The sequence below is a fragment of the Arvicanthis niloticus genome, chromosome 16 (assembly GCF_011762505.2).
Source record: "Arvicanthis niloticus isolate mArvNil1 chromosome 16, mArvNil1.pat.X, whole genome shotgun sequence".
Lineage (NCBI taxonomy): Eukaryota > Metazoa > Chordata > Mammalia > Rodentia > Muridae > Arvicanthis > Arvicanthis niloticus.
The window spans coordinates 18,376,204-18,438,666 of record NC_047673.1 but is presented as its reverse complement, the minus strand read 5'-3'; the positions used below and the strand labels follow the sequence as shown (position 1 = coordinate 18,438,666).

Genomic DNA, 62,463 nt, shown 5'->3' with positions numbered 1-62,463 from the left:
AAAAACAAAACAGGTACAGAAAGAAAAAACAGCTATTTAAACCATTGGTACACCAAGAGAAAACTCAGAAGTGAATCTACACACCAACAAAGTTGGTATGGGGGGAGGAAGCCAGTCTCTTCAACAAATAATATTGGAGGAAATTTGATAGACGGAAGTTAAGAAAAAAAGGAAAATTCTTAATCCATACTGAATATTAAAGTAAACTCAAAATTGAATTCTAATAGAATTTGATTGAATTTCATTGAAGCCATAAAGTCTCTAGGGGGAAAAAAATGAACCTGATCATGTCAAAAAAAAAAAAAATGCTCTAGACAGGACACACTGGGAACACAGAAAACAAAAACTAAACTAGATGAGAGAGAGATTACAACAAATCACGTGTCTGCACAGCAGAGATCACAGCAGGGATCACAGAGAGGGAAAGGTTATCTTTGGAATAGAAGGAGAGACCTACAGACCACCACGTGTGAGGCTGGTATACGATGCACATAGAGAGCTCACACCATTCATCTGCAAGAAGAAAGAAAGGGGAGGAGAGAGGGAAGGAGGAAGGGAACAAAGGAGGAGCAGAGTTCGAAGAAAGACATCAGTTATCCCAGGCCCAAATCACCCAAGGAACAAGCAATGGGTAAGGGGCTTTGATAAACATTGTTCTGAGGAAATGTGCACATGGCCAAAACGTGTATGTACATGCTCAGCTCGGCTCAGCATGTGGAACTCACAACGAAATGTCATCCACACCCATTAGGATGGCTGCTGTCAAAACCCAGACACCATTGATGTCACCAGGTTTTCTTCATCTCAATATAGTCTGCCTTTTATAAGGAAGAACGCTTTATAATATATTCTTTTATGTTTTTATAATTTAGAATACACTCTTCACCAACAGTGTTCATGACCCACATCTTTTTCAAACGTATTTAGGTCTTACTTTGTACCCTGTAGATAGGCAAATGAAGTAAGGCGAGGTGTCGACAAGTTACTAGCCAGAGAGTTACTAGCTAGCTCTTATAATGCACAATTCCAAAATGTTAGTGGTCCAGCCTAACAGCGTCATAGCCAGAGGATTTACTGTGTTTTACACAACCTTTCCATGCCCAGTCACTCTACCTCTGACTGCATTTGTATGGGCTCCGAGAACCCACAGCTGCTGGAATGGGAAAGGAACATATGAGAAGGCGGAGGGGTTATTTCCGCTAGCCCTCACCATCTCCACCCATAATTCACCTAAACGTGTAGGGCTAGAGAATGTAATCCAACCAATGAGCGGAGCGGCAAGATGAGTAAAACGGGCATATGAATGAGCCCTATTGGCCCGGTTTATTGACAGCATGTGGAATTTGGGGAGGGCAGTTCCACAAAATGGCAGTTGTGATGTAGTCTACCGATTGCCCTCCAGTCCTTTGTTTATGAGTTTTCACCATAATCATTTGACCTGACAATGGGCCACCATTCCTTCAAGATCCATCACAGATGTGGCTGTAATGTGTTTGCTGTGGTCCCCTTTTTAAAAGCACTTTTCCAGAGTGGCGCAGTTACTTTGCTTTGTATCGTGGAGGTCTTACCTCATTAGGCGACCAGCAGCCCAGAAGGAATGGTAGCTCCTGCTGCTCTTGAAACTCTTAAAACACAGCACGAGGTGTGGAACAAGGAAGTGGAAGGCGCATGTTTGTTAAAACAATCGCGGCTTTTATTTTTCATTTCTTGCTTCTCCAGTTACACCTTCAACTCGGGATGCTTAAGGCTTTCCTAACTCAGCCTTCTTTTGACATTAATGTTTGTTGCTTGGTGTATTGGTTTATTGATCAAGGTGAAGTATGGGACGGAGTTACGGAAGACATTCAATCTTTTCCTGAGGCTGCGGCTTCACTCACAAGATGTGAGAGCGCAGGCAAGCCTCTGCACATCCTTAAACTTCTATTTGATCACCTACAAAATGGCGGTTGAAATCAATGGTGTTTGTATGACTTTATCCTTCTAAGAGCTGCTTCTAAGCACCACGGAGCCCTCCAGGAAAGCCAACTATTGGGTTCAAAGCACAATAATTGAAGGTGAACCCAAATTCCCAGACTAAAAAAAGTAAGGCAAAGGCAGAAAGATATATTTGATCAAGTTAAAGTTACGGATCATAGGAGATACAGAGAGTGAAGAAGCAAGAAGGAGAGAGGTCAGGACCAGCTCTGGCGAGAAGCTAGGCTCACGCACCAAGGAAGGGAATGCAGTGTTGACACGTGAAGTGGTGGTTCTGAGCATGCGCGGGATAGGAAGCACTGTAGCATGGGTAGCTCTGGGAGCGCATCAGAATATAGGTAGGGCCAAGGATACAGATGCTGGCAGTCAACCCCACGCATCAAAGAACTGCCTGGCCTCACATATAATTTTCAAATGTCCCACTGGATACATAGTTGGGTGAAAAACCTTCTTGGCGTTATGTAAGACTAAATCTGTATTTTGTATATGCATTAAAACAACTTATTCTATTTTTAAACCCACTGATCTTTGGAGTGAGACATCAGTTTTTAAAAATTGACAGAATCTGCTATTTTGTTGGAACTTTGGTAAGAGCTGCTTATCAATTATAAAAATATGTCACTAATGACAATGTCATTATATCATTTATGTTACAATAAAATATATCAATATCAATCAGTATACTCCTGGGTTGATGTAAAACATGTGGCCTCTTTGTTCGCATTCTGCCTATATTACATCCCCAATATTCACATATTGAAACCCTTTCTGTCTCAGTCAATTTCTGCTACTATAACAAAAACACCCAAGGCTGAATTCTTTATAAAGAAAGGAGGTTTATGGAAGTCACAGTTTTGAAGGCTGAACATCTCATTGTTGGATGCCCCCATCTGTTCAGCCTCCAGCTTTTTCATGGTTGGAGCATCTGTGGAAAGATCACATGGTAAGACAGAAGGGACAAACACACCCATACCTTCAGCTTCCTCTTTGTGTAAGAAATTAATCTCAGGAACTGAGGTACATAGGAGCTACACTAATTCCTCCCAAGGCAGGGCCTCAATTGCCTAACAACATTCCCAAGTCCCACATCTCAAAGGATCCAGCAATGCCACAGTGCCACTCTGGGTACCAAAGGTCTGGTCCTTGAAACTCTGGGAGACACAGACTCACACTACAGAACTTTGTTTGGATTTCATTTTTCTATTCTGAAAAAAGAGTGTTGTGTGATTCTTAAAACACTTATATAGGCATCTTTTGTCAGTTATGATGTAAATCACAGACTGAAATACTGATTAAGAAATGGGCATTTAGACAGGTTGCTAACACAAGGAGGTGTGAGCATCTCATGTGGTCAAGGCTAGTAGCCTGGGCTTCATAGAAAGTCTCTGTCTCTAAAAACAAACAACAGTGGCAGCAGAAATCAACCAAATAACAGAAAGTCTCTTGATACTTTGAAGGCACTCAAGATTTGTTAGCACCTTTCCAAATTCAGTGGCTTGTGAGGAACCCTGGCTATCCACATGGATACAGTAGACACTGAGTACAGCAGTCACAAAAGGCTAGAGGCACTTTGCGCAGCACGGAAATGTCAGGGCAGTCTCTATGGCACCTTTGTTCTCTAGAGCCTCTTAAGATATATCAAAAAAGTAATTTCACATTCTGTGAACCTTTGATGGAGCCCTGCAAACTCCAGCTCTGAACTAATGAGTACCAGGATTTGACTGCTTGGACATAGCTGATCCAGTAGTAAACTTCCTACTCAATGCATTGGTAAAAATCTTAGCAGTCAGGAAGACAGGTGACCTAGAATCTCAGAGGAAACCCTGAACCCTGCTACTTGGCTCTAGATTTTCTTCCTCCTTCATTCCTCTTGCATAAACCCAACCAGAGTAAACAGGAGAGAAAACCATGAAAATAACACAGTCCCCAAAAAGGAAATCCATAGTCAGACAAAGGCATTGTCACTGCCGACTGGGCTCCACTGGAAGCTAAGGTTTTGTTCTGCCTCCAGCGCTGCCTTTTCTTCTCCCAGCATACCCTGTGCACACACTCATGTCTGTTCAGAGGACCTGTTTCCCACTCAATCTCCATCTCGTACATCAAGCCCCAGAAGTGGAGGTTCTAAAGACCACGGCCTGTTTTCTTTAACTTACACTAGGAACATGACACCTTTCTCAGCATCTTTTCCCACTGCTCTCTCCCTCTTTTTAAGTGTACCACTGGCAGGAATGCAGGCTGGCTACTGCTTTATTATGTCCCAATTCCCGGCCATAGGTCAAGAGCTGTGGACAAGAGCATGTGATTCTTGTTCCTCAGTCACCTCTGAAATCAGTACACTTCTCTTCATTCTTTTTTTAAATGTCGTAAACAATATTAAATGGCATAGCACAGGTAAACAATATTAGTGAAAAGAGAACAAGACTTCATGTGTCCAAGGCCCTGACAATCCCTTCAAATATTTTCAATGTATAGACTTTGCCAACAAAACAAGTTGTGATGCCCATATGTGAGGTGATTCTTTGACCAAGAGACAGATTGACAAGTGCCATAATGGAATGCCTTAAGTCTCCTGGAATGTATCTAGATGAAACATGCAAAGCTTTGCTTTCTTCTAAAAGATGGATTGGAAAGGGACAGTGTATGATTGGTCTCCCATGTAACAAACACTCTGTGTAGAAATGCATTGTATCTCTCGATCTTAGCCATACAGGAAAAGGTCGTTTCCAGAGATAGAAAGTCTAGCTCTTGGTCCAAACATGGTGATTATTCCTTTGTATATTGGATTTGTTGGAAATGACTTTCAAGCTAATATGATCTACAATATTGTAAAACACCAGACCAGACCATCTCTGCTCTGGCACAGGGCCAAGGACTCAGGGCCATGGAACGGAGTGCCTCGGAAGCAACCATAATCAAGATCCCTGTCTCCACACAATGCAGTGGCCATGTATGCCTTCTTGAGCCTGTGAGCCAGTGATTCCATAGCCACGCCCCCTCACAGCAAGCATCCCTTTCTGTCTTCAAAGCTCTGTCTCACAAAGTTCTCCTGGGTATGACTTCACTTACGACATGAGATCTGATGTGTTTTGGTGTCTTGGTAGGGAGATGACTTATTTTCAGAGCCTTCTGTCAATATGCAAGCAGGTCCTTTCCAGACAACGAAGGCATTGTAAGGATATAAGTGCGTGCTTGGGCAGATCCCAAGTACTCTAATTTAGGAGGCATGAAATCTGCCTGGCACCACTGAATCACTGCCATGCCAGTGCTGTGCCAAGACTAGGAACCAGCTCTTTAAGCAGCTATGTTTGCAGGCTTGCTCTGCAGGGGCATGGCCAAGTTAGTTGCCCGTTAGTTTTAGGCTATGTTATTCTTCAGAATCTTGATGGATTTTCAATGTGATACCAACTTCTACAGCCTTGGAAACAATGACATTGGAAACAATGACATTCAAACCCTCCCCTTCCTTTCCTATCCAGCTGCAGAGTTCCTAAACCCGGAACCCAACTGACTTAGTTAGGGCTTTCCATTGCTGTGAAGTGACACCATGACCAAGGCAACTCTTAGAAAGGACATTTAATTGGGACTGGCTTACAGGTTCCGAGGTTCATCCATTATCATTATGACAGGAAGCATGACAGCATCCAGACAGGCATGGCACTGGAGAAGCCGAGAGTTCTACCTCATCATCCAAAGGAAGCCAGGAGCAGACTATCTTCCAGACAGCTAGGGGAGGGTCTCAAGCCCACCCCACAGTGACACACTTCCTCCAACAAGGCCACGCCTACTCCAACAAGGCCACGCCTACTCCAACAAGGCCACACCTACTCCAACAAGGCCACACCTACTCTAATGAGGCAACATCTTCTAATAGTGTCACTCCCTGGACCAAGTAGATTCAAACCACCACACCACTCTGCTCTGAGAAGATGGACAAATATGGCTTTAAAGATGCAATTATCATCAACTCTGTCACTCCAAAATGAGATGTGATGACATATACAAACCAGTGGCCTTCTTAAAACAAAGTATATACTCATGAGTTACTGACACCCAGATCCCAATGGAGTGAAGAGTATGAGTCACTGACTGCTGTTGGATTCAGAAACCTACCATTTAATTGTGATAAGGGACATGTAATCAAAAACCATATTTATGAAACGGTATATATTTGTGTTCTATCTATAAGGAATTTAAGTCAGTGTTCAGAAAGGACTTAGCACATGGAATCTCATTAACAAATATTTATCAATGGGTAAGTGAGATTCATGTATCATGAGCTTGATCATAACACCCAAGAAATACACAACCTCACTCAAAGTGAACGAGATTTAAGTTCCACACATTAACAACAACAAATGACCTTTTGTACTGTGGTCTCATCTCTGAAAAGGAAAAACAAAGCTGTTTTCTCCATCTATCAACAGGGGTGTGTGTGTGTGTGTGTGTGTGTCTGTGTGTCTGTGTGTGTGTGTGTGTCTGTCTGTCTGTGTGTATCTGTGTGTCTGTGTGTCTGTATGTATACATAACAAAAATAAATATAGAATAGGTCATGAGTTCAAGAAAGAATAGTTGAAGGGATGCAGGGAAATCAGAGTGAGGAGCGGGGAGGGAAAGGATGCAAACACAGTCTACTCATATATAAAACCCTGAAGTTTAAAAAGGCCCCCCAAAATAAAACAGCTTTCACCGGGCAGCTGCTGAAGTTCAATTTGTTTCCACATTCTAAAATTTCCTTTTTTATTTAGAGATAGTGAGGCTAGGCTCCACTCACAACTAACTACTGTGCAAGGAAGACAAAAACCTGAAGTTACAGATCAGTCCCGAGAAACATTGAGAATGTGGTGGGTTAATGGCATTTCTAAGGCTCATTAAGAATTACAACATCTTTGTCCCTGGTGAGAAGTACAAACAGCATTATTAATTCATACACGAGGAGTTCCATGCCTGGGTCTTAAGTTACAGAAGGGAAATACAAATGCTGGCACTGTGCCCCGTCTCGGTCAGACAATTAAAATGACTAAAATCTGGTTCAAGAAGGAACAGCAATCTCAAAAGGCAACTATTTAATAAGTGTTGTTATTTATTTACTTTTGATGCCCCTTCTTGAGATTAAGAATGTATTTTTAAGAGAACTTAAAGAGAAGTAAAGAAAGTTGTGAGTCTGGGAAAGGTGGGTTCCAGGTGCTTCAGGTGATAGGTTCTAGGTGCTTCGGGTGTTGGGTTCTAGGTGCTTCGGGTGATAGGTTCTAGGTGCTTCAGTTGATGGGTTCTAAGTACATCAGGTAATGCCTATATCCCTCTGCTTCCACCCATTGAAAGGAATGTCAAGTGAAAGAGGCAGACTGTCCCATGTAAACCCTATGCATGAAGGCAACAGAAGCCTGCTGTCTTAGGCTTTCCATAGCTGTGATGCAACACCATGACCAAAAATCAACTTGGAGAGGAAAGGGTTTAGTCAGCTTATACTTCCATGCCACTGTTCATCGCTGAAGGAAGTCAAAACAGGACCTCAAGCAGGGCTGGAACCTGGAGTCAGGAGCTGATGCAGAGGCCTTGGAGGGGTTCTGTTTACTGACTTGCTCTCTATGGCTCACTCAGCCTGCTTTCTTATAGAACCCAGGAATGGCACCACACACAGTGGTCCCGGCTGTCCCCTTCAATCGCTAATTAAGACAATGCCTTATATGCTTGCTTCTAGCAGAGTTTGATGGTGACACTTTCTCAACTGAGATCCCCCTCCTCTCAGATGACTTCACCCTGTGTCAAGTTGACACAAAACTATCTAGCACACCCACCTGTGGGTTGCTTAAGAGAAGTGTAACATCTCAAACACTTTGAAAGACTCCAACCCTTTTTAGGTTAGCAGGGGAAAATAGGGCTAAGAATGTCCAATGGCCTTTGCAACCTGTCTCTGCTTTGCAATCTGTCACTATCATGTGTCTGCTTTCTTGGCCCGTCCGAATCTGCTCTCTCTTGCCTTGCAGTCTGAGCCTTCACAGTCAGTAAGTCTCAACTCTGAAGTGCCCATGTTAGAGTCTGGGTCTGGAGTGTCTCCCAATGTCCCATGTGCTGAAACCTGGGTCTTCTGCATGCAGGGCGATTGGAAGGGGATGGAGCCTTTCAGGAGTGAGGCCCACTGGAAGGACGTTAGGTAACTGGAGGTATGCATTTGAAGAAGATGTTGGGACCCTCCCTCTTTCTTTACTTCCCAGAGATTGTGGGAAGAACAAAATTCCTCTGTCATTCTCCCCTGCCACCAGACACCATGACACTGCAGACCCAAACTGTCAGGGTCAGGCAGCCATGGAATCTTTAAAACTGTGAGCCCAAAATAAGCCTTTCTTCTTTTTGATTATTTCAGACATGTTGTCATAGCGATGGAAATCTGACTCCCCTAGTTCCAAAATACGCAACTTATTGAGAACCAACGTGGCACCACAAAGAGAAGATTGTACTAAGTGGGACATCTATGTCACCCCATCTGAGGCCCAGGGGATGTTGCATAAGAGGGTGCAGCAAGAATTGGGGAGCTAGGGGATGGGGAGGGGTGCTGAAAAAAGTTGTCTCTAAACAGGATGTGGCTGCTGCATCCGGGAACTCACAGCAGAAGTGATAACCTGTCCAGGACAGGTGAACCAGCGTTCTATCATAGCTGGAGGCAGGACTCATGACACTCCTCCACCCCTCCCTGGAAGCTTCTGAAGTTAACTATTGCTGGGGGAGGGAATGTCTTTAGTGTTGTAGACAATGGTAAGTTGCCTTTGTTCAAATAAATACTGCCCTCACCCTTCTCCTGCCAGCAAGCTTTAATGCAATGGGCACCAAAGAAAGACATGAAAGTGGGAAGAAGATTTGTTGAAAAGAAAAAGTGTTTCAGGGAATCAAGATAAAACAGGATAATGGGAGGGGTAAACAATGTCAAATTGTGTGTGTGTGTGTGTGTGTGTGTGTGTGTGTGTGTGTGTATGTATTCTTTTTACACGTTCATGCATATATTTTTTTAATTCAAAGTTTGAACCACATCTGGTCTCAAGCATTCCTTTGACACTCAGCCTGGAGAGACTTTCCTCATGTGTGGGCATACCCTTCTTTGTCCAGAGTTGAGTGCCATTAGCTCAATGTGATCTGTGCCACAGAAACAGTGTTGTGTGGTGTGAGAGGCACAACACAGTGCTGCACATGCCGGTGTGTGACTGAGGCTCTGTCTTTAACCTTCTGGCCACAGGGGAGTATCCAGAAGCATATTGGTCTTTGGCTACCTGGAGTTGCAAGTGGTTAGGGACATATACCCTACACTGCTTTCTTCGCTTCCTTTTTTGTTCCTTATTTCAGGATCCGTGTTCACTTCTGAACCATAGAAACAGTAATCATGTTCTGGTTTCAACTTGTCTTAATAATCCGACTGTTCCTACCTTTGTAAAGGAACTTCACCTGAGCTCTAGGACAGAGAGGGACTCATCTCTTGTGATCAGATTGCCTTCTCCTCTCTCCTGTCCCTATATATTTGTGTGGCACTTCGCCATCTTCACAGTGATGGCATTCAGTGACTTGGGTATGAAGGTAGAACCAGCCAGCCGGCAGACCTCCTACTCAGGCAGGTCTGGGGATTCTGGAAGCATCTAACACTGCTCTTATGTCTCCAGCATCACAGGAGGCCCGTTATAAACATGGCTCCTCTCATAATAAGAAGATTGATGCTGAGCCTGGGGTTCTGAGATTTAAACGCTGCTGATGCTGTGCTCAGGAAGTTGTTCTCAGGAGGGACCTTGGAAGCTGTTATAGAAGGTTGCTCTGTTGCTAAGGCCAGGCCGGTTTTCTCTGCTCTCTCATCTTCTTACCTCTCCTTGCTTACAACTCACCTCCCTTCTGCCTGCCTGCTGTACTCTCTTACACTTGTCCTCTAATCATCATTAAGTTTCCTATTTGTACCTGGTGCTTGACTTCCTGCCCTATCCACCCAACACACCAGTGCTATTATCACCCTCAAATCTGCCCATACCAGACCCAGACCCCAAGTTGTAAAAAAATGATCTTCAAAGGCATGAGAGTGTCCACAGATCATCCCCCTGCCCCACCACCACCACCCCCATCTAGGTGTTTGAGGAGCATTCAGGGAGTCTTTCTAAGACTGTGTGGACCGAGCTCTGGAAATACTGGAATATTAATCCTGTGTCTCACAGAATGCTGGATGTTATCACTTGCTGTGGAGCTGCACTTTGCATCCATGTTCCTGTAGAATCACCTATAGCTGAAAATGCATTAATGGTCCAGCAAGGCCAAAAGCAATGCTTGTAACCATTTCTACATAAGTGCTAAGAAGGGAAGATCCATCTCTCTGGAAACCAGCTCTCGACACTTTCAGGTCATTCCCTGAGCTCGGAGAGAAGATAACCTGTTTGCGTTTTCTCTCGTTTCCTTTTTAAAAATGTGTGCAATGAAAAGCACAACATCACTTACCTCTGTTTTCTCAAGAGAACAGGAGTCAGTTTACCTCTGGTTTTGAGCCCCACCCTTTTCTCCAGTCATGTACATATTTAGACTTTTTATTCCTTTATTAACATAGGGAACATGAAGCCCATTATGACATTTAGCAGACATAATTTTAGGCAAGTACAGCTTCTTATCAAATAAGCTAGCAATAAGAATTTGATGAACAGTGTTCTCCAATATAACTTCCACCACTAATTTAATGAGAACTATCAAATGAATTTTTTTATTCTGATATCACCCATGAGACAAATGAGACTTTGCAGGCCTATTTTTAACAAATGAATTATTGACTTAAACTGGCACAATTAATCACAACATAATGGGCTGAGGGGATGTTAGAGGCCCATTCATCACGGCTGCTGATGAGGACTGAGTCTTCCGAGAAATGAAACTCCTTAATCACCCCGAGATTAACAGTTACATGCTCTCAAATTTCAATCACTGGAAGCTGGCAGGGTGTTAGGAGAAGCCAACCTAGAAGAGAAGATGAAAGTGGACTGTGTGCTCTGCTTTCTATACTTAGCCATCCAGTCCTTGCCTCTCCTCATCAGCGATGATAAAAACGTGACTCGTCAGAAAGGCAGTACGGAAATGCCTGAGAACTGGGCTGGCAATTCAAATCCTTAAAATCTAGGCTTTTCTCTCTTTGACTGACAGTCCGTGGGATCCCCAAAGGTTGTTTGACTTCTTCAAATTTCGTCCCAAAGATGGCTATGGTGCAATGTCATAAAATAAACTTCTTGTAAAAAATGAAAGGAGACAGAAGAGGGTCCTCCTGCTTTGGACAATTAGCAGGACTCGTTTTTAAGGAATCCTTGTGCCTCTGCAGAAGATTCTTGCTTTCTGTTGCCCCAACTGATACCTATCAGGTTCTTTGGACTAATGAAGGGGGGAGGGATATGTAATAAGATGTGAAAGACAAATACGGAACTAGGAAGATGTTCTCTCTGCTAATTAAACTAATACGCTGGTGTCTGTCTTAAGCCCTGGTGACAGATGAATGAGACGGGATTCTGCCTCTAAGGCATCTGGGAACATATCGGGGACATGAGTAAATCAGTGATATCATTTAACAAAGAAAGAAGAGGTACTGTGGATGGTTGGGTGATTTTTTCCCCAGTCATATCAGTCAGAGCACATGGGGGAAAGTCACACGATACAGAAGACCTGATCTATGTGCCCCTTGTTCTATATGGTCACTGAGATAATTTGTGTGCTCTCGCCTCCAAGACTATTATGAGAAGTGCTTCTGTACCTCGCTGCAGGGTTGCTGATGAAAGGGTTTAATAAGAACTGTTTGTTGAGGCCGGGCGGTGGTGGCGCACGCCTTTAATCCCAGCACTTGGGAGGCAGAGGCAGGTGGATTTCTGAGTTCGAGGCCAGCCTGGTCTACAGAGTGAGTTCCAGGACAGCCAGGGCTACACAGAGAAACCCTGTTTCGGAAAAAAAAAAAAAAAAAAAAAAAAAAAAAATAACTGTTGCATCGTGTTGTATAATGCATAATATTATATCGTCTCCATTAAAATATAGTTATGTGTTTAATTGTGGTTGAAAGATAAGTCTGTGGATGTCATATTGACAAGGGGTGACACTGCCCTGGACTCTTTCTTATTGTTTCCAAGAGTTTCTGGAGACCAGAGATTTCCAGCTTGCTTTTGACTCCTCCCATTTCACATTTAGCCCCTCCTTTCCACTTCCTGCCTCAGTCTGACTCCGTACTTCACCGGGTGACGTCTCTGACACCCTAAGTCGTTCATGGCCACAGTCCCCAGCTCCCCCTCAGGGGAGGAAATGTCTAATGTTTACGATAAAGCCATAGTCAGAACTCACCGTTATCCTGCCTATCTGATTGAACTCTGGTCGGCACAGACAACGGGGCTTAGAAAATGGGAATGAAACAGAAGAAATTAAATGAACGGAGCTGGAAGGATGGCAGAAGCCTCAACACACTTCTACATCTGTTACAGAGCAAATAGAAAAATAAACCAATTATGAAACTCCCGAATAATATAATTAATAAAGCTCTATGTGTAGACGTGTAGCTATTGATCCTTTTATTCTGTAGAGAATATCCTTTATTTTCACCATCGATAAAACATTTATGAAATATCGATCTGTATTATGTCCCAAAGATAAATTTAAAAATAATTTTAAAAAGCATGACGCTGGATCAATGGATAAGCCTTGAGTATTTGTAATAGATGTCACAAGCTCGTGCTCTTGTACACCAGAGAAGAAATAAAAGACAGAAATTAGCATGGCAATAAGGACTTGTTTAATGCTACGACCTGGATATGGTAGGTCTCAGGAAGATGAATATTCCGTGATCATATTTTCCCGGTGCTTGCTTTCTAACACAGGGCGGACCAGGAAGGCATCATTGCAGGCTTCAAAGCCTGGTGGTAGCTCAGGGTTGAAGTCAAGCATTGCCTCTCCCAGGTGCGGTGCTGGCAGGGGAGGATGGCATGAAGAGATTCTTTTCATGTGAAGAAACTGGATAGTGACAGACCTAAAAGTATAGGGTTTGTGTCCAGCTCAAACTGCGAGCCGTTTGAGGCTTTGTGACATTTAGGAACATCTAGGGCAGACTGGAGTGGGTATCAGGGCCTGGAATACGTTCGACCGTGAGGTTTCACTACAGAGAACGGTAGAGCCTGTGCTAGCAACTGCAGAGGCAGAGAAGCCTGATGTGCAAGCACTGCTTCTAAACCTCTTTGAGATGGGGAAGGGATCCAAGGAACAGCAATTTAAAACCCAGATGACGGCAGGAAGTCTCGGCATTGACAGAAATGGGTTATGTCGTGTTTTGTAGTTTCTAAAGTACAGTTTTCAACTTTCAAGCAAGATGGGAATTTAGACACAAGCATATAACCTCTAGAAAAACAGCTCAGGCACAGGACTCTTGCCTCCAGTGTACGAGGACCGGATCACATCTCCAGCACTGCAGAACGATAACTGAATAAAATATATTAGAATAAAACATCCGCGACTCAGAAAGAAATGGGGTCAGGTATGTAACCTCCCACAAAGAAAAGCGTGAGGTTATGGAAGACTGTACTGAAGAATTGTCAAACATAAAATACTTCAAATCTGTATTTATTCAAAAACTGCCACGCAAATTTTAAAATGTAGACAAAGCTGTAACTGTATAAACACAAATATATACATACAAGACTGTAAATGTACTTGAACAATCCAGAAGAAAAATAAGTCCCATAATAAGGAACAATGAGCAACAAACATAACTAATAAGCATTTTCAACACAGAAGTGCAGTTTCCATAAACACATGCACACAGCCTCAGTGCATAACCATCGTTCACTATCTTGGGTGCTTAAAACAGCAGACATGTCTTCTCTCACAGATTTAGAGTCCAAGATCAGAATCAGCTTTACTGGGCCAACATCAAAGTAGAGGCAGGGACCGAGCTCCCCTGGAGGCCCGCCTTGTCTGGAATGTGGTGATTTCTACCCTCTTAGCCACTGGTCATATCACCTCCATCTCTTTGCCTCTGTGGGAGGGACATCAGCTCCTCTTCCCTGTGCCCTAGTGCTCGCTCTCTCTCTCTCTCTCTCTCTCTCTCTCTCTCTCTCTCTCTCTTCATTGTGAGTGGGAGGCACCTGTGATTGACATTCCCCCTTCACCTCTAAGTCCTTCACAATTATACCTGAAAATCCTGTTTTCCGATTGTGACAGCCATTTGAAGGGATCGTTACATAGGAATCACAATTATATTTTAAAGTATTAAGCAGTATGTTCATGTATTGAGAGCTTATGGATATCCAAGTCAGCATTTTAAGAATCTAGCTGGTGGGCTGTTGGAATTATCTTTAGTGGATAATTTGGCAGCGTGCATCAAACACGGCTTAGAACTGTTCAGGCTATTTCACTGTTTAGATGCTTTCCAAATGAAGATAATTAAAGCGATGAGTAAAATGGGCGTCATGATATTATTATAGTACCATGTGTAATAGACATGGTAAGTAACCCGAAGACAAACTTTCTTTAAAGACACAGTGTACCAAACATATATTGAAATCATCTCTGAGCCAGGTATGATAGTACATACACCTTTAATCCCAACCCTGGAAAGGAGCAAGTGGATCTCTGTGAGTTGTAGCCCATCCTAGTCTTCATAGAGAGTCCCTGGTCCCCAAGGGCTTCATAATGAAACTATGTTTCAAAAAAGAAAAAGAAGATCATTACTGGGAAACTACTGAATAGTGATTGAAAATGAATGTGAAGAAACGCTAGACCTGCAAAGAAAGCTAAATCACCACTCCAGTCTTGTTCACTGGGTTCAAAAAACAAACAAGATATGCTCTCAGAGGTGAAATAGGAACATACTCCTTAAAAACAGGAGTAGTTGGGGACCAGAGAGCTGCTCATGCAAAAGACCCAGGTTCAGGCCTCAGCTCCCACATGCAGCTCACAACCTTCTGTAACTCCAATCCCAGGGGACCCAATGCCCTCTTCTAGCCTCACCAGGCACACATGATGTGCTCATACAACTCTCACACCCATACAATGAAATAAACCTTGGGGGTTATTTTATTTTAAAAGGGCTACATGTAGTAGCTCTGGCTTACAAAGTTCTAAGTGAAGTGGGGTTTTTTTTTCCTTTCTGAAAAATGTTTCCAGTCCTTTCGTGTTTCTGTAGTTTCTTTTGCTGACTCTTAATCCCTATGTTCTTGCTTTGTCGAGGTTTTAATAATTTAGTTCTCCAAGTCACTTGACCAAAAGTGACTGCGTGGCATGGGCAGTTATGGGAGAAGAGAGAACACGTGTTCATGAGTATTTCTGCTAACGTTTTGAGGGACATATGCGTTAGCCTTTCCAAGCTGTGGGATCTTGGCAATATATAAACAAAGCCATATCAGCAGCTGTACTTGGTAAAGTCCTTGGTAAGCCTTCTTAGCTTTCTGGCATTGTGGGGAACTAATTGAATAGTTGTTTCTATGGACTCCAATACGCAGAATCAATGTCTTTCTAGATTCTTCCCTCTTTCTGTCTCTGTCTCTGTCTCTGTCTCTGTCTCTGTCTCTGTCTCTGTCTCTCTCTCTCTCTCTCTCTCTCTCTCTCTCTCTGTGTGTGTGTGTGTGTGTGTGTGTTTATGTGTTATGAACACTGGATCTCTTACTTGCCATAACTCATTCCTCAAATACGGCATTAATATATTCATATCCATAGTGTCTAGTTGATGAAATACTTTAAATTACTGCTGTTTATATTTTCATTTGTTCTTTTTCAGACTGTAGAATTCCCAGTGAGCACAACCTTTCAGTACTGCCTGTCCCCAAACAATAGAAACTACAAGCCTGAACACTTGGCACCATTTAGTCCTTTTAGCTTAAAGAGTCACGCCCAAGTGTATGAATTGGCTTTGGACCTTGTGCTGAAGAAGAGTAACGTCGTGAGAAGTGAAATCTGAGAGCAATAGAAATCTGAACTCCTAGCTTGGAGGGTGTCTCAGTCAGGGTTTCTATTCCTGCACAAAACATTATGACCAAGAAGCAAGTTGGGGAGGAAAGGGTTTATTCAGCTTAAAATTCCACATTGCTGTTCATCACCAAAGGAAGTCAGGACTGGAACTCAGACAGGTCAGGAAGCAGGAGCTGATGCAGAGGCCATGGAGGGATGTTACTTACTGGCTTGCTTCCCTGGTTTGCTCAGCTTGCTTTCTTATAGAACCCAAGACTACCAACCCAGGGATGGCTCCACCCACAATGGGCTGGGCCCTCCCAACCTTCATCACTAATTGAGAAAATGCCTTACAGCTGGATCTCATGGAGGCATTTCCTCAAGGGAGGCTTCTTTCTGTGATAACTACAGCTTGTGTCATGTTGACACACAAAACCAGCCAGCACAGAGGTAAACTTGCATTTGGCCTCCAGGAATGTAATTCTTCCTCCTCTCTGAAATGAAACATCTACAGGACATCATATTTTGCCATGGCTGCAGCACTGCATGCTGTCCTGGGGTGTGTGGGGTGAGGGCAATAAGATTATAGGAGTTAGCAGATCACTGAGTACCTGGGACCTGCTTTTCGTGCAGGGTCTGAGCAGGCAATGAAGCACCAAAAAGGTACAGTCCACAGAAATCCTTAGAAGCCAGAGGGGCCTGAGAAGAGCAGACTTACCAACAGCCTACCTCAGAGCTGGGAGAATAAGGCAGAAGCTTAAAGGCTCCTGTGGGCAGAGATGATGGTTTAGCATCAACCATGATTGACCAACAACAAAGCTATGGGAAGGATGTGCAGTTCCATGGAAGCCCTCTACCTGAGAACATCAGGGTCCATGGGTACTAAGGTTCAGATGCCTTCTGCCTCATGTCTCAGTATTGCCTGATTTTAATATTGGTAACCCTCATTTCTTGATATTGCATTGAACTTTGGTGAAACCCCGGGCAGGACAGGGTCAAGAAGGCTGATGCCACTCATGTGAGTCTCTGCTTCCCTAGTGGGAAGGAGGCCTTCAGATTAAATCTATTGGCTGGAACCATCCTTGATAGCGTTCTGAATGGGTGTGTTCATCTGCTGTGCCCACTTCTCAATATAAGGAGAACACAGCACCAGGGAGAAGGCAGTGGGATGGGCCTGAGAGGAGTAGCAATGCGCTATTTGATGCTCCTTGCTGTCTCATCGCCCTGAGGGGAGCATTGCTGTTGGTTCTCAGGCAGCAGAGCCTAGCCTTTGACTCTGGTGTTGAGCCTGGTCCTGAATAATTCTAAAGAACTTGATGGCCAAGACAGCTTTTATTTATGGACATGTGAGAAAGCCAGACTGGAAGGGTGAGGCCTAGATTTGCAAAGGAGAAGGACTCCGGAGCCTCAAGAGTGGAGCTGCCTGTGTTTTTCTTCACTGGCCGCGCCTAACAGCTCCTCACAGTATAGGCAGCTTACATTACTGTATCCAGAGCATGTAGACTTTGGCGGGGATTATCCTCCTGAGCGCACAGTTTATGGATGTGCAAATAGACAAGCATGCCGGATAGCAAGAGAAGGAAGCCTTTATTGCATTTCTTCTGGGTTATGTTAACTCCATCCTCATCCTCTAAAGACCAAAAAAAAAAAAGGTTCTCCTTGTCTCCAGGTGGAGGCGGCTGAGCAGGAAGAGAAGGCATGAGACTCTGCTCTGGGGGGAGAAAACCAGCTCCTCAGTTTGCAGCTAAGAGCTCCTAGGATACTAAGAGAGAATGGGGGCTATGGAGACATTAGGCTCTAAGACACTAAAGTACCTACACAAGAAATACATGGGGGGCTGGTTCAGAAACTAATATTTCCTTTAAAATGGTAATTTGTGGCCAAACTCAAAATGGCACCTTTCCACTCAAAAGGATATAGGTTTGGGTAAGGGCTATGAGCATACTGTTTGGTTTTGCTTATGATCAATATAAAGAAAATATGTTTGAGGATGGGTTCAGTTAATGTGGAATGGTAGGTATCGTGCAAATGCTGAGGAAACCCAGTCTGGGGGAAGAGAAAACAGAAATAGTAACAGGATACCATGAATTCCTATTTTCATTATCCCTCATTTGGGGATAGTATGCAAATTAAGTTACAGATCCTTGCAGTTTCCTCCCACACGTCTGTGTTTCTCTCCATCACCATGTAATAGTGTGGTCATACCATCCATCCATCCATCCATCCATCCATCCATCCATCCATCCATCACAGGAGAGCTGCGTCCCTTCTGCATTTTCACCATTAGAGGAAAGAAGAGGCAATGGCGATTAACGTTTATTTTGGTTACCTGTCGTTGCCCATTTACCGTATAAGCTCTGGATTATCCCTACTTTACAGAGGACAGTGAGCGACAGCGGAGACTGCCTGGTTTCCTGTGGTCCTCATCTGTTTCCTGTGGTCCCCATCTTATCCTTATCTCCTTATCGTCTCTCTTGTGCTGCCTGCTCACCTTCTCAGCGAACTACCCTACCGCTGGTGGAGTCACCAAAAGTATCTTTGAAATATGCTTGCTCTGTCTGCAGGGTCACATGGTTGACTTCTCTCCCCTTCCCTAAGCCCTCTTTCTCCCTAAAGCTGATGACTCTGCCCTTCCAAAGCTGTGCCTGCTCTGGCTTCCTTCCGTCTGATAAGGGAAAACAAATAACAATCTTGTTCATTGTTTGTTCGACGCCCCCTCCATCTTAAGGCCTTCCGTTTAAATTTTTCAGCTCCTCTGTGAGGTAGTACCATTAAGTCTAAGTGGCAGCTGAGAAAGCTAATGCCTGAATTCATTTGCTGAATTGACTACAGTGGCACAGCCACCAAGCTGCATGAGACACTTGAAACACAGAAGTCTACTGGGCTCGGTCACACGGGGTTGCCTCCCAGCCACGGAGCGCCCTTCACTCTGTTCCCAATCGGAGCACTACTCTCCTTGGATAGCTTGATTGCAGACATCTACCTCCCATCCTGGGTGACTTCTGTGCCTCTCTTGAGCTGTAGACCATTGTGCTCAATTGAGACTTTCCCATTTCCCCTCTCTTCTCTCCTCCACATTTCATATAACTCTCAAGCCAAGAACTGGGGCGAGGGGCCATTCTCGGAGCCGTCCTTCACCTGCCTGCTTGATGTGTCTCACCCCAGCTGAAGGACTCACCTTTTTTTCTCTCTTCTTCCTCCTCCTACTCCCTTTCCTCTTCTTCCTTCTCTTCCTCTTTCTTCCCTTCCTTCTCTCCCTTCTCTGTAGTATTGATGATGGAAGCCAGAGCCTTGCACATCCTAGGCAGATGCTGAATTGAGCTGTGGCAGTAGCCCATTGCCCAGTCACTTGCCTCAAATTGATGGTCCTCTTTTCTCAGTCTTTCAGGTTCTAGAGTTAAAGGCATAGACCACCAGGGTTCTTCTTTCTCAAAGTTCTCCCTCAGGTCACCATCCCAAGTCTCACAGGTTAGTCTATGCTCTCGGCTCCACTGTCTTAAGTATAGCATCTATTGGCCAGTAAGTTGAACTTAGGAATGGGCACCAAAGGAGCCACATGAAGATGAGGCATTTGCCACATGAGACTCTGTGCCATTTGAGGATCATTTCTTGGAATTAGATGAAATAGTGTACGCTGACGTTTTACTATCAAACATTTCTACCTGCAATATATGGAAGGTGTATGTGGGATAATACATACACCAGACCCTCCACATTAGCAACCATCCCACATCACTAGATACATAACTAAAATCCATGGCTTGTGATTTGCACACTGCACACTTTGGGTAATTGGGAGCTTTCATTAGAAATGAACACCTCTGCTTCTAATCAAAACCTTGGCTCAACAATGCTCAGTTTCCATTTGCATAGCCTCATGCAATTTCCTGTTTTCTTTCTTCCTTACTTACTTTCTTCCCTCACTTTACATCCCAGTATCAGCTCCCCTCTCCTCCTTGTACCTTCTTCTCAAAGGAGAAGGGGAGGGGAAGAATAGGAGATCCTGCTCCCATTCTTCCCCTCCCCTTCTCCTTTGAGAAGGGAGAGCCTACCCTCTGGGTGTCAGCCCCCACCTTCCACTACCCCCATCCTCTTGGCATGTCAAGTCACTGTGGACTAGGTGTATCCTCTTTCACTGAGACCAGACAAGACAGCCCAGTTAGAGGAATAGGAACCACAGGCAGACAGGCAACAGATTCAGAGACAGCCACTGCTCCAGTTATTGGGGGACATGTATGAAGATCAGTTTACTGATGTCTGGTGTATGTATTATCCCACAGTTTACATCTACTACATATGTGCAGGGGGCTTAGGTCCAGCCCATGCTCACTCTTTGGCTGGTGCTTCAGTCTCTGGGAACCGCAAAGGGTCCTCGTTAGTTGACTCTGTTGTTCTTCCTGTGCAGTCCCTGTCCTCTTTGGGTCCCTCAATTCTTTCCCCAGCTCTTCCATAAGACTCCCCAGGCTCCATCCAATGTTTGGCTGTGCATCTCTGCTTCTCTTTCAATTGGCTGCTGTGTGGAGCCTCTCAGAGGACAGCTGTCTGCAAGCATAGCAGAATATCATAGTGTCATGCGTTGGCTCTTGCCCACAGGATAGGTCTCAAGCTGGGCCAGTCATTGGTCAGCCACTTCCTCTGTCTCTGCTCTTTGTCCCTGCACATCTTGTAGGCAGGGCACATTTGGGGTCGAAGGTTTTGTGGGTGAGCTACTGTCCTTATCCCTCCACTGAGGGTCATGCCTGGCTATAGGAAGTGGTCACTTTAGGATCCATGTCGCCCACTGCTAGGTATTTCAGCTAGAGTCACTCTCCCCATAAGCACCCTGGGGCCTCCCTCTATCCCATGTCTCTGCCATGTCCTAGAGCTGCCCCACCCACCACTGATTTCTGTTCTCTCTTCCCTGTTCTCCCTATACCTAATACCTACACCCCACCAACCCATTCCCATCCCCTCCCCAACCCAGTACCCTCGCTCCATCAACCTCTGATATCTATTCTATTTCCTTTTCTGAGAAAGATTCAAGCATCCTTCCTTGAGCCTTCCTTGTTATTTGGTTTCTTCAGGTTTGTGGATTGTAGTATGATTTTCCTATATTTTATGACAAATATCCACTTATAAGAGAGTACATACCATGCATGTCCTTTGAGTCTGGACTACCTCACTCAGGATATTTTCTAGTTCCATTCATTTATCTTCAAAATTCATGATATCTTTGTTTTTAATAGCTGAATAATATTTTATTGTGCAAATGAGCATTTTTTTTCCTTATCCATTCTTTAGTTGAGGGACATCTAGGTTGCTTTCAGTTGAAGGCTATTATGAACAAAGCTGTTATGAACACAGTTGAGAAAATGTCCTTATCAGATGGTGGAACATATTTTGGGTATATGCCCAGGAATGGTATATCTGGATCTTGAGGTAGAACTATTCCCAATTTTCTGAGAAATCTCCAAATTGATTTTCAGAGTGGTTGTGCAAGTTTGCACTCCCACCATCAATGAAAGAGTGTTCCCTTGCTCCACATCCTCACCCCATGTGCTGTTTCTCGAGTTTTTGATCTTAGCCATTCTGATGGACGTAAGGTGGAGTCTCAGAGTCATTTTGAGTTGCATTTCCCTGATGACTGAGGACTTTGAATATTCTTTAAGTACTTGTAGGCCATTCGAGATTCCTCTGTCAAGAATTCTCTATTTAGCTCTGTGCCCCATTTTTTAATTGGGATATTTGCATTATTGGTGCCTAATGTTTTGAGTTTTTAATATATTTTAGATATTAGCCCTCTGTCACATATAGGGTTGGTGAAGATCTTTTCCTAATCTGTAGGCTGTCATTTTGTCCTGTTGATGGTGTTCTTGAACTTACAGAAGATTTCCAGTTTCATGAGGACCCATTAACTCAAAGAAATCAATAGCCCTCCTCTATACAAACAATAAATGGGCTGAGAAAGAAGTTAGGGAGACAACTCCCTTCACAACAGCTACAAATAATATAAAATATCTTGGTGTAGCTCTAACCAAGCAAGTGAAAGATCTTTATGATAAGAACTTCAAGTCTCTGAATAAAGAAATTGAGGAAGATATCAGAAGATGGAAAGAGTTCCCTGCTCATGGAAGGTGTAACAGTGAAAATGGCCATCTTATCAAAATCAATCTGCATATTCAGTGCAATTCATATTAAAATTCCAACACATTTATTTACAGATCTTGAAAGAACAATTCTCAACTTCATTTGGAAAAAAACAAAAAACCCAGAATAGTTGAAATGATCCTGAACAATAAAAGATCTTCTGAAGGTATCACCATCCTAACCTCAAACTGTACTACAGAGCAATAGTAATAAACACTGCATGCTATTGGTATAAAAACAGGTTGATCAAATGGATAGAATCAAAAACCCAGAAATAAACCTGCACATGTAAAGACACTTGATTTTTTTTGACCATGAAGCCCAAACCATACAATGGAAAAGGGAGAACAAATGGTTCTGGTCTAATTGTATGTTTGCATGTGAAAGAATACAAATAGACTCATATTTGTCACCCTGCACAAAACTCAAGTTCAAATGAATCAAAAAAAAAAAATCTCAACATAAAACCAGATACACTAAATCTAATAGAACAGAAAGTGGGAAATAGTCTTGAACTCACTGAATCAGGAGACAACTTCCTGAACAGAACACCAATGGCTCAGATACTACGATCAACCTCATGTAATTTTCAAAAGCGAAAATAAAAATAACACTTGCATCAAAGACTTCATCTCACAGTAGGACTCACAAGAATAAACACATGGGTATCCTTGTTATACTTGGTCAGCTGGGTTTTTTTTTTTTTTTTGAACAAATGCTTTATTGGAAATTAATTTTGGGGGGTATTTTAGTAGTTACAATTTAAAATCAAGGACTAAAATAATGGAACGGGTTTAAGGAAGACCTGATCATTCCTGAGAAAGAGAAATAAAAATTATGTGCCTATTCTATCCAAGCCGTGTGTTAGACATTTCACATTTTTTTTTTACCTTGTCTAATTCTGACAACAGCTTTCCAAGGTATTTTATTCTTGCTTTGCAAATGAGAAATTAGAGGCTTAAAGTCACAGAGCAAGTTAGAAAAGAGCCAGTTTTTAAAACAAAGTGCTGTCAAATTATAAAGTTATTTCTTCTACATGCTGACGGCTTCCTGCTCTAGTTATTTCTTATCATGAACACTGTTATTATATAAATGCATGCAATGTTTAAATAACCTCTCTGCGATGTCTATAAATAATCTCTGAACAAGATGACCTTACCACGCACACCCCTAGGAAGTTTCCATTGTCTTGGTGAAATTATTCAGAGCATTGTTCTTATGGTTACTGTGCTCATGACTGACAAAATCAACTTAAAGGAAGGTTTTGTTTTGGCTCACGGTTTGAGAGCACAGTTCCATGGCTGCACAGGCACAACAGCAAGAATATGAAGTAGCTGGTCACATGACATGCTAAATCAAGAAGCATAAAGAAATGAATGATAGTACTTGGCTCCCTCTTCAATCTGTCTAAACCCTAGACCGTGAAATAGTGCCACTTATGTTTAGAGTGGTCTTCTGACCTCAGTTAGCCCAGCCTAGAAACTCCCTCACAGACATGTCCATTGGTTTCCATGACAATTCTAATCCCATTAAGTTGACAGTTAAGATGAGCCATTTTTACCACTTTTGATTTCAGAACTCCCCAGTCTAGAAGGTAAATTATGTAAGAATTCTTGAAACTTTTAGACCACCTTGTTCAGAGCTCCTAATGAAGCCCACTCCCAAGCTCTAGGACAGTGATTTTCAACCTTCCTAACGCCATGACCCTTTAATACAGTTCCTCGTGTTGTGGTGATCCCTAACCATAAAATTATTTTTGTTGCTATTTCATGACTGTAATTTTGCTACTGTTACAAATCATAATGTAAATATCTGTGTTTTCCAATGGTCTTAGGCAACTTGTGAAAAGGTCATTTGATGCCCCTCCCCCTAAGGAGTTGAGACCCACAGGTTGAGAACTGCTATTTTAGAAGCAATTTTTCTCCAACTTCATTTTTCCTTATCTCCAGTTTTTATGTGCTGTATTAGTTGATAAGATTTACCAAACACATAAGAACTAGAGCAAATTAAACTGGAAGGAATTTTAAGTCATTTACATACACACAGAACCTCAAGAATCATAAACCACAAAGTAAAACCTGAACCACCTCATCACTTCAGGGAGTTCTTCATATGAAACCCTTTCATCCAGCCCCCTTTGTTCTCTGTCACTCAGCTTAACTTCTTAGATTCTGGGCCCATCTCAGGCTTCAGAGATATAAGATAAAAATCCAAACAGAATCTTTACACCATAGACTCAGCAAAACAATGTAAGCTGATTTCAATTTAGTGAACAGATTGATAGAACATTTTTCCAGTTGTTCTTCTGGAGAACCAGATTTAAATTGTGTTGTGCTAGACACATTGATATGTTCAGAAAAAAATATGTATATATAATATGTGTATATATAAATTGTGTGTATGTATCTCACACACACACACACACATACAGACACATACACACAATCAGGCACGCACATGTGCACCCACACAAACAGATCATGGTGAGATTTTTTTTTTTTTTTTTGTAATGCTGGAGCTTGGCAGGAAAAGCTTCTGTGCATTTCAAATAAGAAAGAAGTTGATTCTCTAAGCTTTAAACAAAATTAACGTGCCACATAACTGTGTGTATGTATGCATATTCATAGAGATTCATGAGCTTCCCTTTGATGACAAAGCATACTACCACTTAGGATACTGCAGGTGTGATGATGGAGAAGACTACCCTTCCTTTAGCATTAGTATGCCTGGCCACAAGAACACAAATCTGAAGACAAAGCCTCCAAATATGGGCTAAATGATGCCTGGAGGCCACCCCATCTTTCCCAGTCACTGGCTTGCCTTATAAAGGCAGACATTCCTCATCTGTGTGCAATGTTCTCATGAGAGTTCACTTCCTGTGCTGTACTTGCTAATTGAATTCCCCAGTGGGGGTGAATGTATCTCTCTGCCAGCTTGAGAATGCATAAACTGTAAATATTGATGACAACAGACTCCCGTCCCTCCTGTTGTTATTTATTTTAAGATGTTTGCTAGGACAGTAGTTTTGCATTTGACATTTATATAGGTCACGATGAGCTAATAGCCACCTGCCATTTGGGATGCCTTTATAATGGACATTATGGAAGACTGTGAAGAAATTCTCTGGCATTTCTGATTTGCATACTAGCTGAGATTAGGCTGATCTTTGCAATAGGCTATTTCAGCTCACACTGGTTATATTAAAGCTAGGTGTTTGGTCAGGAGCTGGGGCTGGGCTTAGCTAAAACTAATGTCTTCATCATTCTCAGATATGTCTTTAGACACTGAAGATGAACCTTTAAGTAGGGGCTTCTAAGAATTTCAGCATGAATGGCATCTAGGCACAGTAACAGGGTTTCAGTGAACCCTGGTAACCATGTAATAGATTACTCTCAAATATTCCCCAAATATCTATGCATGTAACCATGTAATAGATTACTCTCAAATGTTCCCCAAATATCTATGCATTAAAGGCTTAGTCATCAGCCTATGGTGCTATTGAAATGTTGTAAAATCTTTACAAGGCAAGGTATTGTCTTAGTTAGGGTTTCCATTGCTGTGAAGAGACACCACAGCCAAGACAATTCTTATAAGGAAAACATTTAGTTGGGGCTGGCTTACAGTTTCAGAGGTTTGGTTCATTATCATCATGTCAGGAAACATACAATTGTGCAGGAAGGCATGGTCCTGGAGGAGCAGAGAGGTCTACATCTTGATCTGAAGGCAGCAGAAAAAGACTGTCTCACACTAGGTAGAGTTTGAGCACAGGAGACCTCAAAGCCTGCTTCTACACTTCCTCCAACAAGGCCACACCTACTCCATCAAGGCCACACCTACTCCAACAAGGCCACACCTACTCCAACAAGGCCACACCTACTCCAACAAGGCCACACCTACTCCAACAAGGCCACACCTACTCCAATAAGGCCACATTCCTATTAGTGCCACTCACTATGGGCCAAGCACTCAAACACAAGAGTCTGTGGGGGTCATACATATTCAAACCACCACAGGTATAGTAGAAGGAAAGGAGATCGTTGAGAATATGCCCTTAAGGAAACACTGGAGGTGGAGAATGTCCATATCTCTTCCTACTCCTCAGTCACCTTGAGTGAACACCCCTTTTTCTGATACACCCTTGCTTCCTGGTGTGCTGCCCTTCTACAGGCCCAAAATAAATGAGCCAACTGACTGTGAACTGGAACTTCTGAAACTATGATCCAAACTAAACCTTTCCTTCTCAGAATTGACCAACTCGGGAACTTTATTAACAGAAAGCTAATACAGTTTACATTGTGTACTTACTTTTTTTTAAGATTTATTTTATTGTTTTTAAATTGAGTGTACTGTGTTAGGGGGTGCATATGAGTGCAGAAGCCCACTGTAGGCTTAGATTTTTTCACAACCTACTTTAATAACAGTTCTTAAATGCTTTAACCTCCCTTTTAGCCCACCATCCACCAGAGGTAGTGGAAAGGAAAGGTTAACAGGGCAAAGGGGAGGCGGGTGGACCTGTTTAGAAATAGTTCTTTTGGGTAGTCCCAATCTTCCTTGTCAGGATATCAGCAGTTCAGTTTACAGGGATCAACAGCAGCAGCTCTATCTATTTGGAAACACTATTCAGGAATCAGCAACTACAGTTAGATCCAGAAAACACACACACACACACACACACACACACACACACACACAAGGTTCTGCCAATTGGCCCAAGTCAGCTGAAGTGGCAAGAAGCCACTGGAACACCACCAGAAGTTCTTTGGTGCATTTCTCTCTATGAAGTCATGACAAATGGTGACCAGTAAAGAATAGTAAGCCATACCAGTACCACACAGCCTCATCCACTGTCTGTTGCATTATGCTTGTATCCTTTCTAAACATCACGTGTTCTCTCAAGTGTCCACTCTAGCAAAACATCACGTGCCCTTTTTCCAGGTTGTTTCCAGAGAGCACCACATGTCTGCTTCAGCCAAAACTTCCTCTCATAAGATGGTTTCCAGAAAAACATCACATGATATAACTGAGTCGCAAAAAAAAAAAAAAAAAAACAAAAAAAAAAAACAAAAAAACAAAAACAGAAATTTCAACTTCAGCCCCCAGAAGCCAGAAGAGGGTACTGACTATCTTGGAGTTGGAGTTATAGATAGTTGTGAGTTGCTGGAGACAGATGCTAGAAACCAAACTTGGGTCCTCTGCAAGAACATGAAGCACTCTTAACCACTGAGCCATCGGTCTTGTCCACACATTATGTTTCCAAAAGAACAATGATCACGAGGGGCAATGTTGAACATACAGCCTACAGACAGTCTCGCTCCAATGGAACAGCACATACTTCTAACCTGAAGACCTGAGCCTATACAAATTTGTGCTTGCAGATGAAGCCCTACAGCATCTTTTTTCTACCTATGAAATAAAAATAAAATATTTGTTATACAAATCACACAGAACTGTAAATATATAAGGTCCAACACAGTCCTTGTTGAATATCATCTCTCCAAAATTGCTCACTTTGCTTTCATTTTTCTTTACCTACCTCGCCTTCCTGATAAGATATGACTCTCAAGGTGGGAAGAAGCATAGCCTGGAAAGAGAAATGCTTCCTTTTGGACCCTACTGCCTTCTCAGTTTTACCATCATGCTGGGCAGTGAATCTTGAAACTCAAAGGCCCAAGAGATTCTGGTTGATGATAGAGAGTCTAGTTTTAGAGTGTGGGCGAGTTCAGCTGGTTCTTTCTAGCCAGGTGGATTCATTATCCCATAGATCACAGTGCCTGTGACCCATGAGCCAATAAGGGGTGATGATGATGGTGGGGGTAAGACAATGCCAGGCACCATCCATATATCCTGTTGAACTCAAATGTCTCTCTCTGTTGATAATGTATGCTGCACAGGAAGAGATGCAGATGTGACCAGCATCTATTCTTATAGTTCACATGTAAGTTAGTTTTTTTTTTTTCAATATGCAGTATAACATTTTGTTGAGAACCACACTGTCCCATGCTTGGGGGCCAAAATGTCGGGGACTCCTCTATCAGTGTTGGAACCCACACTGCCAAAAGCCTTGGGGGCTAACTGCCCCAAGCTGCTCCAGTCTGAGGGATGGGGTTCAGCAAGAGAGTGAGGACGGACGGACGTGAAGAATGGAAACAAGACAGAGTGTGATTCAATCCTGTTTATTCTTCAGTCTCTCTTCTTCTCTCCACGTCCCTAGTTCCAGTCCCAAGTTCCAAGTTCCTAGTTCCTGTACCAAGTCTCAGGTCCTAATCCCTGTTCCAGCTGTAATAAGTCTCAAGTCCTAATTCTAGTTCTAGTTCTAAGTTACTAGTCTCTTTCCCAGTCACTAGTCCTAAGTTACCTTTCTCACGTCTCAAGTCCCAACTGTCTAGTTCCTAGTTACAAATCTCGAATACTTTCTTCTGTCTGCCTCTCACTTCTAAGTCACGACTTTAAGTCACGCCCTTAAGTCTTGTCTCTAAATCACACCTTTAAGTCATGCCTTTAAGTCTCACACTTTTAAGTCTCACACACCCAAGGGAAGATCCTGGGTATCTAAAACAAGATGTTATCAGAGTGTGCTCAGCTGTTGTAGGCTGTTGTAAAAAAGTCTCTTGTCAGGGTTTATGGCTCAAGATGGCTGCAAGGATGATAGCCGCCTTCTGTCGGCTCCCCACAACATTTCTCAAATATTATCTGAACCCCAAGATTGAAAAGGAAAGAACCATTACAAACAAATGCAGACTGGATTTTGTCCATTCCTAAGTGTGAGATAGTTTTAGACCAAGAGACAGTGCCTTATCTCCCTTTATTTCTCTCACGCTCTTTGTTATTGGACTAAATCGCCTGTATTTCACTTCAGTGAGGTGAGCTAAGAGACAACATTGGATGCTCTGTTATTGGTTAAGCTGTTGAGATGAGACTTCTGATTGGACCATTTGATGTTCCTAGAACTAAATGGGTATTGTGGTTGTGTTCTGTTGATCTGTTTGTTTGTTTGTTTGTTTGTTTAATAATAACTAGAGCTGACTTTTAAATTCATCTCTTTAGTGTTAATCTTGAGGCTGAGTACCCCCAGCCTCAGCCAGTCTCAGCACTCTCTCCTGTGTTTCTGCGTTATCAAGTCTGTCTGCCGTCTGGCAAGAGTCCTTTATCTCTGAGCCATAACAACAGAAAACACCAGGACCTTGAGAAGAATTCTATATATAAAATAAAATAATAAAATAAAATAAAAAAAGAGTCACTGAAGAAGTGCTGATTCCAGGCTTTGATAAAATGGAAGGAAACCCTGTAACACCCTAAACTGCCGAAAAGGGAAACAGACCTTTTCCAAAGTGCCCTCCAGAAGACAAAGGAAAGCTTGGCGGCATACTTCGAGTCAAATCTGAGGCAACTTGAACACCAAGCAAGAATAGCTGTGTCTCAACACCTGAACCTTCTGGAAAAAGAGCACTGTGGTTCATGCTACTGTGCTGGGGAGGTGGAGACCATCCATCTAATTTGGTAAGCTTCAGGTTCAGTGAGAGACTGTCTCAAAACCAAAAAATAAAATACCTTGGGTGGAGAGTAACTGAGAAAGACGTCTGGCATTGACTTCTAACCTCCACAGACATGTACACTCATGCCTGCATGGTAACCCAACGTATATAAGGGAAAATTTCCTGGCTACTAAATCTTAAGAGGGAATTGTTGAGAGGCTATCAGCGTGGCCTCACTATGTTTCTTGTAAATCACTCACCAATTACAAAGGGAAAAACAGAAATAATAAGACAGAAAGGCCGAAAATCAGAATTACCAGCATCATCAATGGCAACAAGACATCCCGAATCTTAAATGTGGTACCCTGAGAATTATACAGCATCTCGCAGATAGTGATTCAGCCAAATGAGCACAGCCTCGATCCAACTGCCTGAGAAGACCAGGCCAATAAAATAGGAGAAACATTTTTTTTTTAGCTTATCCTTTATTTTTATTTTTATTTTTATTTTTATATTATTTTTTTTTGAGGCAGGGTCTCATGGCATCCAACAATGACTCTTATTTTCTTTTTCTGTTGCTGTGGTACAAATATTCTGACAAAGACTACTTATGAGAGAAAGCGAAAGTTCCAGAATTCAGTCCATCATATTGGGGAAGTCAAGGCAGAAGGAACTTGAAGAAGGTGCTCACAACACATCCACAATCAGAAAGCGGAAAGCTGAATGTGTTCATGCTCAGCTCAGTTTCTCCATTTATGAGATTGGCATGCTGCCTGTTGCACTAACAAGAAACCTGCTTTCTGTGTTGTTGTTTTATTTTGTTTTGTTTTGTTTTGTTTTTTGTGTGCTTCAATCTAGAATCTTCTGTGTACAGAACAATTTCTGCCCACAGTGAAGATGGGTTTTCCTACATCAGCTACCCAATAGGCACACCTAGAGGCCCATCCTCCAAGTCATTCTAGGTTCTGTCAAGCTGACAACTCGACCTTGAACTCCTGATCCTCCTGCCTCCGAGTCTGAGATTACAGGTGTGAGTCCTGAGATTACAGGTGTGAGCCACTTTGCCCTGTGGAGTACCGCAGAGCTGAATCCTTTTGTAAAAGAGCTGGTCTATGCTTTTTATCAGGGTCCAGTTCCATGAAGGGCTGAGGAGCTGTGTGGGTTACAGCAGCCTGAAGAGACATGGTCACTGAAAGGAAGATATGAACCGGGTCTGGAACGGGAAACCTCCACAGAGGACCTTGTTAGACAGTGGCTGCAAGCTGAACATGAGCTGAGGGTTAGAAAGAAGTTGTGGAGACGTGTTAACCTCCCTTGATCTGGTGCCCTGTATTTAACACCTTGGGGTAATAAAGGAAAAGAGGATCAAGGAAATCTATTCACATAAGGCAAAAGAGTCATATGTGTGTATAAACGCAGGTCGGGAGAGATCACAAATATGGTTAAGTATTCAGAACTGACTCATCTAGGGGCTGGCGAAGAGCCAGTGGTAGAGTGCTTGTCAGGCATGTCCAAAGTCCTACCAGTATCAAAAAAATAAAAAAATCCAAACAATAAGAACAGCCAAAAGAAAAAAAGCATTCATATCCAGGAAAGGGGGTGAAGAGTGATTCTTTGTATTATTCTTATGTCTTCTATGAATATGAAAGTATTTCAAAATAGAACATTTTAAAAAGGTCAGACTTTCCTTGTGGGGATTTTCCAGAAGGCAGTGAAACAGTGAGCTGTTTTTTATCCCACTGAGAGCTGACTTGAGCATTCTTTCATGGAGCTTGTGTTATCCACCCTGTGCCAGAGACTGTCCAGTTCTGATCCTGCATGCTGCTTCATACCTTCTCCATCCAGTAAGATCGAAATGACACGGAAAAATTCTGACCTCCTTTTAGGGGTCAAGACCTTGTTGCAACCCACTCTCCTCGTTACTATAATGTATGTAATAAACTAGATGTTTTCTAGTGCTAACATATGTGAGTGCCTCTCATTTTTGTTTTCTTTCCTTGGACTTCTCTCTCTCTCTCTCTTTCTCTCTCTTTCTTTCTCATTTCTGGAACTTTCTTTGTCTTAACTGTAACTGAATAGCAATATTGTGGATGCTTCTACAGTGAAATTGAAAATCAAACTACAGTGACTTCTTATGTATAAAGATAGCTGGCATCCATCCAAAGAGGTCTGAGCTGGCAGAATCCCCCTCCTCTGTCCTAAACCTTTGTTTCTCTAAATCATCCAACATCTGCGCAGGTAGAGTCCACAGCCAGACCATAGGCCAGACATGTTACTTTTAAGCATTGGGATTTGATGCTTCTGATCACTCATGCTTGCTCCAGGCTTGGGAAACTGAACCTCTCAGGTTGTACTGGGAATTGCATCTCTCCATCATTACAGGTTGGGAGCTAGAGCTCCAGAGCCCTGGGACATTATTTCCATGAGCCCAGGGCTTGTAATAGAGGTGATAGAATAAAACCAAAGCTCTACCCAGCAGAAGAGACTGGCACACTTAATGTTATTTCTTTTTTTTTTTTTCTAAGTTTAAGGGTTGATCATGCTTTTGATTAAGAGAATCTGAGTGGGACCAAGAGCCTTTAAAGGGAAACATGGTGTCTTTTGGCAGACAGCCTTCATGACCGGGACAACAGAATCCTTAGGTTGCAGAGGCCAGGCTGAGGTACGTGGTGAGCCAGGCTGGAACTTTCCATTAGGTTCTTCCTGCTTTACTCAAGGAATGGGGGCCTCAAACCTTCCCATATAAACTAACTAGCTGTATTAAGTCTGCAGTGAGGCTTTTTTTTTTTTTTCCTAAACTAAAGCCAGCCTGAGACTGATTGGCTTTCCATGCAGAAGTAGAGGGAGGCAGTAGAACCAGGTAGACTTCCCATACAGATCTGGGAAATGCTTGTGGATGGATGGGGGAGGGGGGGTATCTAGCCAGCTTGTGGGGGATAGGCAGGGTAAACATAGGGCTCGGGGCATGATGTTCTCACTCATTCATTTAAATTCTTAAACTATTCATTGATAATCTTCTGTATTTCACATGTGATTTCATGGGCTGGGGACACAGCTGCTGGATACTGCCCCCGTGTAATCAATGGGAGATATACTCAAACAGCAAGGTAACAACAGTGTGGTGGGTGTCACTTTGCAGCCCTGTGGAAGTGCAGGAAAGCAGTAAATTCCCTCTAGTGAAGCTGAGATTGGAGGAGGCAACCAAGTCTTTATTAGGGAGGTAATGATGTTGGGTCTAAAAAAAAAATAACTCCACGTTCATGGGAAAGAGGAGAAAAGGACCTTTCGAGCAGGCAAAAGGTTAGGCACGAAAACCCATACCTCCAGTGACCTGGCTTGATTTACATGGATTCTACTCAGTGAGGCAGCCAAGTCACGTAAGAAGCAGGGATTGAAGTGTGACTCGGACATTCTGTGTGCTGTGTTAAGGACTTAGTCCTAACCATGCTCAAAGGTCACGGGACTGTACGCTGGGGAGCTTTGCAGTCCGCTGTGTAGGAATCACACAGGGGTAGATGATAGTGGTCATAAAGGATTACAGTTAAGAGGAAGTATAAGGTTGTAAGGGAGCAAAGTTTGCTTGGGAAGGGGAAGAGTTAATGCTTTTAAACCTATAGCTAATGATAATTAGATATTAAAGAAAGCATGGGAACTTTAACATGGCCTCATACTTGAGATTTCACCTCCCACACTGGAGTTGGGGCACTCCACCGAGACAGAGAAGGTTGGACCTGAACTAGCCAGGAAGATAGGGTGGATAACTTACTAAAACAATACATCAAAATTCAAGGACCCCAACTGTGACACAGGGACAGCAAGCACCATACACTATCTTCTCCCTCCTTGTCATTCACAGGCATGTGTTCCAAGACATCCAGAGGATGCTGAACCAACCCTGTGCACGAGAGTGTCTTCTGAGCATTTCCAGCTATGCTTCGCCTATAAAAGGTTAATTTTAAAACTCTACTGGTATAAAATAATAAAAGTGTAACTATTATAACATTGCACTGTTAACAAGAATTCATTGATAGTGACATCGTTTCCAAAATGTCATATTGTACTTACATCTTTTCAATTAAAAGAATCACTTTATGGATTCTCTTTGGCATATCCAAATTGCCAGCATCACTATGCCTTTTGGGACCATTTACTAAACTAAGTAAGGAGTATTTGAATACAATCATATGCTATCATGATTCAGTCTAGTAACTGAGACAGCCACTAGGTGATTGATGGATGAGAAGTTTACATACAAGGATGCACTGGACAAAGAGATGAACCATATCAAAAGATGAACAGAGAAAGACAATACAAGATGCCATCATAGATGGAACAGCCAACAATTTTTTAAAAATACTGTTTTTTTTTTTTTTTTTTTTTTTTTTTAGACTTCTCCACAGAAGACTTTTGAACCATACTTGATTCTGGGTAATAGAAACTCCAGAAAGCAAAACTGTGGGTCTAGGAGCACTTACGTGCATGTGCTTGTGGCCAGAGATAAGCCAGCTATGGGTGCCAGAAGTTCCTTTCACTAGGACTTCATAGGGACACCTTGGAGAGCAGAAGAAATGACTGAATAACAGACTGGTCCTCATCCCTGTAATACTTAAACCTTATAATCCAATCAGATAGCTGTATGAGTCCAGCACAGTAGCTGGTCCAAAGCATCTTGTACACACTAGACTGGGGTCTGGTGTCAATGGGAGTGGCTTCCAGACCATTCTTTCCCACCTGGGACAGGCAGGGCTTTGGAAATAGTTTAGAAACTGGAACTTTAAATGAACTTCCCTTCCTTCTATTCTTGGTATTTATCCCAATGTGCTCACTCTGGCATTTTTCTGTTGACCTTGCTTAGTGCCTCTGCTTCTGGGATTTCATAGTTTGTGATGAATGACCTCCACTTAGACAAACCAAAACAGGCACGCTCAAAGGCCATGCCGGTGCAAAAGCTGTTCATTTTACAAACTAAGTGATTTCCCCACAAGCTGCCTATAAATTGCTTCTTGTGGCTTATTTTTTTGAAGGAGGCAGCCACTGATTGCCGACCCAGCTCCCAGATTATTCACCGTGTGGTGATATTCCTTAACCGTCACAAATGCTAATTTCCCTGACCTGCGGAAGCCCAGAAACATGGTGCAAAAACTTGAAGCTGAAAGAGCCATTCGTAGCATGAAAATCCTTTTGTAATTGTAAAGCTTTGCACACATCTGTTTCGTGACCCTCTCCCTGGGACTTTTGTGCACTGTCAACGGTTTCCACATCTGCCCTTCTGTCCTGAGAGGTCCTTTACCATAATTTCTTCTTGCCAGAACACTATCTGATGTCTCGGCTTTTACATACTGAATTTTCATAAAGTTGGGTTCATATAAATTGTAATATTGGCTTTGGCCTGATGTTTCTCCAGTAAATTCCGGGACATTATAGACAGGTGTTTGTTTGCTTCTGTTGCAGCATGAGGATGGGTTCCAGGACATACTACAAATAGCATTCAGCTCCCCAGCTATATATATACCCTCAGCCTACCGAGTGTTTACACTGAGGTAAGGTCAAATAAAGCAGCTTGTTTTGTTTAACTTGATCTTCTAACTTTTATTTTATTTTTAAATTATACTTTAATATAAAAACAATACACACTCGGGATAACTGTGATCCCTCTGTAGTACCAGGGGTCAGTACTGTCAAATCTTTTATGTGCCCTTTCAGAAGTTAATGTGAATAAACACATATGCCTTTAAAAGTAGATTTTATTGCACACACCCTGAGGCAGCATGCCTTTCCTCATCAGACTGCACACTTTTATGCCTTTCACCTTGCTAGAGGTGGATACTCTGGGGGGAGTTACTTCTGATTTCTTTCCCATTTCTCTCTGTTGTGAAAAGTCTCACATAGTCACTTCAGTGGCGCACGTGGGTAGATCCGTAGTGCTGCAGCTCAAGGAGGAGTGGTGTGCATTTGTAGGAAAGATGCCAGTGTGGGGAACTATGCCTGGGAGAAGATAGGTTTTGGAGGGTTCCTGTGGGAGGAGATAGACAGTACCTTGAGACACTGTCTTAGATCGATATAATTCCTTCAGCTCACCCTGACGTTTCCTGCCTGCCCTTTGAAAAATCAAGCCTAGGCAATGGGGCAATGTACATACCCAAAAATGCCACCTTCTCTTTGCCACCTGGCTGTCAGTAAACACGAACAGAAGGACCAAATATTCTACACTGTACGTGCAGGATCTCAAGTGCCACCAGGTGGCCCAGTGCCAGTCACACTTCACAAAGACAGAGAGGTTAAGTAGTCGGCCTGAAGGCTTGATCCTCACTGCAGACAAAACGTTAATCTACCCCCTCTAGAACCCATCCCTTTCCAGCCATCCTACCTCAGTTTCCATATCGACAGCATGCTTTTTCAATTAAAAATGGAAACTTGGCAAGGATAAATGTATGCTGGGAAAAAAAATCTTAAGAAAGGCACCCTAAGAAAGGTCAGCTGGGCTTAGGACAAGTTGGTCAGGCTTCGAAGCCTAGTCAAGATGCTTTCTACCTCTGAGTGTGCAAGACCAGAAACAAGGTAAGACATGAAGCCAGAGGCCCAATCAAACAAGCCCACTGTAGAAAGGAAGTCTAGAAACCACGGAGAGCCTTGATACATGGAGTTTTAGTTTTAATGTGTCTTTGAGGTTTGTTTGTTTGTTTGTTTGTTTGTTTGTTTTAAGGGAAAACTCTTGTCTTGGGACATTGTTCAGATTAAAATGGAGATTAGTAAACACAAGAGACTCATCTTCCCGAGCTGAGCGAGTTGACAGTCCCCTGCCTGGTTTTGATTTATCCAATTCTAGTGTGTCCTTAGCATTTAACTGCTCGAGCTCTTTGTCAAGAGAATGTGGTCTTATTTTAATATCCGAGAGAAGCACGTACTGCTGTAATGTCATAACTCATGAAACAGCCCAGGATATTTTTCTCAAGAAAGCAATGTACGCGTATGCACAAAATCTATGTGGACAGGTTGATTGTGTGTAAGCACAGCCCCTCCGGGTGGAGATGGCGCGTCCTCACTCCTGCTGCAGAGTAGCTCTGCTTCCTGAAGCACTGGCAGAATGACAGGGCCTCCATACAGTCAGTCTTAGTGCACGAACATCAGAGATCAAACAACAAGGAGGGCCTCCGGCTGCAGTACCTGACATTTCTCAGCAGCTCCAGTATGCTAACGGGCAAGCCCAACAGTGAATAAACTAATCAAGCCATTAAAGGAAACAGAAGCCCTCTGCCCTGTTTGATTTCTTCCTATAATGATATAAAGTGCAGCTTAATGAAGTCAAAGGGTCCTGAGCCTCTTGGTGTGTCCAGGCCTTTGGAGGCAGCAGTATTGAGTCGACTTGTGGTGTTCATTACCCAGTTCCTGCTGCCCACCCTGGCCAGTGGGCCCTGCTCACAAGAGGCATTGTAGCTAGGACTTTGTGGGGCAGTTCTGGTTGCTATGGCCCCGCCTGCATTTTGTCTACATAAATTAGACCTTGTGCAGCATATTGGCCTGTCAGGGGACTAGGAGGAAACTGTATATTGTTTCTGGCATCCCTGAGCCCTTCTGCCCCTGACATCTGCTGTGCCTGTGACAGGGAATACATTCTTGACTCATTATCCGAGCAAGTGGAATCCCACCCTGACAGGACCATTAATCAGAATCAAGCAGTCCAGCAGAAAGAGAGAGAGAGAGAGAGAGAGAGAGAGAGAGAGAGAGAGAGAACATGCAAAGAAGTGAGACACTTTCTAACTTTGGCTTTGGTGTCATTCGGGGGTCTGGACAACTAGCAATCCATCTTTCTGAGTGACAGCCCTGATGGATGGCATTATTTATGCTTTTGTGTATTAAAAGACAGCTCTGGCACCGGTTTGTCATTTTCACAGAGGTTTTACAAAAAGTTGAAATTTAATTTGGAGGAAAAGGAGGGCAGAGATCAGAGGAAGCTGGAGAGCTGACAATCTACGAAGACAAGAGAGGGACCAAGGGCATCTGAGTGTGAGGATCGGCAGGAGTGAAGGCGGATGCTGCAAGGTGGGCAGGTGGCGTGGAGATAGCTGCTGCTGCACCTCTTGTGTGTGTGTAGGTTAGGGATACCAGAGGCTTCCATATTAAGATAAGCATATGTTAATCACTGTGTTGAGATGAGTTGCTGTTGTTTTGCTAAAAAATAAAAATAGAAAAATGTGTTTGATTATTTAGGACCTAGATGCTACATACCTATGAAGGAACAATAGTGATTATTTCCGTGACCAGAGCATTGTCTAACATTGCACTTCGTAAGTATAACTGGTAATGATAACTAGTGCATAACAAGTATTTAATAACAAGCAGAGGGTCTGTTCTTCACATGGGTTGAACTACTTCTGGGGGCGTGTGAATGTGTATGGTAGGACTAAGAGTATTAGTCATAGGCACAGGATTGCACAATAAACATTTCTCCTGCTCTGTCCTTCTGATATAGAGAAGGACACAGAAGGGAGAAGAAAGGAGACAGTGGGGATATATCGGCAACGCACGCTTGTAACCTCTACTTCTAACTCTATGCTTTCAAAGGAACTTATGCTCCTATAAAGAGACATCTGCTTTGGGACCCCACAACCAGAGTGCGTCATTTGCTTTAAATTAATAACATGGAGGGGGAAAAGAACCTTCTAATCCTTGCTTTGCTCTTTTTTTATCCTTGCCATGTTGACAACGTCATCCTAGCCTCTCCTTGAGGGTCTGCTGTAGCCCTGTGCCATTCCCCAGCAAGGCAGCGAAGTCCACCCCCTTTCTTGATCATCGGCTCTGGAGGGGATCGTGCCTGTTGTTCATGTACACCGAGCATCAAGCCCTAGCCCCAACAACCATTCTTCCTCCTTTCTGGGACTCGCACCCATTTCCTGGAAGGGCTAAGTGGGATTTTATTTAACAGTCTGGTTTTTTTTTTTTTTCTCTGAAACCCCATAAGTGTAGTCAGCTTTATATCATGTCCTTGGAGGATCGTAAAGAGGCTAGATGATCATTAATAAAACCTAAGAATGTGCATGTGACACGGCAGGAGACCAAAAATTATTCTGTAACAGACAATTCCAAGTCAGGGTGAGATTAGTCTTAAAGAGACAAGCTAGACCAGGAGAGACAAGTGTTTGCGGTGGCATCACACACTCCCTACCAGAATGAATACAATGTCTAGGTCAACAGCATTAGGCCAAAAGGTAGCCAAGTGAAGAAGTCGATATATCAGCTTCCAAATGAAGCAGAATAATCCTGACAAATAATTCTCTGAGAGACACTGCTAGGCTTTCATGTCAGAGTTGAGATCTCCTTAGCTACCTCGCTGACTGGCTTTGTCATCAGACAGTACTAGGCTCTAATGTCAGTTCCGTCTCTGTTAGCCTTTCAAGTGTCAGTGTTCTTATCAATTAAAAGGGATAGTTATAATTACTCGTCCAAGTTCTGAAGATCAAACGTGATGACATATGTAAATTACATCACAAGAAATTCTGGCACATATAGATGCTCAACCTTACAGAATCCACGGGTTTAATAATAATAATAATAAAAATTCCTGCTAAGGTTTTTTTCAAAACTATCATTAGTTCTCTGTGCCTACCCAAGAAACAAGACCTTTGAAAAATACCTTGATCGTTCACTTATTTGCATAAAGTGTCATGTAGCATTATAGACTATGTCTCAATTTAAAACTAGAAGATTGAGTATTGGAAGAGCCGAGGAGAATAAGAAGGCCCTTAGGGAAAATATGAAAACCAAAGACACAGTAGAGACTTTTCCTCTGTCAGAAAGCTCCTACTCCTGTTATTCATACGTCACTCTGGGAGGGGTTGATGGAAAAGCTCAGGTGGACTGGGTATGGGGCACGGTCCTCAGTGTGCTGCAAGGAATTGGAAGCCTGCTCTCTAGGACAGTATACAGTGTAGGGGTGTCCTGCAGATGCTTAGGTCTAGCTGTCCCAGGCACCTCAGTTTCCTCACGTCTGGAGATGATCATATCTGCTTCCAGAGGACATCAGATTTCAGATCTTGCATGGAAGGTATCTAACCCGTAGCAGTAGTGAAGTGCAGGACATCAACTGTTAGCACCATAGCCTGGTGCTATGGGAAACATGACTGCACAAAACTGCTCTAATGTCCTGTAAGAAAATCTTGGTATAGATTGGATTTATTTTCACATACTTTCTCTGCAACCAAGTATTCTAATTTGTGTTCACTAAAAGTTTCAGTCACTCTCAACAAGAGAAAGAGGCTTGGGGAGAGAATGGACATCAAGTATACCAGATAACATCAGGACTAGGGGGTGTGTGTGCTGTTTTACAAGAAAAGAGAATGGAGGCAAACCAAACTCAGCCCTGGCTTTCCATTCTTGTGCTCACAGCTGTTTGGGAGGTAAGGCTCGAGAAAGGGCAGGGTCAGGTCAGCCCGTTCTGCTGTGGACTTGTGTGAACTCTCCTAGGATGGAGCAAGGCTCCAGCAAGTGACAGAGTGATATCTCACTTGTTCCAGTGCAGAAGTCCAAGTTCTGCTTCATTTTTAGCTCTTTGGTGGGGCTCAGAGGGAGGGAGGGCCCCAGGAGTAGGCAGTCAGTGACTCTGAGTCACCCTAGACAGTATTTGTACATCTGGATGCAAGAACAGCCACAGGGGGCTGGAGAGATGGCTCAGTGGTTAAGAACACTGCTCTTCCAGAGGTCCTGAGTTCAATTCCCAGCAATCCACATGGTGGCTCACAACCATCTATAATGGGATCTGATGCCCTCTTCTGGAGTGTCTAAAGACAGTTACAGTGTACTCACATACATAAAATAAATAATTCTTTGGGGCTGGAGAGATGGCTCAGTGGTTAAGAACACTGGCTGCTCTTCCAGAGGCCCTGAGTACAATTCCCAGCAACCACATGGTGGCTCACAACCTTGTGTAATGGGATCTGACGCCCTCTTTTGATGTGTCTGAAGACAGCTACAGTGTACTCCTATACATTAAATAAATAAATAAATCCAATTAATTAAATAACTAAATAAGAAAGAGAGAGAGAGAGAAAGAAAGAAAGAAAGAAGAGGAGGAGGAGGAGCCAAGGGTGGGGGAAGGAGAGCTTCTCTTGGTATCCACATTAGAAGGTAGTAATTAAAAGGCATTGGTATCTTTCCTAAAGAAAAATGTGTTTCTTTAGGAAGAGAAAGCCTAAAGACAATCTAGCACAGTGAGAAGGGACAGCTAGGACAAATTCCACTGTAGAGCAGCCAACTGTAATAATTAAGCATCTGCAAATGGCTTTTCAATAATCTCTTTAGTGAAGTGTCTTTATTATTTTAGCAAATCTAAAATGTCTCCTAAAGCCCTCTATTTAGGCTTTATTCCTCTTATTTAATCTTCCTCTCATTTGTAAATTCTTTTACTATGTGGATTTTGTGGTTTAAGTAGGAAATATTATATGCATCTGTCTTAGTGTGTTTTTTTCTGGTAGAATAAGTGAGTGACTTCCTGTTAATCATGTGACCTCATTGTTGGTGAACTGGACAGGTGTGCCTCCAGCTAGCCTTTATTTCAATTCTTGATCTTCTCTGGTCCAGTCCTATCCTAAACACAGTGTGTAAATTCCTGCCCCTAAAACATGCTGATAAGGGACTGGTGTATAGCTCAGTGGTAGAGCACTTCAGATTTAACCCCTCACCCCCCCCCCCCAACCACAAAGAAAGAAAATAAGAGAAGGAGGGAGGGAAGTGGAAAAGGAAGAAGGAAGGAGAAGGGGAAAATGTAGTCTTCATATATAGCTTTGTTGAAAAATGTATGCAAATTTGTATGCAAATTGTCAGGCCATAAATGTCTTCTGTTCTTATTATCGTATTCCTATGGGGAGCATTGATCCAGTACAGGGGGAGCAGGTCTGAAATGGATCCATTGTACTTGATGAAGAGTGAGAGAAAATCTACATGTCTCTGGAGAATGGAGCAGACCACCTTAGGAAGACATTCTCCTAGAATACATGCCCAGACAATAGCTAGCTCCTTTCCCTACAAGCAAGCTCCCGAGACAGGAACTGCAATGTACTTCGTGCTCCCAACCTCCACCAAAGAAAGATGCACACAGAACCCAGGTATCAGTGCAGACCCAGGAGAAAAGAAGGGTCTGCGAAGGGACACTCCCTAGAAAACCTCTTGTGTCTGTTAGCTGCCCCCACAAGGCCAGCTCCCCCCATCAGCTATGAGACTCACAGGCCTTTGCAATCGAAGAAACCTTTCTCCACTTTCAGCCCAGATATCCAAGGCCTTGGTAGTCTCCTAGGACTAACCTCAATTAGGCAAGCAGTTTGTTTCTGGGTCCCTGAAGTTCATTTGGTGGACTCAGATGTTTATCGAACCTTGGGGAGTTATTCATTAACATCAGTAAGAAATGCCTGACAAACATCTGGCTTGTTGGGGGTTGGGCTAGGTTAATTCTACTTGGAACAGCACCAATATTAGTTCTGCTTGGATTAGCACCGGCACTAATGATGACATAAGACATTTACTTCATTAGCCTGATGAAGGGAAAATCTTGCCTGTTCAGCCTAAGCCAAAAAAATAGAGCCCTGGCCCAAATATCGGGACCTGAGCCTATGGAGTAAATCAAGCTAACTGGACAGAGATGACCCAAGCACAGGGGGAAGGCTGAGCCACAGGGGAGACCCTGAGTTGGGGCTGGTGAGGACTGTACCTAAGTGTTCCTAGAGGTTGTGGGATGTGGGGGTGTGGAAAGTTGCTGTTTTATTCTCAAGGGCAATTCAAACTACCAGGGAAGCGTTTCTACATTAATACTGCAAATGTTCTCAAACCTGGTTGGGGGCAGGGAAAGTATCTCAGAAGTTAAGAGCACTTGCCGCTCTTTCAGAGGATCTGGGTTCAATTCCCAGTACACACATGGTGGCTAACAACTGTCTGTGACCCCAGTTTCTAGGAATACAACATTCTCTTCTGGTCTCTATGGACATTATGCATACAAGTAGTGCCCAGATATACATGCAAGCAAAATAGCATTACATGCAAAACACCAGTACATGCAAATTTTAAAGTAAATAAATAATCTTAAGGCTTAGCCTTAGTTTGTACCCAGGGGATAAAACTGCCTGTTTCTGCTGCAGAGTACCTTCCCTCCTCTCTCCATATCATTCACCTCAAGTGCATATGTCTCAGTTCCCTACAAACACTCATGTTGAAAAACACCAGGGATATAGCAGGAAATAGGCGAACATGGTTTCTGAGTTTTGTGGTCTCTCTAATGAAAGCTGCAAGTCAGAGGCTGGGCTACTATAGATGGAATTGCACTTCAGAGGTTGCAGAGCAATTGGGTAGGCAAGAAAAGCCTCATGGTTGGATGAACAGGAGTAAGTAATAGATTGCATCTGATGGAAAGCATAGACTCTGATAGAATGCACAGCTACTCAGGAGAGAAAGCCTAGAGCAGCGGTTCTCAACCTTCCTAATACTATGACCCTTTAATACAGTTCCTCATGTTGGAGTGGTGATGCCCAACCATAAAAATGTTCTCATTGCTGCTTCTTAACTATAAACTTGCTGTTGTTATGAATCATACTGTAAATGTCTGCTATTGCGACCCCCATGAAAGGGTCACTCAACCCCTCAAAGGGATCGAGACCCACAGGTTGTGGACCGATGGCCTAGACAATGCAGTGGTTCTAGACCACCAGTTCCAATAAAACTAGCAGAGAAAGCATGGACAAGACGGGATAAGATCCACAGCTCCTGTCAGCTGTGTGGAGGAGTTTGACAATGTTTGTCTCAGATTTTGCTTTCTAATCTGTCTAATCTAGAAACGTTGGTCAGAAGTTCACTACAGACAAAAAGTAGGATGTCCTAGAAAACACTTTCTATCATTCTCCTCGTATTGAGGGTGTGTCTCTAAGCTCAGGGCTTTGTGGTTTTCCAGACTCCTCTGCATTTCGTCGCTTTTTTCGATCCAGCGATGACAAGTGTTGGCAGTGATGATTATGTTTCTACTCTCATTCGGATCCATGTACAGGACCCCAATCCATGGTTGTCACTCCAAGATGGCCCCCAGCCCAGATCGCACCTTTGGGTTGGGAAATCCTGGGAAGAGACAAGGGAATCCCTGGAAACAGAAGCTTCTTCCTCTGCTGGTCTCATCTAATACTCAACTGCATGGATCTGCCCAAGTCTCAGCCCCAGCACAATATACCCTTTCATCTCAACTCTTTGGGAAATGCCGAGTCCCCACTGCACACTTACGAAAACAAAACTGTGTCTGTTCAGGTGCAGTCTGTTTCAACAAACTTGCTCTGTCTTGTCAGGTGCCTCAAAAATATGTTTGCCCTTGTGTTTACAGATGGGATCAGGCTGGTGTTAAATGAATCACATGGCCTCACCCAATCAGCTTAGCATAGCAGAACTCCTTAGCATAGTGAGAATCTGCAGTCTTATTCCAAAACCAAGCATCCAGTGAGGCCAGCTTTGATGGCTACAACTTAATTTCCCTGAATAAACAGAAAACAGTCCGTTGGTGTAACCTAATTGAATTTATTACAATTGACAATATTAAAATTAAAAGAAAAAGAAAGAAAGAAAAAACCCTGTTCTTCTCTGGTTCTGCTTTTCAGTGACCTAATGAGACGGAAAGGGACAGTTGGCAAAGTGGGAGATCTTGCTGTGTTTTTCTCTTCATGCTGGAAGCTGAACTTGGAGGCCCACTGTGGCCTGTTAGCTCTGCTTGTTCCTTGGCAGCAAGAAAGGTAGGAGGGAGGGGCGGGCAGAGCAGCCACAGGGTAAATTCTGGGCGCTTAAGTTTTCCCACTTTCCCTGCCTCCACTCTGCCAACAATCCCTAACAGGAGGTTGTAACTTCCCTGGACCAGGCCCGGATTCAAATGACTACAAGGCTTTCTGCAAATGTAAAATTTTAATAGAAACAATTAAATGGAAAGGGTATGTGATCCAGTGTTAAATCTGGAATTCCTTGGCAGTCAGAAAAAAAGATGTTCTGTGAGGTGTAGTTTGGGATGTGAATGGGTAAGCTTAGCTCTGCATCAGGACCAAGGGGCTTAAAGGGAGTGGTTGCTGATGATTGAAAATAACCAAGTCAATTCTGAGTTCTTCATTTAGAAGAAGGCCATCTCTGGTATCTGCTGGACTCGGCAGGACATCGAAGCCAATATTGTTGCTCTCAGTGGGATTCAGCACCGATTGGGTGACTCTATATTGAATGAACTGAACCATTCATTCATTTAGCCCCATACTGTGGAGCGCTCGTCAGCTCATCTTGAGGAAGGGAAATCAGGAGCAAGAGGGTGAGCATAAAGCCCAGGGCTGGGATCCAACTTGAGTCCTAAGTTTGTTCCCTTAGTGCTGATTATCCCAAAGAACTCAGGCAAATTGGATGAACACTTGACTCCCATGTCATCTATGAGGGAAAAAAAAATATGTGTAGGGATAAATCTCCAACCCAAATAGAACCCATCAAAGAAAACACAACTCAATAATTATGAATACAAACTGCACACCTAGATTGGGCAGATTCACCACGACACTATTCTATTTCCCATCTATGTGATCCCTTATAACTTGTGGCTTTTCCAGGCCATGTGCTTCTCCTCCATTATCCTTCCTCCTCTCTCTCCTCCCGTCGTCCTCCCACACCTTCCTCTATTTCTCCCCACCCCTTTCTCCTTTCCCCCCCCTCCCTTCCTCTCTTCTTCTCCCAGCTCCACCTCCACTTCTACTGCCTAACTATGGAGCTTCACTGTGAATACAATGTAGCAGAATAAAGATCCTGCTACATTTATGTGTAGTGGGTCGTCCTAATGCTGCTTGTACTCTAATGCTAATATTGGGCCCCAAGGCTGGCTGCCCCAAAGAGGAGAGATGTCCCCTTAAGAAGATTAGAAATAACCTGCCCCCAGGTTATTTCTGATTGGAAAATAAAGATACCAACACCCAATATCTGGGTAGAGAGACATAGGTAGGGGTTAGGTTTCTCAAACTTAGGGTCAGAGAGGAAGCACAAGAAAAAAGAAGAAGGGAGGAGGAGGAAGAAGAAGTCACTATGAGTGAGGAGTCAAGAAAACATGGCCCTGAGGGCTGGCCAATTGGAGCTAAGAGCAGCCCAGATGAAACATGGTAAGTAATAGCGTGGGGTTATTGATAGGAAAGTAGATTCTAACAACATAGAAACTAGTATCTGTCCAGCTCTTGCGCTGATGAAGGCATATTGTAAATATAAAGGTGCGTGTGTCTTTTATTCAGGAACTAAAGGGTCAAAGGTGGGTGGGGTAGAAACCCTGAGTCAGGATTAAATAATTTATAGAACACTTTCATGTTACTTTCCAACAATGTCAAAGCATCAACCTTACAGTCTCTGCCACTAGATCATTCATTTTGTCATGCCTACTCTACAGGCTGTGCAGGGGTAAACCCCTTCCTACTGTAGACACTGGCCTGACCACCCTGGAGTGCATACATGTATACACATACACACACACACACACACACACACACACACACACACACACACACACACCTTCTACATGACTCGGGCAGGTTTATTCACAGATAATGGTCTCAGTGTAGCACAAAGGTGGTCCTGGGATGGAACCAGGAATTGAAGGCTTGATGAGCGTCATGTTCTATACAGCATAGGAGACAGCCAAGCTTGCCTGTTTAAGTCCCAGATGTCCAACTTTGCTCTGAGCTTCCCAGAGGTGAGACAGACGAATGCACACTCATCTCCCAAGGACAATACATCCTCTGATTGCCTTTTAAATGCCCACACACACACACATACACCCTCCTGCCCACCCTTAACCCAATCCCTTCTTTGAAAATCATTAATCCCATCATTTGTCTTAGTGCGTACTGTGAATCTAGTATCTTTCCTTTCCTCGATAGTTCTCTGGCTCCACAGAGAAAACACAATCTTTGTGTCTGTGTCTAAGGCAGGTGGGCCTCACAGAGGACCTTTTCCGGATTGTAATTCATTTTTACCTCTAACATACATTACTATTATTAATATATTAAGATAATAATTATTATTAATATATTACTATTATACTATATATACTTACTATTTCTTCTTGAGTTGAACCACTGAAGGAATTTGTGATATTTTCTGTCTCCAAACACACACACACACACACACATATATATAAAATGTATGTATGTGTGTGTGTGTGTGTATATATATGTATGTGTATACATACATATGTATGTGTATATATATATTTGGAGACAGAAAAAAATCACAAATATGTGTGTATATATATATATATATCATATGTATAAAATCACAAATACATATATGTATATGTATTTGCATATATCAGTCACATCTCATTGTGCAAGGATGAGTTCATTGCCAAAAGAACTTCATTATGTCTGCATAAACATGCTTCTTCCTAGTAATTTAATGCTGACCTTATTATGCTAAAAGCACAATTATCTGCAAGCCTTGCCTGTACACTTTGGATCACGTTGCAAATTCCTTTTTCACTAATCTGCACCATTCAGACCCCTCCACTTCTCTCCTAGTTGCTGAAGGGTATGTAATATCAGAGGCTGCATGTGGACATGCCTACCTTTGTCTCGGGGCAGGGCTGTGGTGACCAGGATTGTACTATGTTCGTACCATCCAGAGCTTCGTGGTTACTTGGTCGTTTGTTGTTAACTGTCGCGGCTTCCCAGATGACCTGGAATTTGCTCATTACAGTTTCACAATGGGGCCCAACTTGAAATTGTCTTCTGGGCTGACCAGCGTCAGTCTTTGTGTCCATTTGATCTGGCACACTGGATGGTCTTGCTCCCTCTGTAACCTGAACATTGGCAAGGTTAGAGCCTCCAGGGTGTTTCTCTGCAAACTTTCGATTCTGATAAGTCAGTTGCCTAGAGCTGATGTGCAAATCACAACCCTGGTAGCTTGAAACACCAAAAATTTATTCTGTCAGAGTGCTGGAGGCCAGAAATCAGATGTAAGGAGTCTACAGGGATTTGCTCCACCCCCTCTCCCTTCCCCAGGAGCTCTAGGGAGGAGCCCCTTTGGTGTCTCCTCCAAGCTGCCAGCTTAGCTTGGCTTGGCTTACCACCCCTCTGGGTTCCTTCATCACATTCCTTTCTCTTCTGAGCACCTACCTGTTTCAAAACTACCTGGTGCAAGCTTACTTCTCGGTTTGCATTAGTGGGAAATCCAAATAACACAGTATAGCTTTTCTAGGTTTCCTAGGACTTTTAACAGGTTCTGGGGATTGACCCTGGAGGGGCCACCATTCACCCACTGCCTCTGCTTGCCCTGCCTTGTCCATGCTCCCTGTTTCCCTGCCTGAGAGGAAGCCTTGCTATTTCTTCTTGAGTTGAATCACTGGGGGAATTGATGATTTTTTTTTATCTCCAAAGTATCTTTGGTTATCACAAATCCCACACATTTGCCTGACAGTAGCTCCGTGAGGTTGTTTGTTTATTTTGTTGCTGTTGTTTTAATTTTTGTTTTGTTTTCTTGCCCCTGATAGATTTTTCTTGCCACCTACTGGATCCCAATGAAGAATATTAGAGTGTGTGGCAAAAACAAACAAACAAACAAACAAACAAAACAAACAAACAAAAAAAGTCTTCTCAGTCTTATCGATCTGACATCCTCTTGAGAATCCTGCTTTTGACTATTCACCCAGCCACTGGGCAGAAAGAGATTCTAAAGTCATGAGGGCAGTTAGAGGCTAGCCCTAGAAGTGGTGAGCAACTCTCCTGCCCTCTTTCATGGCCTGAACTCAGTACCATGAACCCACTTGGCTTTAAAACAACTGGGAGATGTCACCTAGCTGTATAGTCAGCATGCAAATGAAAAGTTCACACACTGATGAGCTGCAGCAACCCCTGCCAAAGCAGAATCCTTTAGGTTGATTAAGAGACATTTAAATAGAGATCAATTTTCCTTGGTCCACAGCCAGAGACAATAGATTAAATCTAAGAGATATTAGGCATCTCTCTCTAAAAGATATTACCTCTCTCTCTCTCTCTCTCTCTCTCTCTCTCTCTCTCTCTCTCTCTCGTGTATGTGAGAGGGTATGTGTGTGCATGTGTGTGTGTGTGAGTGTGTACATGTGTACATGCATATACGGTGCCTTATGAATGAATGAATGAATGAGGTCCTTAAGTTTTAGGTATGATTCAGTTTTTGTTTGTTTTGTTTTATTTTTTCCAAAGTTAAAATGTATGTCTTACAAAACCATGGACCCCTAATGAAAGGTTCTCTAAGAGACCCAAGCACTGCAAACAGGTCTTGCCTTTTCCCCTCCCCTCTCCCTTGCTACAAACCATTAGATTACATTCCTAAAGCTAGTCCCTAAGGTCCATTCCCATATTTGGCCCTTGAGTAATTCCTGAGACTAAACACCAATATCCACCAATCAAAATTCATTATTTGTCTACACTGGCCAACCTGTCCAATCAGGACTTACCAACACATCCTAGCACAGTTCCGCTTTGCTCCTTAAAAACTGACTCCTGTCTGATTCAGAGGCAGCCTCACCCCCACTGGCTTCCTCCTTTGTGATAAGAACTTGGTGTCTGGGTCTGTCCCCTTACCAACTCTGCAGGCCTCCCAGACCCTTACAGCTCTAAAGCATAAAACTTCAAGCCAGCTGAGGGTACAAATCTCAATCCATTGTTCGCAAGCTGGACAGCCTTGACAAAGTTCCTTTAACCACTGGTTTTCAAATTTTTGAGTAAGAAGCATACACTACACAAACATGTAATTTACATACATGCAAATATGGTTATAAGTTTATGCATGTGTATACATGCAAAAGCACACTCACATGTGTTCTATACACATAGGTTGAGAGCAACTTAATTTTCCAGCCAACAACAGGTCATGACCTTCAGTTTGAAATCATTAACCTCTCTGTGGTCTGTTTCCTCAAGTGAAAAACAGGCTTATTGTATGGATCAATTAAGTTGATTTGCATAAAATACCTTACACACTGATCATCTCCTACCTGGTAGCTATTATTTTTGTCGATGTTACTATGGTAACATTTAAAACTATGACTTGAAAAATTTGTCCAGTTAGTAAGGGATGAAGATAAAATTCAAATGAGGAAAATTCTTTCCATCACCTCACAGGATCATTTTAATATAATTATCCTTCTTTCTTCATTCAATTAGATAAGAAATATTAAAGTGAAAGGCCTGTGGCAGGCATGAGGGCCACACTGAGGGGACAGGCTGAATGAATCTGGCTGCTGTCTTTATGCATCTTGAGTTATATAGAGCATACAGAGTATATAGAGTATATAGAATATATAGAGTATATAGAGTATATACAATATATAGAGTATATAGAGTATATTGAGTATATAGAATATATAGAGTATATTGAGTGTATAGAATATATAAAGTATATTGAGTATATAGAATATATAGAGTATATAGAGTATATTGAGTATATTGATTATATAGATATATAGAATATATAGAGTATATTGAGTATATAGAATATATAGAATATATAGAGTATATTGAGTATATAGAATATATAGAATATATAGAGTATATTGAGTATATAGAATATATAGAATATATAGAATATATAGAGTATATTGAGTATATAGAATATATAGAATATATAGAGTATATTGAGTATATAGAATATATAGAGTATATAGAGTATATTGAGTATATTGATTATATAGATATATAGAATATATAGAGTATATTGAGTATATAGAATATATAGAATATATAGAGTATATTGAGTATATAGAATATATAGAATATATAGAGTATATTGAGTATATAGAATATATAGAGTATATTGAGTATATAGAATATATAGAATATATAGAGTATATTGAGTACATTGAGTATATTGAGTATATTGAGTATGTACACTGAGCCCTGCGGTCCAGTAGCCACAGCCACATGTGGCCATCTGAGTTTACATTAGAATGTATAAAAGTGAATCAAAATTTAAGACTTATGTTTTTCATCACACTAGTTCAGCAGCCTCATATGGCTGCTGTGTATAACAGCACCGATACGGAACATTTCTATAAGCATAGAAAGTTCTAGAGTTTAAAAAGGAGCTTTATAGGATGGGAACTCAGGCTTAAAATCTAGAGAATGGGGAAGAAGAACTCAGATGAAGTGGTCTCCCCATTTGGAAAAAGACTCGATAAATAATATTTTACAAACTTGAGCAATGCCGCCACTGGCCTAGCTAAGTGCCTCTCTTTACTCATATACATGTATGTATCCATTGGCATTTCCATCATCTTTGTATTTTCAGTTGTGAACCCAGCCTTTAACAGCCAAGCCATCTCTCCAGCCCACCTCTATGTATTCCTTATGCTAAAGTATTGTTTTCAGTTCTAAGCAGCTATGTAGATACTGGGGGAGGGAGACATGTAATACTACTCACAGGAAAACTAAGGGAGAACTGACTCCAGATGCAGACTTCAGCCCTGTCTAGAGCCTCACACTCCCAGCCCTGCTCAGCTGCTGGGTAACACTAGCCTTTTCTGCAAAACTGGTAGAGGCAAGATAGGGCCCTGGGGCATTTTGTCACCGGAGTAGAGTCTGAGCAGTCTTGTCTACAGGAAAAGCGCTAGTGTCATACTGGGGGAGTCTGGTCCAAACAGCCATTAAGCCAGAGCTTTCCTTTCCCCACTGTATATTCAGTCTAATGAGTTGGAGCTGGTTTCCTGGTGGAAACGCCCCTGGTCAGCCAGAGGGATGACAAGCTGGCAGAAAGCTACCATTCCTTGACTACAGGGGCTTAGATTTCACTTTGACTGTTCGCTGACTAAACTTCACCTTAGCTTATGCCTTGGACATGGGATCTTGACAGTTCCTTCACACCTAAACTCACCAAAGCCTACAAAAATAAAAACTATCATCATGTATTCTGCTCACATGAAGAGAGAACTGTTCTGGGGCGCAAAGTGGAGATTAATTTGTGCTTGATGATTTATCATGGATGTGATGCACAGCATAAGATCTAAGGAAAGAGCAAAAACTTTGAAAACAAGCCCGGGTTTTAAAACATAGTAAGTGTGCCAGCTATCACCATGAGCAAGTGGCCCGCTTGCTTCCTCCATTGGGTTCTTCAACTTACAAAGAAGGTTCAAATTGTCCATGTGTGCCACTCAGCATTTAATGAGGTTCCATGCATACAAATGTAACTTACGCTGGTGGCAAGATTCTTTTTGCCCTGTCTGTGCTTCCTCATCTAGAGTTTTCACATCCAGGAAGTGATGGCTAATACTGTCAACTTGGCTGGACTGAGCAATGGCTATGTGGTTTGTCAAGAATACCTCTGGGTGTGTAGGAGAGGCCATCTCCGGAGATTACCGGAGGACTCTGATGCAATGAAGGTTTAACATGTTGAAGGGTTTATATTTTCAGTGGACTATTGGTAAGTAATGGAACTGTGGAAGGGCTGGTAGGAGGAAGCAGACCACTGTGGATATCCTTGGATGCTAAATTTGCCTTGACTCCTTCCTGTGACTCCCATCTGCTCTGTTCCCTGCTGCCATGATCTGAGATTCTCTGTTACACTCCCTCCACGTGAGGCAAAACCTCTGAGACCATGAACTGAAATAGGCCCTTCATCGGGTGGTTTGTCTCCATTATTTCTTCACAGGAGTGTAGAGTCAGACAAACACCCTTGCCTTGGCTGCCTTTCCATCTGAGCCTGCCCTCCATTGGGACTTCCTCCTACCCATGATCTTCAGAGTCAATGGGAAATGTCCAGAGGGAGAGGGAGAGGATTCCAACCCACTTGAAAAGGGATTGGGTTCGGTGGAATTGGGTCAGGGTAGATGCTGCTTTTCATCCCATCCATGGGACTGAGGAACTTTATTCCTGGGGAATTATGGGAAAGGAGTAGTTAACCCTTACCCAGACTTCCTGATTACAACTCTGTGTGTGAGGAGCCATGAGGGCTGACAATTATCAAATACCGTATCAGCTCTGTGTGTGTGTGTGTGTGTGTGTGTGTGTGTGTGTATGTGTGTGTGTGTGTGTGTGTGTGTGAGCTTGACACAAGCTAGAATCATCGGAGAGGGAGGAGCCTCAGTTGAAGAAATGCCTCCATGAGATGCAGCTGTAAGGCATTTTCTCAATTAGTGATTAGTGGGGGAGGGCCCTGCCCATTGTGGGTGGTGCCATCCCTGGGTTCTATAAGAAAGCAGGCTGAGCAAGCCATGGAGAGCAAACCAGTAAGCAGCAACCCTCTATGGTCTCTGCATCAGCTCCTGTCTCCAAGTTCCTGCTCTTAAGTTCCTATCCTGACTTCCTCAACAGATGGACTAGATCTAAAAGGGTAAGCTGAATTAGTCCTTTTTTCTCCAATTTGCTTTTTGGTCATGGTGTTTTTGTCACAGCAATACAAGCCCTAAGCCAGATGCATTCCTGGGGTCACGCTGGCTCTTGTCTTCAAACCCTCAAGCCATACATCTTGATATAAACTGCTCTGGGAAGGCTTCCTTCCTTCTCTCCCCATCAGCTTTGGGTCAGTTAGTACTAAACAGTCACTTCTCAACTGTCAGTATGACCATCCCTGACACCCCAATTTAAACCTATCCCTTGCCCATTTTTATTTGTTACTATGCATTCCTTACTCATAACTCTTAGCAAAACATGGAGTTACGAGTGAACATTTGTATGAATGTTTGCTTAATATTTTCTCCCATACAAGGCTACAAACTCCTTGAGGGAAGCAACCAGGATTGATGTTTCCCCACACACACGCCCGCCCTGGGCATAGCATCAGCTCTAACACCACTGGCATTGGTTTCCTGGAATCCTAGCCCTTAGTAGCAGGCAAGCTGTAATTCAAATATACATTTTCCTCTACTCACATTCTTCCTGAGATCATGCCTACCTCAGTAAATCTTTGCAGAAAGAATAGCAGGGATTTAGATGGTTTGAAATTAAAGGAAAAGTAGAAATGAACAACACTAACAAAAGCAGCCAACGGGAAAGCAAGAGAAGAATTAAAGACTCTTCCCAGACTCTGCCAAAGAAGAATCAGCGCAATTCCCAGCCGTGCTTTTTACTTACACAGAGCTCCTGTGAGGAAGATCCTGAGCCCTAACATTGGAAACCAGGGCACATCTCCTCCCAGTTAATGAAGGAACTGGAAGAAGGGAGGTTTCATCCATTACGTGGGGAGCTCTAAGTAGATATAACTCGAGTTCTGTTACCCCAGCCCATTCTGAAGAGCAAAACCAGATTTCATTGGGCATACAGGAAGGAGGACATGGATGGAAGTGTAATCGAGCCATCTAAAGATAAATGTCCTAACTCCTTTCTCCCCAGAGACACTTACTTGGTGGCAGCATGTCCAGAAATGCTTCCGTTCTGAAGGAAGCATGAAGAAAATGATGGCATTTAACACATGTAATAGGCTTTTTCTCTCCCTCGGTGAAGCAGATACAGGCCAGATTAGACCAGATTAAAAGTAAATAAGGGCAGGTTTATTAGGAGGCAGGTCTCAGGTGGGTTCACTGATCTCACAGGTGGAGGTCAGTGAAGTCGCATATCCAGAGTAGAGTATAGTCAAGGAGTGATGGCGTGCCAGCTAGGAGCTGGGATGGTGTCCATACATGGTCAAAAACAGAGCCCCGGGGCAGGGACTCTTGGTTAGGTTGCTGGAGATGTTGGGGATGCTAGAGGAAGCAGGCAAGGCAGTTTTATCTGTGTGGGCAGGGTTAGAGGAAGAAGGGGAGATGGGGTTTCCCAGCTTGTGCAGGGAATGAGCAGAGGTTCCAGCCTAATGATGTGTAACTGTCAAATTTCCCTTAAAACTCCTTTGGGACTCAGAGAAGACTTCTCCCCACCCATTCTTCAAAATCCATTTCAACTCCTTAGCCCTTTCTTCTGCGATGACTTCTCAAAGCAATCCAAAGTATCCTCTTCTCCTTTGGCCTCTTGTCTCCTCACTGGCTTTCAGTCACACAGGACCTATCTATGGTGGTTCTTCCCTGGGTTCACTTGAGCTGGCCACCACTCGTGCCTCTTAGGATAGACACAACAGGCTATCCACCTGTAAGACAAAAGAGTGATACCCCTTGAATGATGTTCAAGTCATAAGACCTGGTGTCTGGGCACCCATGACCTGCTAATTAAGTCAAGGGCCTAGAGAGAGGAACTTATCCGAGTAGTTTAGATGGCCCTGATACAGTCTCACGAGGCCTTCTTAGAGGGAGGCCAAAGGATCAATATGAGGAAGGGAAGTGTGCCAATGGAAACAGATGTTGAAAGATAGTCTTTAATGATGGAAAAGGGTACCAGACATAGAGGAGGTAACAAGTTCATATGCCCCTAGAACTGCCAGAAGAAACCCAGTTTTGCAATCACCCAAGTTATAGACCACATGACTCATTTTGGATTTCTGACCTCCCAAAGTGTAAAGCTAAAAAAAAAAAAAAAGTTGTTTTATTTTAAGCCACTAAGCTGTGGGTAGTTTTATAGCCTCAGCAGGTACCTGATAGATGTGTTCAGAAAACTCTTTTGTCTGTGTGTAGACTTGGTGGAATATGCTGGAGGCTGATGGAATTTTTATCCTGTTTGGGGGAAAAAGTGGCCATGAAATTAAGAAAAGGGTAGGTTAGATGTGGGCATACCTAGAGGCTGACACAATCCCAGGCCTCCCTAAAACCGAGCATAGAGAGGTGTCAGCTCTGTTCCTGGTGCCAGTGAGATGCTTTTGCCCTTGGCAGGGCGATGCTCGAAGAGTCTGGCTGCCAGACTTCTTCGAGTGCACCGTTTTTAATTAAGCGTAACTTGGGCACAGCTTTCTGCCACTGACCTCCCGTGGCCCTGGCCAGCCAAGCACAGCAATGCCTTCTTCCTTGATGGATACTCTTTCTGCATGTGTGGGGAAGGAATCCTCTGCTGCCTAGCTCACAGATGAAATAGTGGCAGCCAAGCAGATGACCGTCCATGCCAAGTAACCTCGAGTCTGCCAGAGAAGTCAAATTAAAACAGGGAGGGAGAGAAATGGTTCTACATCCAAAGCATACCTACCACACGGTTCCTTCAAGCCAGGTTGGCACAGGCTCTATTCTGCTGCCCTTGGTTGGTGTGAACTGATGTTTTATTTAATCACTCACCTCCTCATGCTGCCTTGAGGGGAAAAAAAAATACAGATTTTAAAAGTTTTTTCTGGTTTGCTGGGCCAGGAGTCCAGGCAGTTCCCAGGGCTAAGCCTCAGGAAAACATTGAGGGGAAATCCTCATTATCCAGAATTAGGCATTTCACTCAAACACTGTTGAGCTCCTATGATTTACATCAGGACCATTTGCAAATCTGTCTTTGTAAGGCCAAGGGATCTTGCTTCTGTCTCTGCGGCATTTTAACTTCTGCCGCCATAATTGCAATTCTGTTTAGAGAGTCTTACTTTTTGTTGAGACATTTTTTTTAAATATATTTTTTCTACAAGGTATTTTTACCCATTTTTCTATGTTTACTAGTACAGTTTCAGATTCGAGTTTTGGGTTTCGCTAATTATTTAAAACATAGATTAAATTTATCTTAACATAAAATTATAACAATTGCATCCTAATTAAGTAGCATGTGATTTTGAGATGTGTATACATTGTGAGTTATTTAATTGTTAAATCTGTGAATATATGTCCTTTGCTGTTATCACAGTTGTATAGTTGCAGCTTTTAAACTTATCGGTAGCTACTTACCTGCTTGTTCTTCAGATCTTGCAAAACCTTGATTTGCATTTGGCTTGTGCCTGTAAATTTGTGGTTTTCCTTATGATTGCCTACGTCTTCTGGAATCACCCACTACAAACCTGTTTTGTTTGGTAAGGATGTAGCTGAAGGCTGTGAACCGTCTCTCACACACTTTGTTTGCATTCCTGAAATTTGATTCTGATTGACTGTTCTTGTAATTATGACTGTGACATGCTCCTTGACCTGAGGTCTTTGATTAGAGTTTAAAACATTTCAGGCTGTCAGTTATTTGGACTGTTGTTAAATATTTCTTTTACCGCTGTGCTAGAGTTACCAAAAAAAAAAAAAAAAAAATGTATTAAGGTGGTGGTGGTGGATGCTGTTTAATGTGCTTAAATTTTCTTCACTTTTAGGTAATCAACTTTTAAAAGAACATGGTTTTTGCATGTAAAAAAGTGTGTATCTGTGTCTATTTTTGTGACAGTACCAAGCACCATTGTCAGACACTGTGCTACCTGTGGCTGAATTCTTTTTTTTATTAGGATTGTTCTGGGTGTTTCATGCAATTTGCTGTCTCTATACATTTTAGGATTGCTTTTCCTCTACTTCTGTGAAACATGTCATTGAAATTTTGATGAGGGTTACACTGCATATGTAGACTACAACATTAATTCTGCAAATGCTGGATTATGGGAGGTGTATTAGATACAGAAGTATTCGGATGAACCTAGATGAAGAGCTACAGCTCACAGTGGAAATCAATCTTCTCCAAGGACAGACTCCATGATGGGTTGGGTATCCCATCAAGGTGGTCAGTCCTAAATACTAATACAAATAACACTAGATAGATTCAGTGTCTGAGTGTTTACACATACACATGTGTATATATATACATATATATGTATATGTATATTGAAAATATTAACCTATATTTATAAACTATATATTAGATAGATAGATAGATAGATAGATAGACAGACAGACAGACAGGAGGAAAAATACCATGAATTTGACAGGCAGGCAGTAGTGGGGGCACTAGAAGGGGTGGGGGAGTGATATAAATACATTATTTTTATCTGAAATTTTCAAAATTAAAAAAAATCTGGTGGATTCTATAGAGTCTTTTAAGTAGGGAATCATGTTTTTTCTGAAAATAGGGATGGTTTTTTTTTTCCCCTCTTCTAACTATATCCTCCTTATAGCTAGGACCTTGAGCAGTATATTGCAGAAATGCGGGTTTATGGTATGTGGCCCTACTATGTTCAGGTATGTTCCATCTCCTCCTAGATTCATCAGCATGTTTCTTGTGAACTTTATCAGTGCCTTTTCTGTGCTTATCAAAATGGACTGTGGTTTCTGTTCTCAGGTCTATTTACTCGGTATATTACGCTTCTTAATTCCATACGTGAAATCAATCTAGGATGAAGCCTATTTGGTGGCGATGTTGTTGGATTCAGTTTGCAGATAGATGCTCTGTTAACATGCTAAATTTCATTTAAAATTTATAACGCGCATTCGCTTCTTCCTCTGCGTTTGCCTCTTTTTACTGCAAGATTCTTGACAAAAATTCTGGTTTTCCCTGATACCTATTCTCTAGTTCATCACTTTCCAGTAACAGAAATTCTATTTTATTTTCCCAACTGAAATGGGTTCACTTTTTCCACATTCATTTTTCTATGTATGCTAATTGAACTGCCCTCTATATCTACACTCTTTATCTCGTGGCGTGGAAGCTGGGTTGGAATAATCCTACAAGATGCGCAGGAATCAGTAAGGCCTTACCTTTATTGCTATGCTAGCCTGTGTATAATAAGGCGACGGGCGCGGTTGGTGTTCTAACCATTGGGTTGACACACTTGACCTCAGTGAGGTAAGAAAGCCACAAAAGGGGTTTGCTTTCTGCCTGTGGTTTGTTTACATGCCAAGTTTTCATCTAAAAAAAAAAAACAAAAACCTCTGACTTAGAAGGGATAGAGAAATGACTCAGCAGTTAAGAATATCTAATGCTCTTGCAGAGGAATTGAATTTGGTTCCCAGAACCCAAATGTTCACAGCCACCCAGCTCCAGGGAATCTGATACCATCTTCTGGCTCCTGTGAGCATTGTACGCTTATACTTATGTGCGCGCACACACACGCACACGCACACACAATGTAATTAAAAATAAAAATAAATAATCTTAAGCCTGAAGAAGAGTCTGTTAAATACCATTGCACTATGCTGCCCTCTGGGAAGCAAAGATAGGTCGTCAAACTTTTACACTTACTATACTTTCTCTGAGTTTGGGATGTAAAAAATAATGAGCATTCCAGAGTTTAAATAGACAAACCTGCTTCTCTCCATTCCTTGTCTTTGTTTCTCTTGTCAGGATGTTGGAGAGGGAAATTGTAACTCTTCACTTAGTGCAACGTCTTACCCAGAATCCCACCCCCTCCCCCTCCGATCGATCTCACATCACTTCCTTAAGCGGCCATTAACCCGGAAGTGGAAGTCTCCAACACCTTCTCCACCCCACAGCTTTCCTTTCCCAGAATGATTACTTCCTCTCTGCCTTTCTGAGCTTAGCAAACCACACCAGACCTTTGCTAGGGTCTCTCCAGGCAGGTGAACTCCTTCCTGACTCACACCCGAGGTCAAATGCCTCCCTCGCTAACAGTTCAAGGTTCTCGGGCACACCATTTGGTCCCCAGGGCATCCACAGTCTAGTGCCCTGTGCTCTGTGCTTCATGTGCCTCCAACTCTGTTTTTATCATCCAGTATATTATTTTGTACATAATAGGTTGCTATAACTTTTTGATAGTCTCTTAAAGAGAGGGAAATTTTTTTTTTTAAATCCTGGTATTTCCCATCCCAAATGGTCATAGCCTTTCTGTTCCCTGGCCACCTGGACTGGAGACAAAAATATATTTTGTTCCATTTTATTGCTCCAAATTTATTTGGTTTTTTTCTAAAGTCTTAATTTTAAAAAGGTCATCAGTAGGCCAACTGTTTAAATATCTTAAATACTTCCATGGGCAGTTTACACATTGAGTCAAATTACCTATTCAGTCAGGAGCCTCTAACTCCATCTCCACTTTCATTAACTCCCCTCCCCTTTATTGTTCACACTCATTTCATCCCTTTGGCCAGAAAAGTTAAATGAGACTGGGAAAAAAAAAAAAAAAAAAAAGGCGGCTGATTTAGGCAGATGAATGAGCCTGGAGAACTATCTTCCTTAAGCCCAATCGAGTCTATGAAACAGATCAATTTCCTTTTCCATGGACAGCCTGGCGCCTGAGGTGTGACTAAATCCTCGCTTGGTTCTGTTTTCTGGATGAGCTTTGGGTTTCTAATGCCAAAATAAGGGGGTACATGGGGAGAAGAAGGGGTACATTCTGAAAGCATATTTTCCCAGTGTGCGTGTGTGTGTGTGTGTGTGTGTGTGTGTGTGTGTGTGTGTGTGTTTTCGCATGAGCACCTCCTTTAAGATCTCCCAGTGAGGGACATGACAATCCTCATAATGAATGAGGAGAAGACAGAAGCTCTAAAGTCTAGCATTCTTTGTCTGCAGCAGACACGCCCAGGACAGCCCTGTGAGTGGCTCAATACTGAACACTCTCCATGAGATCAGTCCTTGATTTGGTTGTTTCAGTCAGGGTCCTTTTGGTAGAGGGCAGGGGCCTGCTATACCCCTTGAACAACAACAACAAATCTTTAGGAATCTATACCCTCCTCCACTCATCTTAGTCTCTGTCTGCCAAGGGTGGTATGCATGGGGTTTTGAGCAATTCTCTCTTTCACGAGAGGGAAGGGACAAAAAGAACAGGATGGGGCCTGTGGTTGATGGGGATGAGACCCACAAGGCTTCTGGCAGGATTAGCAGGGAGGCTCACGGCCCTGTGGACCGTATACACATGGGTTATATGCATGAGCAGTGTCGACCACCCAGCAGCACTCGAGGACTGCCTACATGCTGGGTACTGTGTACTGAAGTTCTTGGCTAGAGGAGGAATGACACACAAATGTAACCAGAGTAGCAGAGAGTCAATAATAAATGAAGCAGGCTCAAGATTGTGTGTGTGTGTGTGTGTCCAGGAGTAAAGTCATCTGGAGAGGAGAAAACACAAGGAACAGATAGGAAAGCAAGCCCAAATGCCAAAGGATACTGCTCCTCCAACCAGAACATGTAGTTATCCTTCTTGGTCGGTGGTTAGAAGCTTCTGGCTTACCATCAGTGAACACCCCACGAAAGGAAGTTGTCATGATTAGGGGGCGCTCTTCAAAGATGGCGAAGAAAGCTGAGCTCCCGGGTGACTAATTTCACCTGGGGTACTGCAGAAAAGAACCAGATTATGACTCTTTCCCCAGCAGCATTTCACCCACAAGGGGAAACCTGAGCCAAATCCTTGAGGCGGGTCATAGGCCAGCAGTCCCCCCACAGGGCTGCAGATGATGAATCAGAGCTAAGGAAGAAATCAGGCCTCAGCAATTTGGAGGAATAATGTGTGGGCTTTGCTGATTCCAAAAAGACAAGCTGAGCAGGTCAGGTCACAGTCACACCCAGAGCTCTTGAGCAACCGCATCTGGGTTGCATCGTGTGCCAAGATGTTGTAGCTACACTACATGGCTGTTGCAGAGGCTTAATGGGTGGGTTAGAGGATTTCCATCCTCATAATTTGATATCGTTTCTGTGAATTCTCTTCTCTGTCGCTTACTTCACTGTTTAATCATTAATCGCACACTTACAGTTACTAGCCTTTTTTTTTTTTTTAAATATTTCCCTCTTGTTCCGTTCACTTGGGGTTGTCATTACCAAGTGTGGTTCCCAGCAGACCTATCATCTAAGATCATTTCAAAATGCAAACTCTCTGGTCCTCCCTCGGACCCACCAAACAAGACACTCTAGGGACTGAGCAATCTGTTTCCACAGTCCTCATGTGAGTCTGATACATGCTGTATTCTGAAAAGCATTTACCACACATTAGGGTTCTCCTGGGCAGTGGAAGCGGTGATGGCTCCCGAGAAAGGAAATAGGCCTGAAGGAGTTCTCAATGAGCCTTTCAGGATCCTGCTGATATTCTTTGTAGTAAAGGCTGATGATCGTCATCGAAAATATCCGATCACAGAAGAGGGGGCAGAAAGAACGGGAGAGCCAGTGATGGGGAGAAGGGATGCAAACCTCTGTCTTCTAAGCGTAACTCAGCCATTGCATCATGACCTCGCATCCCCTGAACTAGGCCTGCCCCAACAGTTACTGACAGACGGAGGAAGGTGGCATGGGACCCTACCTTTCCCTGGGAAAGAATCGGCTATTGAAGGATGTCAGGAGAAAAAGAGTCATTGACTTCAGTTGTCACTTCACTGAAGTGACTCCTTCAGTGATGAGCCTACCAGAATCCAGTGATGGCTCTACAGCCATGTTCATATGGGTAGCTGTAGGCATACATTGCTTACAGCCTACTTTTAATAAGGGTCCAACCTCTCCTTCAGCCCACCACCCAGCAGAGGTCGTAGGGGAGAAAAGTTATTAGGATATGGGGGAAGTTATTAGGATATACGTGGACCTGTTCAGCAATACTTCTTTGGGGGACGAGCTCGATCCTCTTGGGCAGCAGTTCAGTCACGTAGCAAACACCAAATATGACTCAGCAGCTGCAGACCAGGCCTCTCGGCAGGCAGACACCAGGCACGAACCAGTAGCTGTAATTCAATCCTGAAGAAACCGAAAGGCTCACCAACCTGCCCAAGTCAAGGCTGTGGAAGCAGCAAGGTGCCACAGGAACCTCAAGAGTAGTTTTTTAGCGAGTTTCTCTCTAGCATCACTACTGGTGAAGATCAGCAACTCTGTGTAAGGTGAACCAATACATGTGTGTCCTTTAGAAAGAACAGTGAGGCAGAGCAAACCAACCCAAGGCTCAGTGCTCCTCTCGCACTGACTATGGGGTCATATTTATATTCTTTCATCAAGCGTGCTTTCACATGTTTGCTATATCAAACCATCCTTTCACCTGTGTGGCCCAGCAAAACATCATTTGACATAATTGGCTTTCCAAAGAAACTAGACATTTCCACTGCAGATAGCTGTTTTCATTTTTATTTATTTTTTATTTATTCACTTTACAACCCAATCGGTGACCCCCCCCAACCTGGTCACTCCCTCCCACAATCCTTCCTCCTTCTCCTCTGAGAGGGTAGAGGCCCCCCTGGCTATTACACACACACACACCAGGGTCCTGGCACATCAAGTCTCTGCAGGGCTAGGCACAACCTCTCCCACTGGGGCCATACAAGGTAGCCCAGCTAGTAGAACCT

General features: G+C 42.9%; 2 long non-coding RNA genes across 7 annotated transcripts in view; one reads left to right on the top strand and one right to left on the bottom strand.

Moving 5' to 3' along the window:
- Positions 1-2,655, top strand: part of LOC143434667 (uncharacterized) — an 11,332-nt gene extending 8,677 nt beyond the window's left edge. For all 4 annotated transcript variants that reach the window (XR_013104326.1, XR_013104324.1, XR_013104323.1 and 1 more), the window contains exon 6: positions 1-2,655. This exon is cut by the window's left edge. This is a non-coding gene — a long non-coding RNA (uncharacterized LOC143434667).
- Positions 2,656-30,526: 27,871 nt separating this feature from the next.
- Positions 30,527-60,520, bottom strand: LOC143434666 (uncharacterized). 3 transcript variants are annotated; one of them, XR_013104322.1, is made up of 7 exons: positions 58,502-58,860; positions 57,955-58,105; positions 55,296-55,448; positions 54,972-55,050; positions 53,814-54,530; positions 47,068-47,301; positions 30,527-30,745 (listed from the first exon to the last, which is right to left on the bottom strand). It is a non-coding gene; the product is annotated as an uncharacterized LOC143434666 (long non-coding RNA). The 3 variants fall into 3 exon arrangements; XR_013104321.1 differs by lacking the exons at positions 30,527-30,745; positions 58,502-58,860 and adding exons at positions 44,086-44,897; positions 60,381-60,520; XR_013104320.1 differs by lacking the exon at positions 30,527-30,745 and adding an exon at positions 44,086-44,897.
- Between the last annotated feature and the right edge of the window lie 1,943 nt (positions 60,521-62,463).